Below are 72089 nucleotides of genomic sequence, written 5' to 3'. Positions count from 1 at the left end.
TTTTCATATTATTCAAAATGGTGGGAGATCTAAAGGTCAGAGGTCAAAAGTCAGAGGGTTAAAGTTGTTCATCATGAGTAGACGCATGTGTGTATTGAAGTTTTATGGCTGTAGGTCAAACAGGGCATGAGTTGTACCTGTTCAAAGTTGGCATTTTCAATTGAGTGCTATAGCGCCACCTTTTGACGAAAGATTGTGAGAATTATTTCTTGATAGTTTTTCATGACCATCTACCATATGGCCAGTTTCGTAAAAAGCGTATGCAAAAGTGGGAGAGAAAAAAGAGGGGAACATTAAAACAGGTCCAGAGCTGAGAGCTCTGCCCGTAATGACCCACCTACCAGAGCCAGATAGACAGAGTGAGAGAAACAGACAGCTCAACCTATTGCCATTGACAGGAATCAAACTCTCAACCTTCAGACTCACAGGCTGAGACACTACCTGTAGTGCTATAGCTTCATCCAGGCTGAAGTTGTCTGTTGAAGATCATACACTTTTGCCTTCTGTCATGAACCAAGCCCCTGTTTCACTAACACTAAGATCACTCGTTCACAAACCATTTACCAATAGAGAAATTGTATGTCTCCTCGAAACCGAAACCAGTGAAAGCAGCCGATCTACAAGCTCACAAAACGTTGCTATCTGAAAAGTTGTGAGATTGTAGATCGGCTATTTTCACAATGAAGTACGTCATACATTGAAAAAACATACTCTCAAATAAGCATTTCATGTTATCTTTACCGTTTGCACATGAGTATTCATTGATACAGTCATGTTTTTTGCAATTTAACTTAAATGAGTCTGCATCATGTGAGGCTTGAACTGGCAACCTTCAGGTTGTGAGGCACACGTTTAAGGGAGAAGCCATTGGACCAACAGACCTAATCCAGTGAAAACGGAGGTCAGACAGATGATACCATTTCACGCAAATAACAGAAAAATCCTGGGTTTAAGTGTTTTTCAAACTGCTCAAAATTGCGGACAATCTAAGGGCGGAGAGAGAGACATGGAAACGGGAATAGATTGAAGAGAGAGAGACATGGAAGCAGAATGGATTGACTTGGACGTGTCAACCTATTGCCATTAACAGGAATCGAACCCTCAATCTTTGGATTGACAGGCTGCAACACTACCTATAGTGCTATAGCTTTGACCAGGCTGAGGTTGTCTGTTGAAGATAAAACTGAACCAGTGAAAGCAGCCGATCTACAAGCTCAGAAACACATTGCTATCTGAAAAGTTTTGAGATTGTAGATCGGCTATTTTCAAAATGAAGTATGTCATACATTGCAAAAACAGACCTTCTCAGATAAGCATTTCATGTTATCTTTATCAATTGCATATGTATTCATTAATACAGTCTTGTAGTTTGCAATGCACTTTAAATGAAGTCTCCACCAAGTAAGGCTTGAACCGGCAACCTTGATGTTGTGAAACATTCACTTAAGCGGGAAGCCATTGGACCAACAGACCTGATACAGTGAAAACGGAGGTCAGACAGATGATACCATTTCACGCAAATAACTGAAAAATCCTGGGTTTAAGTGTTTTTCAAACTGCTCAAAATTGCGAACAATCTAAGGGCGGAGAGAGAGACATGGAAACGGAATAGATTGAAGAGAGAGAGACATGGAAACAATAGATTGAAGAGAGAGAAGGATGGAAGCAGAATGGATTGATTGGACGTGTCAACCTATTGCCATTAACAGGAATCTAACCCTCAACCTTCGGATTGACGGGCTGCAACATTACCTATAGTGCTATAGCTTTGTCCAGGCTGAGGTTGTCTGTTGAAGATAAAAGTGAACCAGTGAAAGCAGCCGATCTACAAACTCAGAAACACGTTGCTATCTGAAAAGTTTTGAGATTGTAGATCGGCTATTTTCAGAATGAAGTATGTCATACATTGCAAAAACATAGCCTCTCAAATAAGTATTTCAGGTTATGTTTAACAATTGCACATGTATTAATTGACACAATCATGTTGTGTGCAATGCAACTTTAATGAAGTCCGCATCAAGTGAGGCTTGAACTGGCAACCTTCAGGTTGTGAGGCATACGTTTAAGGGAGAAGCCATTGGACCAACAGACAAGAACTTGTGAAAAAGGAGATCACACAGATGATACAGTTTCACGCAAATAGCTGAAAAATCCTGGGTTTAAGTGTTTTTCAAACTGCTCAAAATTGCGGACAATCTAAGGGCGGAGCTTACTGGTCAACGTGATACATGTGTTCCTCATGAGTCAAGGCACATGTGTAAGCAGGTTTAATGGCTGTCGGCCAAACGAGGCATGACTTTTGCCTGTTTAAAGTTTGCACTTTCAAAAAATCGCTATAGCGCCCCCCTTTGACCAATTGGAGTAAGATTGGTTTCAGTGATATTTGGAATGACCCTCAACATTAACGCAAAGTTTCAAAGAAATGTGAGTCTGCATGTATGTGTTAGGGGCAGATGAATAATTGTCATAAAACTGCAATATTCATTGGCTCATTAAAGCTTCATTTTTTCACTTATGGAAAATCTTTTGCATCAGTTTGTCGGCATAGGTCCAAAGTTCATGTGTAAAACGTTTCGTGCAGATTACTCAAAAATCCCAGGAGGAGATAGGTTTTAACTGTTTTTCATATAATTCAAAATGGTGGGAGATCTAAAGGTCAGAGGTCAAAAGTCAGAGGGTTAAAGTTGTTCATCATGAGTAGACGCATGTGTGTATTGAAGTTTTATGGCTGTAGGTCAAACAGGGCATGAGTTGTACCTGTTCAAAGTTGGCATTTTCAATTGAGTGCTATAGCGCCACCTTTTGACGAAAGATTGTGAGAATTATTTCTTGATAGTTTTTCATGACCATCTACCATATGGCCGAGTTTCGTAAAAAGCGTATGAAGAAAGGGGGAGAAGAAAAAAGAGGGGAACATTAAAACAGGTCCAGAGCTGAGAGCTCTGGCCCCGTAAATATAGCTGCCAGCAGCGATAAGTGGGGCCAGGGAATGCAGAAAGAAAAAAGAAAGAAGCAATGATAAGTAATATGCACAATAAGCCATAGAAACATAGAAGACTAAACTTGAGAGAAAGAAAACCATGCAATTAACATGAGCATTTTAAACCCTCACTAACCCTAACCTCAGTGAAAATATGCCTACCCCTAACCTCAAGAAATGCCATGCGTAAGCCTAAGAATGCCAAATCATGATCACCTCAACACATCGTCGGGGACAAGGATCAAACCAGTGACCTCCGGACTCATAGGCTGCCTTTCTTCTCATTGAGCTAGAGATATGATAGCCCTGGTAGTGTCTGTTGATATATATAAGTCTTTCCGTCCCTGATGAACCAAGCCTCTGTTTTGCTAACTACTCTAGATCACTGGTTCCCTAACCATCTACCGATTGTAGAGAAATTGAACGTCTCCTCGGAACCGAAACTGGTGAAAGTAGCCGATCTACAAGCTCAGAAACACGTTGCTATCTGAAAAGTTGTGAGATTGTAGTTCGGCTATTTTCACAATTCACTAAAGTCAGAGTGTGAAAGTTGTTAGGCATGAGGAGACGCATGTGTGAATCGAAGTTTCATGGCTGTAGGTCAAACAGGGCATGAGTTGTACCTGTTCAAAGTTGGCATTTTCAATTGATTGCTATAGCGCCACCCTTTGGCCAATGGTTGTGAGTTTCGGGCCTTGGCCGTTTGGCATAGCCCTCTACCATATTGCCGAGTTTCGTAAAAAGTGAAAACGTTTTTTCTTAAAAAAATAAAAATAAAGCCAAGAGTTTCAAAGAGGTTTCGAGCCTATAGGCCTCGAACCCTCAATATTAAATTCAAAGTTAAAGTGCTCTCATCGAGAGCTCATGAGAACACTTATTTTCCAGTCCAATATTCTATACTGCAGAGGTGTTCAAACCTTTTGTGCCCAAGCCACACCAATGGGCAAGTCAAAATCTCAAGCCACACCTGTATTCATAGCAACAAATAGCAGATCTACAAGCTTTTACTGAGCTTGTAGATCATCTTTTTTTCTTTTATACCATTTATGACAATTTGTGAAAATAAATACATAAAAATAAAATCTTTGCCTATAATCACATGCCCAAAATAGAGATGCCAGGTTGGAAGTGGTAAATGCAGACTGTAGATGTGACCCCCCAAAATAATCATATTTGAACTGGGGAACCCATTTAGTTTGACTCAGTTCCACAGATAAATATTGTGCAAATAGTACAGTGATACTACAGTTTGCAGACTTACAGTCCTGTTTTTGCTCGGCTCGGATCAGCGGGCCGTTTATGAAGGGCTTTCGCACGCCAATATTATAGTCCTGGAGAAAATTCATCACCCACGCGCGTGTGCACGTATACGAGCACGAGCGCGAGAATGTCACGGGAACGCGCTTGCCTCCGGTTCTCACTTCTCACGGGCCATCCTCTCTCCCAGAGGGAATGTGTTAAAGGTAGAGTAAGTGATATTTTTGGGATTTTCTTTAGTTTTTTGTTAAAAAGGTTAAAGTACTATTCTGATAGTAATCATACAGAGCGTTTGTTCGGTCACAGGGGTTTCTCCAGCTCTTTAGTAAACAGAATATAGTACATTTTCAGGTAGGTGACAACATTTAAGCCAATCAGGAGATAGCACTGAAAATGTGTTTCTGTTTAATAAAGAGCTGGAGAGACATGGGAGACTCCTTTTACTAGTAGGGGGTACTAACCACCAAAAATGGCCAAATCGTTACGCGGCGGATAAAAGCATGAAATTTGATACAGATGTCCCTTGGGTCATCCTAAAACATCCTAGAAGGGGTGCCCAAAAAAATCTTAAACAAGAAGTGAGTTATGGACAAAATTCAAAATGGCCACCTAAACTGTTGACCGTTGACTCAAAAGACACCAAAAGAATCTCCAAAAAGCATACAATTTGGCACATATGTCCCTTGGGTCATCCTAAGACATCCTAGAAGGGGTGCCCAAAGGAATCTCAAACAGGAAGTGAGTTATTGACTAAATTGAAAATGGCCGCCTGTTGTCAATTGACTCAAAAGACAACTAAAGAATCTCATAAAAGCATACAATTTGGCACACATGTTCTTTTGGTCATCCTAAGACATCCTAGAAGGGGTGCCCAAAAAAATCTTAAGCAGGAACTGAGTTATTGACAAAATTGAAAACGGCCGCCTACAGTGTTATCTATTGACTCAAAAGACAACTAAAGAATCTCATAAAAGCATACAATTTGGCATACATGTCCCTTGGGTCATCCCAAGACATCCCAGAAGGGGTGCCCAAAAAAATCTTAAACAGGAAGTGAGTCATTGACAAAATTGAAAATGACCGCCTACAGTGTTGTCGATTGACTCAAAAGACAACTAAAGAATCTCATAAAAGCATATAATTTGGCATACATGTCCCTTGGGTCATCCTAAGACATCCTAGAAGGGGTGCCTGAAATGATCTGAAACAGGAAGTGAGTTATTGACTAAATTGAAAATGGCCGTGTACAGTGTTGACAGATGATGCAAAAGACACTCATAAAAAATAATCTCATAAAAGCATGACATTTGGTACAAATGTCCCTTGGGTGATCTGAATGCATCCTAAGGGGTGCCAAAAAAAAGTTTTAATAGTGGAAAACACTCCTCCCACACGGGCTGCACTGCTACAATATTCAAATCGAGCAGCCAATCTGGCATTTGGTCCAGAAGCCTGAAAGCTATGCAATCTCTACCATCTCCTGACAAATATGGATGGATTAAAGTCGCTGATTCGTGGACACCTTTATGGACACTCTTGCCAGAGGCTGCTTAAGTTTGTAGAGAACTCAAGTGTGGCTGCAAAGCTGAGCCCTTCTGTTCGAGAAAGTGTAGATGCCGGGATGCTGGGTTACCTTGCAGAGCATTATGCCAATGTGCTGGTAATTGCGAAATGGCACACATGAATGTAGTTACTAAACACTAATCACAAAAAAACAGTAATGATCAAGAAGAAAATACATGAGAAGATAGAGTGTAAAACAAGCAAGAAGATGTAGAGTGCAAAATAAATATGATGCAGAGAGTAAAATAAGAATATGCAGAGTAAGATAAGATGCAGAGTAAAATAAATAAGAACATGCAGAGAGTTAGATAAATAAAGAAGATTCATAGAGTACAATAAAAAAATTATGCAGAAAGTAAAATAAATAAGTGATGTAGAAATAAAAACAGAAGGTAGACTACAAAATACGGCAGGTTATGCACTGCATAACCTGTCGTATTGAGTCTACATAATATGCAGACTGCCATGGTCAACTCTTTAAACAGCCATTTAGAATTTCTTCAACATGGTCCCTTCCTAAAAAGTTTAATAAACAAGCAAACAAACAAATAAATCCCCTTCTAGGATATATTAAGAAGCACTCAATGTACGTACCAAATTATACACTTTTATGACGTCCCTTTATGTTGCTTTAGGCGGTCACTTGCTGTTTAAAACCTTTTTGGGCACCCCTTGTAGGATGCGTTCAGATCACCCAAGGGACATTTATACCACATTTCATGCTTTTATGAGATTCTTTAGGTATCTTGCATCATCTTTCAACACTGTAGGCGGCCATTTTCAATTTAGTCAATAACTCACTTCCTGTTTCAGATTATTTTGGGCACCCCTTCTAGGATGTGTTAGGATGACCCAAGGGACATATGTGCCAAATTGTATGCTTTTTGGAGATTCTATAGGCTTTTTGAGTCAATCGCCAACACTGTAGGCGGCCATTTTCAATTTAGTCAATAACTTACTTCCTGTTGAAGTCTTTTTTGGGCACCCCTTCTAGGATGTCTTAGGATGACCCAAGGGACATGTGTGACACATTTTATACTTTTTGGAGATTCTTTAGTTGTCTTTTGAGTCAATCGACAACACTAGGCGGCCATTTTCAATTTGGTCAATAACTCACTTCCTGTTTCAGATTTTTGTGGGCACCCCTTCTAGGATGTCTTAGGATGATCCAAGGGACATGTGTGCCACATTTTATGCTTTTTGGAGATTATTTTGGTGTCTTTTGAGTCAACGGTCAACAGTTTAGGTGGCCATTTTGGATTTTGTCCATAACTCACTTCCTGTTTAAGATTTTTTTGGGCATCCCTTCTAGGATGTTTTAGGATGACCCAAGGGACATCTGTATCAAATTTCATGCTTTTATCCGCCGCGTAACGATTTTTTTTTTAAGTGAGCTTCCATCACTGTGATGACCACTGTTGTTTTTGATCATGCGTCTGGCTAGCTTCTACTCAATACTAAGCAAAGGGTCTGAATACTTTTGAGCTAATGAATACTTGTATTAGCTCAAAAAGGTGCTTCTACTCAATACTGAGCAAAGGGTCTGAATACTTATGGCTTCGCAGGACGTGCTGTGATTGGCTAGCGAGACGCATGATGAAATTAATAACTCATAAATAGCACCGCTCACTTCACACTGGGTGTGATTTTTGGGCGGTGTAGCCGCCCCTATAAGTGGGGTTGGGACACCTCATTAGCTGTAAGTGATTGGCTCATTAGTACACCCCTAGCTGTACTGTGATTGGCTGACTCTATTGAGCACTGTGATTGGCTAGCGAGACACATGATGACATTAATAACCTATAAATAGCATTATGCACTTTTTTTAAGTGAGCTTCCATCACTATGATGGCCACTGTGATGACCACACCGCCCACTTCACACTGGGTGTGATTTTAAGTGGGGTTGGGACACCTCATTAGTATTAGTTTCCTGCACTGTGATTGGCCCACTTGGCCCACTTTCCTGTACTGTGATTGGCTGACTCTATTGGCTGACCAACTGTGATTGGCTAGCGAGACACATGATGACATTAATAACCTATAAATAGGATTATGCACTTCCAAAAATCCATTTTTTTTGGAAGTGAGCTTCCATCACTATGATGACCACTGTGATGACCACACCGCCCACTTCACACTGGGTGTGATTTTTGTCTCCGCCAGAGGTGGAGAGTATGTTTTCGTTCTTGTCCTTCCGTGTGTCCCCCCGTCTCAGCCAAGCTAACATTGGTCAAGCTTCACGTGACACGTGACAATATGTTGTCACCAATGCTTTTGATTGGCTAGCGAGACGCATGACGAAATAAAAACCTATAAATAGGTGTGTCACTTCAAAAAATCATTTATATTTTTTTAAGTGAGCTTCCATCAGCCAAGCTAACATTGGTCAAGTGACACGTGACAATATGTAATATAAATAGGTAAGACAGGATTAATCAGGAACAGTACTGGCGGAGACCTGTGCTCCGAAGAGCACATTTTCTAGTTTAAATATATATATAAATATATATTGTTACAGGGGAATTGGCATTCCAGGGAAATTGAAACAGGAGCGCTTGTTTTTACCACCCACCCAGGCAATTCTGTATAACCAACACTAGAGGGCAATGAATGCAAACCTCATGCATGCACATGTGTGCGCGCACGCGTGTGCACGCACACACACACACACACACACACACACACACACACACACACACACACACACACACACACACACACACACACACACACACACACACACACACACACACACACACACACACACACACACACACACACACACACACACACACATCCATGACCTTTCTAGTATATGGACTTCCTAAGTATATGGCATGGTTCATGTCAGATTTACACTACACTGTCTGTAACCAGCAGAACAGATGATCAAAATGAATGAATGAGGTCTGTCTTTAAAGGCCAGTCTAGGGATAAAAGCCCAGACCTGGACCAATGTCTGCATAGTGTTGCGCTGACCTGTGACCTGTTTTACATCTCATAAAGAGTAATGATAAGGTTGTAGATCAGCAGTCCTACTCTGACACTTGATAAATAAGCCCCCTGAATTTATTGTTTCAAAAGATCCTTATTTGTTTGTCGTATCTATACTAGACTGTGGGTTACCAGGCCAAGCTGCTTGGAATAAAGTGTAGAAGACGTCCGGACTCGTTTGGATCAGCATTAGGTTTATTCATCAACAAGTACAACAGCATGAGAACCACAGAGCCCTCTCCTCGCAGCCCTTCGGCTGGGGAGTGGGCACAGTACTGAGTTACATTTTCAGTCAGCCTATATACTGTAGGTAGCTCACTCATTCAAAACAGGCGGGTACATTTGTGTGTGTGGGGGTCACCTTAATATACAAGTAATAAGGTCCAATATACGACATGTTCATGTTCTGTTTGCATAAAGGAGTGGCAGGCAGGGTGTACAGGACGCTACTGTCACCTTGCGTGATATTTTATTCAAAATCATGCCAAGCTGTAGATTTCTCATCTTTCAACACCATTCAACCCCGCCTGTTTGTGGATGAACTCTGTAAACAACTTTGGTGTTGACTCTAGTTGTGTTGATTAGATCCTCTCCAATATAGGAGATGGTGAGGCTGAATGAGAGCATGTCAGGTGAGCTCTGTTCATCTACTGCTTCACCCCAATGCTGTGTTCTGACTTCTGTAATTACTAATTTATATTATATATTGTGACTGTCGGCCAGTTTGATAACCGATATATCCTGAAGATTGACAATTGACCATGACGATGAATCATTCATGGCCCATGACCCTGATGACTCTCTTTTACAAATCCTACACAGACTCAATTTGGTCAGTTTCCCTAAACTGTTGACTCTAGTCCATACCCGGTGAAGTGTGCAGTCAAAAGTATTTGCAAATGTGGGGTTATACACAGTAGGCTATATGCGCGTGCGTCCCGTGACCTCCGGACTCATAGGCTGCCTTTCTTCTCATTGAGCTAGAGATATGATAGCCCTGGTAGTGTCTGTTGATATATATATAAGTCTTTCCGTCCCTGATGGTTTTGCTAACTACTCTAGATCACTGGTTCCCTAACCATCTACCGATAGAGAAATTGCACGTCTCCTCGGAACCAAAACTAGTGAAAGTAGCCGATCTACAAGCTCAGAAACACGTTGCTATCTGAAAAGTTGTGAGATTGTAGATCGGCTATTTTCAGAATGAAGTATGTCATACATTGAAAAAACATACTCTCAAATAAGCATTTCAGGTTATCTTTAACAATTGTACATGCATTGATATTATCATGTTGTGTGCAATGCAACTTAAATGAAGTCTGCATCAAGCGAGGTTTGAACTGGCGACCTTGAGGTTTTAAGGACACGCTTAAGCGAGAAGCCATTGGACCAACAGACCTGATTTAGTGAAAAAGGAGTTCAAAATGTGATACCATTTCATGCAAATAGCTGAAAAATCCTGGGTTTAAGTGTTTTTCAAACTGCTCAAAATTGCGGACAATCTAAGGGCGAAGCTTACTGGTCAAAGTGATACATGTGTTCCTCATGAGTCAAGGCACAAGTGTAAGCAAGTTTCACGACTTTCGGCCAAACGAGGCATGACTTATGCCTATTTAAAGTTTGCATTTTCAAAAAATTGCTATAGCGCCCCCCTTTGGCCAATTGGAGTAAGATTGGTTTCAGTGATATTTGGAATGACCCTCAACCTTTCTGCAAAGTTTCAAAGAAATGTGAGTCTGCATGTGTGTGTTAGGGGCAGATGAATAATTTTCATAAAACTGCAATAGTTAAAATCTATCTCCTCCTGGGATTTTTGAGTAATCTGCACGAAACTCTTTACACATGAATTTTGGACCTCTGCCGACATAACGATGGGAGCAGATTTTTTCTAAGTGAAAAAATGCAGAAGTTAGGAGCCAATGACTGTTTTTCATATAATTCAAAATGGTGGGAGATCTAAAGGTCAGAGGTCAAAAGTCAGAGGGTGAAAGTTGTTCAGCATGAAGAGACGCATGTGTATCGAAGTATTCAAAGTTGGCATTTTCAATTGAGTGCTATAGCGCCACCTTTGGACGAAAGATTGTGAGAATTATTTCTTGATAGTTTTTCATGACCATCTACCATATGGCCGAGTTTCGTAAAAAGCGACAGCACGGTTCAGCCAGAACTGCGAAAAGTGGCAGAAACAGAATACTGCCAATCTTAAGACAGGTCCAGAGCTGAGCTCTGGCCCCGTAATGAAAGCTCATTTCTTAAGGTTTTAAAGAAAAAAATACAATATTTTATATATTCATATTCTATTTTAAATTTATATTATCAATAAAGTCTTAGTGTTTTGCCAATTATTTAATTGGGGGCCCACTACATGGCCCACCAGTGCCCTGGCCAACAGGTTGGGAGTCGCTGCTGTAGGCTACAGCTTCCATGAAGTGTTGCACAACAAGAATCGCAGGAACATTTTAATATTCAAAATTCAAACTTTTCCCAAAACGTTTTCTGTTGGTTTTCTCTTGGAAACACCATCTGACTTGAGTTCTGTTTAGCACAACTTATATTGTCCAGAAGAGGGCACCATTTAAGTCATGCAACATAGTTGCTTTCACCAAGGAAACAGCTGGTTAAAGCAGTGGTTCTCAACTTGTGCCACATGATTTTTTGGGGGGGGGGTCCCCAGATGACAGTGAAGTGACAATTTAAGGACTTTTAAGACCTTTTAAGACCTAAAAAAAAGACCTTTTAAGATCTTAAAAAAGAAAGCAAAGAAAAAGACCATTACGGCATCGAAATATCAACAAACTATACTATACTAAACCTACTAGAAAAACGGGTCAAACATTGGCCAAATTGTCAAATAATATAAGAAAGAGGCAAACATTTTGAATAGTAGATCTGTAGAACCGAGTCAAACAAAATGTAATGCCTCAACTCTTACATTCCAAGTGCTTATCAGGGTGGAGAGGTCCCAAGTTCAAATATGATTATTTTGGGGGGTCCGCAGTTCAAATATGATTATTTTGTGGGGTCCCCAGTTCAAATACGAATACGATTTGGGGGGTCACAGCGTGAAGAGGTTGAGAACCACAAGGACCACTTCTTCATGTAATTGGTCCTCATTGCTCATTATAAGATTTCTGTGAATAGGGCATAGTAGTAGTGGCCATTTTGTGGTGCCACAGATAAAAAAAACATTCATTTCCCCCATAGAGATTTTAAAAGCTGGAACCAAGCCAGCTGGAACCAAGCCATCCAGGCTCCTGGTGAATCATGACCATAAAACATTTGATTCTGTGTGGAATAAATATAGTATATAATACAAATATGGAAATGTTTTTTCATATTTCTTTATTTCTTTATTTAATCAATTTGAATGAATATTTATCTCAGATGCTATTTCTATTTTCCAGCAAGCCCATTCAGGGATGGATGGGATAGGGCAAACTTACTCTAAACACTTTTGAATTCTATTTTACAGTGGTTCTCAACCAGTGGTCCGGGGACCACCAGTGGTCCTTGAGGGGGTTCCAGGTGGTACCCAGCTAGATGATGGAGAGTTGGAAACCAAATGGACCCATAAAAGATATTTAACTCTTGAGAGTGTAAAATGAAACTGGTCCATTTGGTTTCATTTTACGCTTTCAGGAGTCAAATTATACATCTGCATTACTTAATTTACAAGAAGTCTACACAATTAGAGAATATAGATTTTTTTTATCAACGTTTCTAATCTCTCCTATGGTACCAACCAACATCAATACAGCATGGAATTGTGGACAAAATCTTATATCCTACGATAAATATTTTAATTTTTAAATCTTGTCTAAAGTCTAAATCTCATCAAAGGGTGGTCTGTGGCTCAAATGCCGAATAAATAATGGACCCTCCTTGATATGAAAAAGGTTGAAACCCACTGTTCTATTAAATATCCTTACAACGTGTTAATTTTACTGAAAAACATTTTACCCTAGGGTGGGAGTGAGTCAGTGAAGCATCTGTCACTCCCTGAGGTTACCTAGCCCTGCAGCCAGTGAATGACCCTCCTCACTTTCCTCCTACATCTAACTGTCTTCAACTAGTAGGTTATAAATGCACTGCCTCTCAAGTTCCTTCATACACGCGTGGATCCGGAGTGGAAGATATAACTACTACACCAACACATCCACATTGTGGCTTTCTCCAAGATTCGTTGAGTAAGTACTAAGTAGCCTAACTGACTGAAAGTGAAACGATCTCATTCACATTGTCATGATATTCCTTCATTTCGCATCGTATGTTTGTTGACTTGCAACAAGCCTAACGGCAGACTTCACATGCAGTGTTGCAACGTTTACATTGCGAATCTGCGAATTTGAATTCATTTGGATTGACCCATTGTTTTCTTCCGTGAATTATCATTTAAAAATGTAAAATCAAAACTTAATTTACGTTTGATATTATAATTCAATTAGATATCCTCAGGACTAGTGCGCATTGTTGGCTAATTGTTAGATTACTGTATTGACTAGAACGTAGCATGTGTGGGCTTGTTAGTGTTGTTTGTTTGATTGATTGATTGATTGATTGATTGATGGATTGATTGAATACTTTATTAGACAGAAATGTAAACGGCACAAGGTACAGTAAGACATTTGAGCTAAAAGGATAACACAAAAAAAGTCCTTTGGGACTTGTTTCCATTGTGGTCCTATGTATTCATCAACATAGCATTGTAGACTAGTTATTAATGATGTTGGGGTTGTTAGTCGCCTATTGGTAGTGTAAACAGTGTTGGTAGTTAGGCTACTATTGTTAAAGTAGCACTTCAAGTTCACAGTTGGAAGGTTTGGTTGGCACTATTTGACAAGAGTTAATTTTTTGTTAGTAGTGTAAGTGTTAAGTATTGATAGTGTTAGTTAGGTAGCCTATTGGTATTGTTAACACAAGTAGTTGCCTATAGTGTTAAATATAACATATCGTAGTGTTAACAGTGGTTAATGTTAAAGAATTGGTAGTGTTATGATGAGTGTTGGTAGTCACGTATTATTATGATTATTAGGACTGACATTTATCTGCTTGACCAGAAAAATACATTTGTTGATTCACTCTCATCTGCATAAGCACATGCTGATACACTTGACACACCATGGCCATCAACTGCTTCATCAGACTGACCTTGTGCACAATGATTTGAGAATGCATTTGTTGTTTTCCTACTCATTCTGTTCTTTTCCATGTGTCATATCTTCTGGTCATGTCATGTGTCCAGTACTGTGTGTGTGATAATCTTTAGAACTTGTTGTGTGATACTGCCTGGTGTCATCTTGTTCTCCAAGCTCGCCACTCAACTGAACCATCACGCACCACCATTAGTTAGAGGGAGACTCTTTGGACCACATGGAGGGGCGCTCGGATGGCGCAGTGGTAAAGTGCCTTCTCACCACCACAGAGGTTGTGGGTTTGAATCCACCGCGGTGCATCTGGCTTTGTCGAGCGTCTGCTCTATACGAACACAATTGGCCCGTGTTCGTTGGAGGGAAGTCGGGCAGGGAGGGTGATAATTGTCGCTGCACGTAATCCTATGGGCTGGGGGCGGCACCTGTCAGCAGGGAGTGTTGAGCGGGAGGAGTAGGACGAAGGCTCTACGTCCTCCCGGTGGGTGCTCCTCACTGGCAGATGAGTCAGTAGGACACAACAGCAGTTACAACAGCACACACACATGTGTGTGGGGAGGCATTAATTGACATAACGACTACATTTGGGAGAAAAAGGGGGCAAAAACAAACAAGTTGTGGTTGTGTTAAAGGAGAATTTTGGACTAAAGTTTTCTTACCTTTTCTATGACGTTATGATATCTTAGGATGAATGGTACAGTAGAAACATTTCTTAACTCCACCCCTGAGCAGCCACAGCTTAAAAGGTGCGCGGATAGGCCTTAGGTTAGATCACATATTTTAATAGCTTTTTTTTTTTTTTTTTTTTTTAGATCTGACGTTCATAGTGACAAAACACTGCCCCCCCCAAAAAAAAAAAAAAAAAAAAAAACAGAAGTCTCGCTAGACGAGATTGAAATCTCGAGATTTCAATCTTGTCTAGCGAGACTTGTTTTTTTTTTTTTTTTGCATAGTGTTCTGTCACTATGAACGTCAGATCTCACCAATTAAAAAAAAAAAAAGCTATTAAAATATGTGATCTAACCTAAGGCCTATCCGCGCACCTTTTAAGCTGTGGCGGCTCAGGGGTGGAGTTATGAAAATTTTCTACTGTACCATTCATCCTAAGATATCATAACGTCATAGAAAAGGTAAGAAAACTTTAGTCCAAAATTCTCCTTTAAGTAGGCTCTTAGAATGTGTTAAGTATTGTAAAGCTGCACATTAACCCCACACAAAACAGCAAAGCCTCTGACACTTAGATATATATATATTTAAAAAAAGAAAATTATTCATCGAAAAAGTACTCGATAGCCTAGAAAATAATCGATAGTTGTGGCCCTATCTGTATCCGGGTCCTTGCGTCTTTATTTCGTGTTATCTCGTTTCATTCTGTCAGTTCCTGATCAATGTTCCAACCTGACAGGGTGTTCTCTACAGAGGGTGATGGAGAGAGCCAATCACATACACATCGCCATGGTGGAAGATCTTGGCACCAATGGGACGGCCATGTCAAAGGTCCTGACGGCTGTTGAGCTGGCCAAGCAGCCGCCTGGCTCCACTGTGAGTTTTCACAACATCCAGTACAAAGTGAAGCTGAAGTCCGGCTTCCTCTGCAAAAAGAAGACCACACCCAGGCAAATACTGATGGACCTCAAGTTAGTGGTGAAACTATTATTGTATTTCGCTTTGTCCCTCTCCTCTCTCCATCTGTCTTGCTCTGTCTGTCTGTCTGTCTGTCTGTCTGTCTGTCTGTCTGTCTGTCTGTCTGTCTGTCTGTCTGTCTGTCTGTCTGTCTGTCTGTCTGTATTCAATCACATCACTATCTCCTGTAGTGCCATGTGCTATACCTTATACGTTGTAGAATAAAATGCAGGTGTAAACTCTGCATCAAGATCATCAGTATGAGAAACCACAGGATGAGACCAAAGACTTGAATCTTCCCAATGTTTTGTACAACCACGGACTGACTTTTAAATAACTTCTCTCTAACAGTATTACATTTACCTGACATTTCCCATGGAAAAATGCATAATTTCACACAGGTTTTCCTGCTCTAGTGTTAATTATATGATATTAAGCATGGTTTCTTGCATATAATCTCTCTGGTGCACTAAAGAGCAGTGTGCCAGGGAATCGAATTAACAATTTGTCACATGTGCCGCTATGGGGTTTTAATTCAGCCTGCTTTTTATTCTCTTTAAGTTTCATTTCACACAGTCTTTTTGATACTGTTGTGTAACTGTTCTGCTCTGTTGTGGAATCATAAGACGCACTTATTTCAATATTTCTCTCTGTGCTTTTTGTGCCACAACATTAAGTAACAGCTGAGAAGTTTGTTTAAAAAAAGCTACAGTACTGTATGAGGTCATTTTGACATAAAAGCATTTTTCATTGTAAGCAGTGTTCAGTGTCTCTAAAATGCAAATGGGTTGTAATCGGGCAGCACACGCTGAACAAAGATCAGCATGTTCAGGGTTTGGTACTCACAATTGGATGCTGTCAGTCAGCTATGATGTCAGTATGAGTATGATATTAGTGAACAGACATAGATACAGTCTAAAGTAATGCACGCACGTCCAAAAACTAAGACTGGTGCAGGATAAAAATTACTAAGTTAAAAAAATGTAATAAAGAATTATCCATGCACTGCTCTAGATGCTCCCACAGCACAACTCATTATGTACCTGACAAAGACTAAATGAAACGTAAGCTGCCTTCAATAAAGTTGCACTGTGGGGGCATCTAGAGTTGTGTTCGAATAATTTCTTATTTCTTTATTTTCAGATCATAAATATATCAGTCATGTCTACATTTGGGCATTATCCAGCTACTTAGTACTGCGACATAAATGTCCTAACAACATGCAGGTATCTCCATATATGGGCATGTGACGTGTCAATTTGCGCTGATGTAGGGCATGTCATGTTTGGGCTGATAAACAATTTGGGTGTTCATATTTAAAGCTACAATCCGTTTTATGTCCTACCACATGAGAGAACAAATGTACACTGCTCTGGCAATATGGAATCCCTGCTTGGTCAGGGAAGATATTGTGCTTATGAGCTTGAGGCAGTACTACAACGACTGTCCTACCCGACACCAGGGTCTAAATTTCTCAAATGGAATAGGGAGACCACCTCCAACCACTGCAGATGTGCTAGTTATATTACATATATCTACCATACAGATTGGTTAAAATAAAATGTTATTCATTAAAATGTGTTTCGGATAGCAGTTTAAGCAGGTACTGTTAGATAATAATTTACTCCTTTCTCTTATTATCTTTATTCTCCATACTTAGACACCTAACCTTTTAAGTATAGTGCGTGGGCTGGTGTGAAAAGCTAGATTATCACAGTTTTAAATCATCTGTAGTGAATGTGAACAGGTCAAACGTATTGTAATCTGATTGAACTTGCTTTGATGAATACATATAGACCAATTATTTGTTTACTAACATTGAGACTGGACGCACAGATGCTTGTTTCACGCAATCAATTCCCAACCTGTTGTTTCGGGGTGTGCTGCACCCCAACCCCCTCTTATGTGTTGGCTAGTGAGGCGCGTCCTAGCGAGACCTTATAGAATGGGTTTCATTGCGCGCATACTGGTTGCACGCATACTGGTTCTTATCAGTGTGACGTTGTCTGTTAAGGGTTCTATTGAAATATATCATGAATTTCCAAAGAGGCTTAGTGAGGCATGTAGACTGCCGCTTCTAGTGACTTTGTGTTTGTTTGTTTGTATGTGTGTGTGTGTGTGTGTGTGTGTGTGTGTCTAGTACGGAATTAACAGCTGCAGCTGATTGCAACACAAAGCTGCAACTAATTACACTAATTAAACACAAACAGGAGGCACAGTGCACAACCATCCAGCGAAAAACAGTCTGTCGGTCTAAGGTCGATGCCTTTCCCGTGCTTCCACATCCTGCTGCCCTGCAAGCAACTCATCTCTCTCTAAAAGAGCTTACACATGCGTCACTTAAAGACACGCACGCACACGCTTGCCGACACTGTGCACGCTTCACGCATACATGTGTACACACATACACACGCACGCACGCACACACACACACGCACGCACGCACGCACGCACGCGCGCACGCACGCGCGCACGCGCGCACGCGCGCGCACACACACACACACACCCCCACACACACACACACACACACACACACACACACACACACACACACACACACAAAGTCGTACCATCTGAATAACAGCACACACTCATCAAATTGAGTAGTACTGTCTGAATACCAGCACACACACATCAAATAGAGTAGCACCGTCTGAATACCAGCACACACACATCAAATAGAGTAGTTCCGTCTGAATACCAGCACATACAGATCAAATAGAGTAGTACAATCTGAATAGCAGCACACACAGCAAATAGAGAACTACAGTCTGAATTCCAGCACACACTCAAACAGAGTAGTACCGTCTGAATACCAGCACACACTCAAACAGAGTAGGCAGGCACAGCTTACTTCACACTTTTTTGATTAATAAAGCACAGGACAGCATTATCATTGTCATCTTAACTTTAACTTAACATGAACTTTTTGTTGATTTTCTTGGTCCTGCATAGGTTATATCAAGAACTACCGGGATGCGCACATCTTAAAGGGTCTACACCATGAAAATTTTTTCTTGTTTTTTTGTATTTTTTGGGGTCCCCAGTGTCTCTTGTACCCAAAAAAATGTTTTTTTTTTAAAATTCAGTCATTCCTTCTCATTTCATGGATTTCCAGAATGGGCGTGTCTGAACAGGCGATCTCAGAATGGAAATGTTGATGATGTCACAAACATTTTTGATGGCAAACCCAATGTTAAATGAAAAGTGCCCGAATCGCTCCGAAACTTTTTCTACCCCCCCTAAGTGGGGGTCTACGAACAAATACCTCGGGCTCGGATTTTGGCTCCGCCCCCCGGAAGTGGGTGAAACAGGCACCTCAAACACTTGGTGGAATTGTTCAAAAATGTTCAAAGTGTTTTTCTTTCGATTTTGTATTTTTCTTAGATGCTTCTTTTTATGCAGAATTTTTCCTTTTCTTTTTTTTTTAAATAATTTTTAAATAATTTTTAATAATAAAACAGACAGAATTGCTCAGTAGCCCCCCCCTGCCCAAGAGGACGTTTTGGTATTGCAGCTGAAAGTGCTGTATAAGCCAGAGACAATTGACTTGGGATGAGTATATCTGAGTGATGATTTAGGCTCAAACCTTTTGAAAAAGGTTTTCGGGACATACACCATATGATATTAAATATCAAATATTTTTTTTAAATTCATGGTGTAGATCCTTTAACTGTTCTCATCATTGACTACAGCGCATGAACTGTCTCTTGTCATTCTCTCTTTCCTGACTTTCTCCACTGGGCTAATTTTGCATAAATTCGCTTTAATTGCATTTGTATTTAAATATTATACTTGCATATAAGATGGCTGTCACCTCTGCTGGTTAAAATAAACTATCTATTTTCTTCTTGCAGTGGAATCATGAGACCTGGTCTGAACGCTATTCTTGGACCGACAGGAAGTGGAAAGTCCTCGTGAGTCATACACTCCTCTCCTCCTATCACTATACCGTTTGGAGAAAAAAAAGAAACAATCTGCATGCCCTGCAGTTGTTGTACACATGTAGATATTGATGCTGTTTTCCATTGTTTTGTAATTGAAAGTTTCCTGGATGTTCTGGCTGCGAGGAAGGACCCGGCAGGTCTCTCTGGGGAGGTTCTCATAGATGGAGCTCCACAGCCTCCCAACTTCAAGTGTCTCTCAGGCTATGTGGTTCAGGTGTCCATTTTATTACTGTCAACAAAAAGTTGACACTTTGTGTTGTTGCTGCATCTCCCATCCTGGTTTATATAAGTTTTCAACAAAGCCAATAATGTAATATTTGTGAAAAGCATGAAGAAAATCCCTAACGCCCTCTTTGTCACTTCTTTTCTCTGTTATATTAATATATTAACTCTATTTTCTTGTACAATTATTTGGGATCTACAGAAATATTGTCTACATAATAGTTCTAACCCTTATTTCCCACTATTAATAGCATGCAATGCAGGTGATCTTGGAACTGATGCTTATCTGAAGTGAATAACTATTTTTCTTTCTTTCAACAAAGCTGATTTATGTGTTTTTTTCTGTACAGACTGAGAAACACAGAAGCATTAAAATGTTTGTTCTCCCTAAGCTCAATTTATGCTCATCATCATATGATGGTGTCATTTGCCAAAAAGAACAGATCTTCAAGTGTTGTTAGAATGAAGAATCTGTTAATAGCTAGTTTAAGAATGTTATTGTCATTTATTGTCAGCACCATCATATGACAGACTATAAATTAGGCCTTAGTCATTGACTGCTGATGCTGAACCTCTGGTTACCCCACCCCTCCAGGATGATGTGGTGATGGGTACACTGACGGTGCGGGAGAACCTCCGTTTCTCCGCAGCGCTGCGCCTCCCAAGTTCATTGCCTCAGGAGGAGAAGGAGACTCGTGTGAATCACTTAATCAGAGAGCTGGGACTCACAAAAGTGGCAGACTCCAAGGTAAGCTTCACCAAGTCAAGTATTAGATAGATCTTTTTTTAATGGGTTGTGATTTTATTTTTTATTTTATTTTAAACATATTTTATACACCTAACCATTTGCTCCTACACATACATGGGAAAATACACATAACATTAGCATGACATTTAACAGCATTGATGAACAGAACATTAGTGAAAAAGGAAGTAAACTGAATAATAATAATACAAATACAAATAAATGTACTATGTAAGTATGGGTCATTTGTCACATCTACAGGCTATTAGGATATCCTATCCCTATCCTGACAGAGTGAATACTGAGAAATTGCTTGTCAGAGAACAGTTCCACACTAAAACTATAGGACACAGTCACTACATTATATTGATCCCAGATAATCATTCTGGAGAAAGGGAAGTCAACCTTCCAAAATAATTTATCAAGGGTTGCCCAATGACTACCAGTGGAGCCCCGTAATGAGAATTTGATCTTCTCCAACTCCAAAAAAGACATTGTCTGACGATGTCCAAAACTTAATCATGTTCCTTCAGCCGTTCTGGCCTGGTGGGGATAATGAATGTTACACAGTGTGACTTTAATTTAACTTGAAATGGAACTCTGCAGGTGGGCACACAGATGATCCGGGGGATCTCAGGTGGAGAGAGGAAGAGGACCAACATTGGCATGGAGCTCATCATTGACCCTTCTGTTCTCTTTCTGGATGAACCCACCACAGGCCTGGACGCCAGCACTGCTAACTCTGTCCTGCTGCTGCTGAAAAGGTAAGGAGGAATGATTGACACAATGCATGTCCTCTTGTCAGTTATTTGGTATAAGAACTTACTATGGACAAAGAAATGCTCCATAGTATTTCCTTTATTGTGACAGATAGATACCCTTAGAGACGCAAGGGGAAGACACAAACTGCATTCACCCAGCCTGATGGTCTCTCTATACTGGCTGCCTGCACGTTTTAGAATTTATTTAAAGATTTTACAGATAATATTCAAAGCCTTAATAGCCTGGCTCAAATGTACTTCTCTGGCATTTATGCTTCGTTATAGACTGGATGTGCTTTGTGATGAAGACACATTGCACGACACGTTGAACCATAAATTAGGCTTTAGTTTAGTTCCTTACTATATACTATAATAATAGGTCAGACAGAGTATATGAGGGTCCAGAGACAGAGGTGACTTCTGCCATAATTCAGTCCTCGGTTTAATGGATTCATTTTATTGTCTTCCTGTTTTCAGGATGGCCAGTCATGGACGTACCATCATCATGTCCATCCACCAACCACGGTATTCCATCTACAGACTTTTTGACACCCTGACCTTGCTGGTTAGTGGCAAAATGGTGTACCATGGGCCTGCACTAAATGCTCTGGACTACTTCAGCAACATTGGTGACTAGACTCCTCAAACTGAATAACACTACTACCTAACAGTCACAAAAGAAAATGTGTATACTGTATACTATCCAGGTCATTACTATTGAACATCTGTATAGTTTTAACTGTCCCAGATTATTACTATTGAATATCTGTATCATTGTAACTATGTTCCAGGTTATGCTTGTGAGCCTCACAACAACCCAGCAGACTTCTTTCTAGATATCATCAATGGAGATGCTACTGCCACCACTATCACCACGATGCATCATGGCTCTGAAGGTAAGGACATGTATTACACACACACACGCACGCACGCATGCACGCACGCACGCACACACACACACACACACACACACACACACACACACACACACACACACACACACACACACACACACACACACACACACACACACACACACACACACACACACACACACACACACACACAAACAGCTTTAACAAGGCAGAGGCAGAAATCCCATTTCAAGAAAAAACTATACTCTGATGAAGAGCCGGCAGGATCGAAAAGTTAATACTCAGAATGCCTGGTTTTATATAATACATAAAGATGAGGTATTGGGTCATTTTGATACAATTTTACAAAACATGATCTTAAATAAACTCCCAGGAGATCTCAGATGGAACTGATTATCCTAATAACATTAACGAAAACCTTTCCAACAACCCCAAAAGATCACGTATCAGAGGTGTTTTCTCATTGCTGTGTTTTCGCATGGCAAGCGCTGAGCATGTATGGATGTTAACTGACTGTCTTGCCAGTCGCTTCATGACTTTGACCTGAGCCACCCGCTCCCTAACACTCTCAAATCCTGTCTGGCACACACACAAACACACACACACACACACACACACACACACACACACACACACAGCTTTAACATGTTCACAGACAAGGCAAAAATCCCATTTCAAGAAAAAACAATACTCTGATGAAGAGCCGGCAGGATCGAAAAGTTTTATATAATACATAAAGATAAGGTATTGGGTCATTTTGATACAATTTTACAAAACATGATCTTAAATAAACTTCATTGCTGTGTTTTCGCATGGCAAGCGCTGAGCATGTATGGATGTTAACTGACAGTCTTGCCAGTCGCTTCATGACTTTGACCTAAGCCACCCGCTCCCTAACACTCTCAAATCCTGTCTGGCCAGTACCAAACAAAGACTGGACCTCTAATCTGGTTGACCCCAGGTCAGAAGTTGTTTGTATCAGTGTGAAGAAAAAAAAAACTCTAATCCTCTTTTATTGGTAGCTTTTCACCATTGCTATTGCAGGATGTAAAGAGGGTGCAGCTGATGTGGTTTTGGGTGCACTTAACTGAACTGTTATGTGAGGGGTGTTGGTTTTTGCAAGTAATGATTTAAGCCTGTACTTTGTTGTTTGTTTAAAGTTAAGGGTTGAGGTCACTAGCAGACAGTTCAAACCATTGTGAAAAGTACCTTGAAACTACTTCAAGTCACTGAGGACTTTCATTCTTACTGTAGTTTTATCCACTTCACTGAGCCGCAGAAGGCTTAAAGTACCAAATTGTTCCTTTTGTGATAATCAAAATACTCCTAATAGTCTCATACCCTGCTAAAACAAAAATCTATTAGTCCAGTTTTGAACATTGGTGTTGTTCAGCTGTATAATATCTCTTCCTTTTGTGTAACTCATGAGGGTACCATGCTATCTCTCCAAGTTTCCGACCTGTACAGGCTATCCGGCTGTACCTGCTATCCACCCATGAACACCGGCAATTGTGTTAGTTGGAGCGCCCGCAGAGGAATCAAACCCCAGATTTTTCCCACCGTAGAGGGCGTGTACTTTACCCCTGTGCCAACCGGACATCACATTTGAATTTAAATGATGATCCAGAGTGACTTAAAGTTCACTGTAGGATAAGTGTCGTTTTCTAGTCGGCACACATTAAAATTATTATTTATCTCTATGAAACCCTTCTATTTTTCCTGTCGCATGCATGGCAAGAACTGGACTTAGAGGAGTCGAGCAGCTCCAGACAGAGCATTGAAGAGCGCCTGGTGGAGGAGTACAGGAACAGCTGCAACTCTAGGGATACGCAGGCCGAGCTGGAGTGCATTGCCCAGGGTAAAGAGTGCATCACCCTGCCAAGGTCCCGCACGATCACCTATAACGCCTCCTTCTTCCACCAGCTCCACTGGGTGCTCAAGAGAACCTTCCAGAATCTCATGCTGAATCCACAGACCTCAGTGGCGCAGGTTTGAGAATGCATGCCCACTCATTTATTTAACTCACAATCTTATCCAGACTGCTTTGCTATGAGTGAGCAGGTAGGGGTTCGGTGCCTAAAAGCTTAAAATATATTGTACCAATATCACCTTAACTCCTTTCAAACGTTTAGGAACAAGGCAGAGAAACAGGAGTTGAGGTGAGGCAGGTTGGTTCAGTGGGGTCGGGTTGATGTGGGTGGAGCTGGAGATGAAGGACTTGGTGCTCTCATTAGCCACCTCATGGCGGCAAAATGCCGCCAGAAAAGTCATATCACTTTAAGAATTATTAACAGTTAATTGGCCCCAAATAAGTCACAATAATCCCCCCGCAAGAGGAGACTCTGGGTGGTGTGGGTGCCCTAATCGGCTTTGGTGACTGTTGTGACCCTACTCTTGCCTGTTTGGCCGGGGATCTAAACTGATATCATATCTGGCCCTTGGCCCTGGGCCGGGACCCCATCACATGATGGCGTCATGACCCGTCACTCCCACCGCCCAGCTTCCACATGAGGGGCCGGGGGGAATGAAGTGAAAGGGGGGCATCAACGCTATTAGCTTATCCCTTCACCCTGGGAACCACAGGGCCCTCTGAGCCGTGTCATAAGCATAAGCTGTAAACTGTCAGGATTAAACTGCAAGTCTCTTTCACTTGTTATAACAGTATTTGTTGCTGTCATCATCCACACCCCAGTGATCTCTATCTGTGGTGCTTCTCTGGTCTTGATTGTTTTCTATCTTTGGTGATTATCTGGTCTTGATAGTTCTCTGGTCTTGGTATTTCTCTGGCTCTGGTGGTTCTCTATCTTTGGTGTTTCTCTAGGGTTCTCCTGTTTGGCTCAGGTGGTTCTCTGGTCTTGACCAAGAGGGATGAATATGGGAGGGAAGACTGGGGCGCAAATAGTCTGCTTAATCCCCAGCAACACAAGTCACTGTACCTCATCAATTACAGCACTTTGCTTGATGTTTACTCCTCTGTGTCAAAAAGAACGAAGCACAGTATTTGACTAATTCCTCATCAGTTCATTCTTCCCTTGTCACCAGCCTCTGCCCCTTTTTTCCATCTCCCAAAAGAGCCACAGAGTTAAACCTTTCTCTGCCATGAAGACCAAAGAGATTAGTTTGTATTAAAGAGGTGGGGGGGGGGGGGGGGTTATGAAGGCTTTGATCAAACCAGGTCCTTCATGCAATTGAAGTCTCCAAGCAGCTGTACTACATATCATCAAGACACTTATGATTGTTTAGGCCCTGTTGTCTGCTAAATGACTGTAATGTCCCAAACGTGTTGCTGTTTAAATAGTTGGAAATATAACTTGTCGCTTAACCTTAGCTTTCTTGACCACATGAACCCTTGCATCTCTATTCTGGGCATGTCACAATAAGCGAACATTCAGTGAAAATAGCAGGTCTACAAGCTCACAACGCATCACATTTGTGATGCGTTGTGAGCTTGTAGGTCAGCTACTTGGTGAGGAGATTTGGTGTAGAGGGAAAAAAGGAGAGGGCCAAGCACAGACCCCTGGGGGAACTCGGTCCACAGAAGTATATAGAGTTTAAGCGGTTAAATCTCTTGTGTGTTACTATTTAGGCTGTTGACAGTGAAACACATTGGCAAGAGATGTACAGTATATTCATTCATTTATTCATTGTGCTTTGCATTTATCGATGTACTGTAAATATCTTAAAGTCTTATTTCAATGAATAAAACGATATTTTGACAAATCTGTACTGTAGAGGATGTTAAGACAATATAACTGTATTAACCTAACTGTATTAATCAGGGTTCCCTGATTGGCTGGGTTGGGTTGGCCAATCAGGAAGGCGGTGCTGACACAATACTGTAGATGTTTAGATAAAGATATATACAGGTAGATAATACATATACTGTATATATTATCTTTGCAGCTGGGAGTGAACATTTTCCTGGCTCTCATTGTGGGTGCTATTTTCTTTGGTGTCAAAGATGACCAGAGCGGGATCCAGAACAGGTGGGCATGACGCAACATGCAACATGAATGTGTGTGTGGGGGGGGTGCGCGCGTGTTTGTGTGTGCGCGCGTGTGTGTGCATGCATCCACACCATTGTTATTTTTCTGTATGACAGATTCACAGAAGGTACAGAAAATGTCGGGCCTTCTTATTTATTGCTTTGAAAACACATTGCTATAATATGATGCACATAAAATAAATATATATAAGACAAGTACATGGGTAGACTGGAAACTATAGATATTCTTAAAGCTGCAATTTTCCTCTTCTACCCCGGTTTGAACCCGCCAAGTTTTTACCATGGAGCTAATAGAGCCTAGGATAAATTGAATCTTGACCATCAGGTAATAATTTGTGTCAGATCCTGTGTCTAGGTGAGCCATGACCTTTGACACAATCTAAATGTCTCAATATAAGAGCGGGGAGACAAAATACAACCACCCCAATTGTAGAAGTTGTATCGTATTAACATACTCTACCATACAGATTGGGCAAAATTAAAATGTATTCATAAAAAAAGTTACATAGTGCTGCTTTAACAAAGATACTTTGGATGTTTTTTAGTTTCATTTGATAACAGCACCAAAATATATAGAAAAAACTATGTCCAACAAGCATCAATAAAATTAAATTGTAAGCACGACACCCATTAACTAATGACAGAAGTGTGATAGAGGGGCAAGTGGAATAATTCTAGCGTAATAAATCCTATTTCCTCTACTCACAACTTGGCCATTAGCTTATTGGTCACAACCTTGTACTCAGCAGCTCAATGGAGCATATTAGACCCTAGAATTACAAATCCATAAAAGTCTCTCTACATCCCTTTCATTTCATGCATGGTCGGTAGAATATAAGGACTTAGTGTCGTTAAATTCAACGTCAACATATAGACTATGGCTGACTGTATACGGTTGACTTAAATCCATGTACTGTAGCTTGATATTATGGGCTAACTTAGTCACACAGGGTCTGGGTGCACAATCAGATTCAGATCACAGGCGCCCGCTGGCCTAGCGTTCCAGGCGCATGCCACATATAGGCTTTAATGCCTGACAGCATGTCGCGGGTTCGACTCCCGTACCCGATGACCTTTGCTGTTTCCTGTCTATCTCCTGTACTATCAATAAAGTCAGTAAAAGCCCCAAAAAGATCTTAAAAAAAGATTAAGTTCACAGTCAGATTCTTTGTATGTTAGATATCATTCACAATAGAATGAAAGGTAAACTATGTTGTTTTATGTAGCCTGGCAGACTTTTTCCCAGCGCCTAGAGAGCAGAAAGCAGAATTCATTTAAAAGTTTTATGTGGCTCATTAAAATCTTTCTTCAAAAGCATTTTTAGATATATTGTGTATTCTTTAAGAAATGTTTATGATTAAATGAATACATATTGCCTGACTAAAGACTTGAGGTACTTGCATCATTACACCCTTCCTTGTACTGTAAGTATATTACATACTGTAATGGGTGATTTTTATCAAACGTGTACTTAACCACAAGAACCCTAGCGTCCCTATACTAGGGGCGAAGATTCTGCAAAAATAGCAAATCTACAAGCTCACAACATGTTGCATTGCGCTGCATTGGGAGCTTGTAGACTTGCTATTTTCAGTGAACATATTTGGTGCAGAGCGGAAAAAGGAGGGGTCCTAGTGTAGACCCCTGGGGAATCCAGATCTTCAATGAAGTACATGGGGTTTAAGTGGTTAATACACCTCTCCACAGGTTAACTTACTAAATTAAGCCAATGTAGCCATGCATTCTTTTTATAACAAGGTTCACATGCTTTCCTTCCTGTGACACCTTACAGTACCAGACATTCTCCTGTTATATCTTGTTGTAGGATGGGAGCCCTCTTCTTCATCACCACCAACCAGTGCTTTAGCACAGTATCCGCAGCTGAACTCTTCATCACCGAGAGGCAGCTCTTTGTGTATGTAATGTGCCAGATTCTGCTCTGCATGGCTATTATTGTACCTATCCTTAACATGTGACAACAACCCCTGTCCCCCCCCTGTTCTTATTTTGAAGTAAATTTGACTATTTTTGTTCTGGCCAGAATTATAAAAATAAAACTTCTTCTTTTGACCTTTGAACTTGACCCAGTTTCCCCAAAAACTTGAAGCAGGTTTCATTTCATGATTTCCCTGTAAAATTGCTTACAAACAAATGAACAGAATTAAAACAATACTCTTATAACTGTAATAATAATAATAATAATAATAATAATACAAATTATTATTATTATCAATTGCAAACACACATTTTTAATTTGTGTGTTTATGATGCAGCACTGAAATGTCTGTAGTCACAGTAAAGATTCTCTTTGAGGGTATTATGACTTTTATATAAAGGTTACTAATGCATACATGTTGACAGAAAGGTATTTTTAAAGGTATGTCTATAATAATGTAAAGATAAAATAGGAGAAATCAAGAAAGACTGCTTCTGTTTGCCACTGGTTACCACAGGAGCTGGTATAGCAACTAATAAAGCATGGTAAACCAAATCTTTCACATTTCTGAATTTCTCCCCTGATAGGCATGAATACATCAGTGGCTACTACAGAGTGTCTGTTTACTTCCTGTCTAAGATCCTGTCAGACATCATCACTTTGCGCACCATCCCCACCATCATCTTCAGCTGCATCGTCTATTTCATGATCGGTAAGATGGAAAGGTGGAGCAATTTACTTCTAAATCATTGTTATTGATTCAATACACTATTATAAAGTAGCCTTGGGTGGTTCTTATGTGGGGCAGGTGCACCAGCAAAGAAAAAGGAAACGGGTTCGTTCTTTTTGTTCGTGATCCCAGAGTTTAATTGATTTCCGAGACGTAAATCTAGCCAGGGTATTTGGCCTTACAACCCAGATACTCCTGTGTTTCTACGGAGCCCTTTCCACTTACTCTCTTTCAGCCTCTACTACGTGATCCTGTAACCACTCTTGTTAGACATCTCGGTTTAAGTTCTGCTTGGACACCACAGCAGCGGGTCTTGGCCTAGGTTTAGATAACCAGTCGAGCTGGTATTTTTCATTTCTGGTGGCAGGTTCTGTTTGGGTCATAGTGTTCATCCTTAATTTATGCATCTCATGTGCGTGCAATGCATGTGTGTGTGTGTGTGTGTGTGTGTGTGTGTGTGTGTGTGTGTGTGTGTGTGTGTGTGTGTGTGTGTGTGTGTGTGTGTGTGTGTGTGTGTGTGTGTGTGTGTGTGTGTGTGTGTGTGTGTGTGTGGGGTTTCAGGTTTGAAAGCCACAGCTTCCGCCTTTCTCACCTTCACACTGACAGTGACTCTGGTGGCGTATACCGCCACAGCCATGACCATGGCCATATCAGCAGACCAGAGCGTGGTCGCTCTAGCAAACATCTTGATGACCATCACCTTCGTCTTTATGATGGTTAGAGGAGTAAACCTTTGAGCTTTGTAAACCTTTGACGTCTTGATTTTTGTGGTCATTGTTGTTGCTCTTCTTTCTTAGTTTTGTTTGTGTTTTATTTATTTTCGTGAAACACACAGGATGCTTTCATTTATGCTTTTTATCTTACCTACCATATTTGAGTCTTCATCCTTTCATCATTGTGTTTTTATCAGTAGATTCTGTCCATCTGTGAGTACAGTAAAGATAGAGTAGATTAAGTTATTTTCTTTTCTTTGGGTGGGGGGGGGTGAACTGAACAGAAAAGGATATTGGGGATCAAGAGGAAGGAAGGGTGGGGGTCAAGTTAAGGTTTAATTAGTGTTGTGTGTGTTCAGATCTTCTCCGGTCTGCTGGTGAACCTCCCTAGCATCATGGGCTGGCTGGCCTGGCTCAAGTACTTCAGTATTCCTCGCTATGGTCTGGCTGTAAGTCACATTTGATTCTTTACCTCTCCTAATCATTCAAAAATAACACACATTTTACAATGTCTTCTAATACCTCAATGATGCATTTTGGAGCCTTGGTTTAAAAAAGGGATCCATGAATAAAGCTTACCCACTTACTCACAAAAGTGAGTCCTGTTTGTCCATGAGACTGCATCATGTGCAAACGCAGTTTGCCTGTTTGAGTTGCATACAAACAACTTGCTAAGTTGCTACAGTGTTTTGAAGACCTTGTTTGAATCATTATGTCATCAAATTTCTTCTGTATAAAATCTATGTGTAACTTTAATAGATAGAGCTAAGTTATCTACTGTATGTCCAGGCCCTCAACATCAACGAGTTTGTGGGTTTGAAGTTCTGTGGTGACCTAGTGATAAGCAATACCACCATGTCTCCTGCCTCGACCAACTGCAGTGTGAGCCTAGCTGGCCTAACGTAAGTTTATGTAATATGCACAGTGGGTATATATACAACATAATAAGATACGTATATACAACATAATCTACACTATATACATAAATAGTCTTTCAAAAGACAGGTACGATCCTATATTCTGTCTACAAAATAATGAATGTGGTAAACTTCCTGAATTGTCTTGTTCCAGATGCACAGGGGAACAGTACCTCGACTATCTAGGAATAGAATACACCACATGGGGTATGTGGGAGAATCATGTGGCTCTGACTGTCATGGCTGTCATCTTCCTCATCATCGCTTACCTGAAACTACGCTTCATCAAGAAATTCACTTAAGGGCATGTCTCTCTTGTGCAGTTTACTCTCCTTTTCAATGATAAAGAAAATGTGAGAAACAATACATACAAATATATATTCTGCCATAAAGGAATGTGTCTATGGTTTGCATCAAGGATGCACCGATATATCGGCCGTATATCGGTATCAGTCGTTATTCGCCTCGTTGACTGCCATCAGCATATCTGCAATGAAGTTGACATTCACCAATGGCAGTGGCTGATGTTTATCTGTTTTTGTGATGCATCAAATTTGCACTGGCTATGTTGGTGTGTTGTTTATCTTCAGCCTACCAAGCTGAAGGTTCAAATTAGATTCATTATTTTTTATCTTGAAGATTTATTTGTTATCTTGCCACAAAATAGGGAATGAATAACAACAAAAGCGAAGTAAACAAACATGGGTATCGGCTATTGGCCAAATTGTTATTTTTAACATCAGATATCGGCCCAGAATTTCCACACCCTAGTTTGGACTTATAATAGATTCATATTACTGTACGTATTGGCTAAAAGATGTTCTGTACCTGAATGTAAAATAGCATTGTGTGGATACATGTGAAGTCCTTTTCCTTTCAGTCGCTAATTGTTTACTGGAGGTTTACACTGGTTATTTATGAGTTTTGTAGCTTAACTCAATTACGACTATGCCAGAATATTTTTTCCATGTTATTTTAGTCGAGTGCTCCTTGATCTGTATGCATTCATTCTGAATCACACCAAATTTATTGATTCTTCACAATGATCACCTAAAGCAATGTTGATTGTTTTGTAAAGGATGCTGTATGACTGAATCAAAGTAGATGTTGAATATGTTTTACTTGCTCTACAGTAGATCTATAATTTTTTCAACAGTTTTAAGTGTTTGAGAACAAACATTTATAAACAGTGTTCCTATGCTAGTGTTTAAAAACGTTTATAAACATTGCAATGTAACCTATGTATTCTTTGGTTTTGTAATTTTTCCAGTGCTTCGTGATTGAAATTTGAATCCTTTCATAATCCATTTCATAATCCATTTCATGTTATAAGAGTCCATTTAAATCAACCAAAAATTACAGAGGAAATAACAATATACTTTATTGTGTACAATAACATAGATATACAAAATAGACTACAAAATATTATAAGGCACGGTGGGCCTAAGCAGAACAACAACATAAATGCATGGGTTTCCCATGAATACTAATTGCACTCCAAATTGAAGTTTGTTTCAAGTTACAATATGTATCATAAATCAATAAGGTATTCATTTTGTGTTGCAGAAGTGAACGTGTGTGTGTGTGTGCGTGTGTATACAATACAGTATATATATATATATATATATACTGCACACACACTATATGACAGAATGTGCCACACGTTTGTATTGTACCTATATTAAAAGGACCAAAAGTATCAAGCAGCAAAATGAACATTCAAAGAAATGCCTTGCATGGTGAAACGATCATTTCTGGTGTATAATCAAATAATAATCAAAAGGCACTAAGCTTCATTCTCAGGAAAAAGTGTTTTAAAATGATATGCTGTGTATTTTAATACAATTTAAGGAAATAAGCTTACTTACCAAGTGTATTACATCTAAATGCCGTGCTCTCCATGCACTTATATTTCAAAGTATACCCTTCATCAAATCCTTCATTGTACCTTTTATCTTCATATAGCTCTTTTTCAAACACTACAATCATTAATGCATGTGTACTTTGCATTGTTCTGTAAGCCTTATAACTGTGTCATATTCTGCTTGAGAAAGAATGCATGAGAAAGCAACACTTCACTATAGTTTTAAACAGCTCTGTCTTTTGGGTGTATACTGTGACGTACCTCACTCTCACACTTTCAGTGCATTTCAGTATTTGAGGTGCTTGTGCACTTTGACTTTGTCATTGTGGTATGTCGAGGCTTTCAGCACATGTAACTGTACCGAGGCCTGTGTTTTAGGATGAAAATATGCCCCTCCAACTCACAACAAACATAATATGCCAACAAAAACCTTAAATCATCCCTTCTTTTTTTTTTAAGTTTCCACAAGTTACTTAATTGAACTCAGGGGAAATGTTTAATAACCAGAATGGAATGGATGTTCGTCAGTGGAAAAGCTGGGGGTAGAGCGCCAAATCTTCACACGTGGCCACTCCCATTGGTGCCAGCGTCGGGGCCGTCCGTGGACAGTGAAGAAGACGGACGGGGGCGCGGGCCAATTGGAGTGGCTGGTGGGTGGTGGCTGACCTGTGACACGGTGTCATCTGACTCCCAGCGCTCTAGCTCTTCCCTCACCAGTCTCTCCATCTGCTCCCTGTGGCCGTCTGTGTCCCGGCCCAGCCGCTCATCCTAACACACAGATAAAGGCAGTGATATGCATTAGGTTTACAATATTTTGTCTCTGCGAGTGGGACCCCAATCTGTAAATTCCTCAGTGTTAATTCAACTTTGTGCAAATGGAACCAAATCCGTTTGGTCCATTTGGTTCCATTTGCACACTTTCAGAGTTACACACTGGTAAGACTCTCATAGCAAATCATCACTGACAGGCAGAAACCTTATATCTCCATACTTCATCTTTTTCATGGTTTCCTAAATGAATTCTTTGTAGTAGAATGTCCTGCTCTTTTTGCAGTTGTTAGTGGTTATTCTGTGGGTTTTGTAAATACTGAACCAATGAAAAGTATGAACTAGAGCTTGTGACTAAATAATAACTGCATTGGCCCCATTTGAATACGGGTTCTTTTGTCCATTTCCAAAAGCAGCAGTTTTTAAGGCTTACCCCTGACAGCGACAAAATGTATCATACTGTAGCAGTTGTACTGTGGCCACTCACCTCCACCACTCCGTCCAGCAGTCTGCCAAGAACGTCTCTCCTCTTGAGCTTAGCTCTCTCCATCCCCTCCAGTTTCACTATGACAGCGTCGATCTTGGACACTATGCTGCCAATGGAGTGCTCCATCCTATCCACTCGCCGGACCAGCCTAGACAAGACGAGACGCGTTCAATTTAATTGAGTTACTTTTGTTCAGCTTTTTTTCAGTTTAACCACTTGAACCCTAGTGCCCCCTATTCTGGAGGGAACAGTCAGAATAGGTGAGCTACAAGCTCACAACGACAACGCGTCTGTTATTTCAGGCAAAAAGATTTGGTGTAGAAGGAAAAAAGAGCTGACCAAATACAGAGCCAACTCGGGCACCTGATTCGAATGCTATCAACTCAGAGCAACTCAAGTATAGACAGCAACAGTGATAATACATAGGGTTAGGATTTTTTTAAGAATTGCAAAAAGATAATATACAGCTCCAACTTGTATGCTAGAGAAAAGGCTGTACATGAGAGAATGTATAATCATTGTGCTTTGGGGCCTAAGTTTATAACATTTAAAGATTGTTGCTTGGTACAGATATTCTTTACCTAATGGCCTGTCAGACGTCTGCCTAATTATAATTCATTATCTTCTGATAATCGAACGTGTGTTTCACTGACTGTCACTTTGAGTGTCAATTACGTTTGCGTTGAAGAAACAAAAATTTTCGTACACTTGAAACTCCTCGTAAGACACGCCCCCTGAGCTGCTACCACGGCGACGGGAGCTGTGTCCGCTGTCCTCGTCGTCATCCTCCTCCGAGTCGTCCTGGGTGCGGGGGAAGCTCCGCCCACTGGTGGGTCTGGTAAGTGAATTACGCTCCAGTTCCAAGTCCTCCTGGTTCATGGGCACAAACAAACTGAGCGTGTGCAGAAGTGTGAAACAACACGCACAGTTTAATGACAGCATGGCCTCCGTGTCCAACCTTCAGTTAGCCATACCATATGAGGTGACCATTTACGTATGCCTCACTTGGCCAAATGGAAAGAGCAATCTTTATAAATACTTACACAAATAACAATAAAAGTGCTTCACAAGAACAATGTATGTGCTAGAAAAAACGAAAACAAAAGTTTTACGGTATTTTTTACTTCCCCGGGCTCTTCAGGATCTCATGGCCAAAGGTGGTTCTGTTTAGTGATGTCATTCCCATAGTGGCATGTGCTGTGATTGATCTACTGTTGAGACACATATATACAGACAGCCAGACATATCTGGCTCTAGATGGCTTGCCCTACAGCCACGCTGTACAAAAGGGACATGACAACATGACTCACCCTCTCTTTCTCCAGGTCATCTCTCATCTGTTGATGCTCGTTCTCTGTCAGCTCCTGGTCTCCATCGTGGTCATACTTGGCAAAGATGGTCTCAATCTCTGCATCTGTGTGGCCTTTCCTGTGCACACATAAACATAACTGTGGTCAATGTATGTATCATCTTTACTGTACCGACCTGAGCCAAATAAATGTTCCTTGTGGACAATAAAGGACATTTAATCTAATCACTGTCACAGTCTCATGGGGCATCACAGTCCCACAATTAACAAAGGCAGCAAACATCACACCCTGTCCTTAGACCCTCAGTCAGACAAGCAATAAACCATGTTATTTTAGCATACATGTGCTGTACAAAGATCTGATATGAGCCTCTGGTCACCCTTTGAGATCCTGCCGGAGTTCATGCAAGTTGACTTTGCCGCCGGCCTGACGCAGGCTGTCTGAGATGTCGTCTACTGCAGTCTTTTTCAATCTCAGTTTCATCAAGGCCTTGTTACAACCCTGAAAGAAGACAGTGGAGGAAAAGCGGTTCTTAAAGGTGTTTCTAAGGCATTACAGCTTAGATGGATAGTTCAGCAGAGAAAGAGAGGAGAGGCATCTTAATCACTACATCATCACTAGTCATAAGGAGGGGAAATATTTTCACCCACAAGTTTAAGTTAATTATGTCTGGCTTTACTATGATTTTTTGCAATATCCTAGCCAGCCAGATGTTATATAACATATATACACATAAATAAACAGAAACATGCTGTACAGACATATACAGATAGACAGACAGATAGATGCATACACAGTTCATTATATTTGACACATTTAATCTTGATTAGGTTATTATAATCCATGTACAGTAGGTGCACTACCTTCTTAATTAGGTCGGTCATCTCCATCTCAGACCTCTGCTGAGACATGTCTGCTTTCACCTCTGAGTATGTGTCATTGATGATAGCCAGGAACATATTCTACACAAAAGTCAGTGAGAAAATAATTGTTTTCATTCATTTCAAAATGAGGCATCCACCATTTGAACACATAAGAGCCACAATTAAAAATGATGCCTGAAACTTATTTTCCATGGGAGAGTAGTAGTAGGCAGTCCCCACAACTACCACCACTACTGACCAACACCAGTCACGCACTTGACAAGACTGCCTTTTACAACTCACCATGAGGATGAAGAAGATGAAGAAGACAAAGGTAGTGAAGTAGATGGGTCCAAGGACTGGGTTGGCCTCTTCAATCTGAGAGAACTCAAAATCACCCAGAATAATCCGGAACTGGGTAAAACTACATGGGAGAAGGTAAATGGCAAGACAGTTTGTTAAAAACATCTCATATTAAATTTGGTTTACGGGAGGACTGGCCAGCCAGCCGGCCGGCGGGCAGACCACGTTGTCAAGCCATAACCATATAAGGAGTTCCCAATGCAGCTACGCCCAAACATGGAGTGTGTTGTCTAACCTCAATGTGTTATCATGGCATCAGGCGCAAACAAATCAGTCAGCTCCATATATGGGCACAAAAGGGGGCATGCTCATATATGGGCATATACTGAAGACATAAGCGATCACCATCTCCATATAATACAATAATCATCCTCATAATGAAAAGTCTAACCTATATCCTATATTAAAATTGGCTAATGGGAGGGCGGATCGGCGGACCTATGACTCAGACTAACCATGTCACATGCCCATATATGGGCATATACTGATGACATCAAGGATCTTCATATATGGGCATACAAGGGACAAGCAATGACAGATACAGAGCTCTCCATATATGGGCATAACACATGGTCCCTCCCCTACACTCTCTCTCCATGTTTTCCTGTCTATCTACACTGTAACTGTAAAATAAAGGCTAGAAAATATAACTTAACCCAAACATAACTTGTGGCATTCAGCATGTGCAACTTACATGCTAGCTTGGAAGGTGCTGAAATCATTGACCTGGGTTCCAAACACTAGGTAGGCCAGCTGAGCGTAGGCCAGGAAGATGATGAAGAACATGATAGCGAACCCCACCAGGTCCTTGGCACAACGAGACATGGTGCTGGACAGCTGGCTCATCGTCTGGTTGAAGTTGATGAACTTAAAAAGCTGACCAGATTAAAAAACAATCACAAAACATTAGCATTAATTTTTGTTACCTTTGTTTAGTCAGGAGAAACTGAATAAAGGCTCAATAAGTAATCTACAAATGAAAAAATGGTCTGTAATATGTTTGTTTACATAGGTCATGTTTGTAAACACTGGAGTAAAACAGACCTATATTTAACAAAACATTTAGAGCCATGTATTTTAATTATACTGGGACAGCCTACTGTGAGAGTGAGCATGGCCCACAACGAGAGTCTTACTGTACCTTGATCCAGGAGAAGAATACGATGACTGCAGCTATGTTGTTGAACTGGATCTGGATGTTTGCCAGAGGCTCAAAGCTAGGGTGAGTATTGTGGTTCTCCAACAGGCCTTTGAGAAGGTTGCCCACCATGGCAGTTCTGGTGATGTTCATGATAATGGCAACAACACTCAGCTAGAAAAATTAAGAATCATCAGATTGTTTACAACGGACTAGTTAAAAACAGACTATAGATAAATCTCACTTCATTCAATTACATTGAAGAAAATGCAGTTGAGATGCATTATGGGTGAAATAAGACTTGGAACCTTGACAGTTGAAAACTTGAAATCAGCTGTTGCAATGTTTGATTTTATATTGGAATTTAAATTAAATGTATAATAATCTTTAAAACGTCATGGAAGTGCCTGCACACACGCACCACTACAATGACAACGTCCAGGCAGTTCCACAGGCTCTTGAAGTAGCGCAGACGATGGATGTGGATCTCCAACACCTCCTCCACCACATAGTACAGGATGAAGAGGCAGAAGACAATCTCACACAGACCCACAAAGTAGTCCCATCCGCACATGTAGCGAATCAAACGCACCGTCTGGAACTGCCAGGAGGTCACCACGCCACCAGTGGCGGGAAACTCCACTAATAACCTGTAACACGAACATACAGTAAACACAAGTGTGCAGTAGTTATGATAAATACCATGGCAGTGAGATTAATTGCAACCAGCAAACGCGCTACTATGACCTGATTCCTACCTGGCGATACAGAAGAGGTTGATGTTGCCATTGTAGACAGAGAAGTCAAGGAACACAGCCCTGGTGCCTCTGTCCAACCAGAGGTTGTCTTTGAGGAAGCGCAGTTGAGCGGCCGACTCCTCTCTGGTCCGGGACAGGTCCTGGTAGTAGCCTCCACCCCCATATTTAGACACCTGACCCCAGTAACTGCTCTCATTCATTTTCCCTTCTGTTGTATACACCCACCTGACAAACACCAAGAAGAAAACCAAGAAAGACTGGTAAAGTAACCTCACATTACAATGCTCAATGGTCTAGTAGTCAAGTTAAATATATTATTATTTTATCTATCTGTCTTTGTACTTAAGTGTCTGGCTATCTGGCTGGCATTCTATCACTTCACAGTTATATGGCGTATCATTAAACCAACATATCACAATTATGATACTGAGGAAATGTTAATACATTAACATGCAAATATAAAATTGGGACATACGCAGTTCCATTTTTGGGCCCAAAGGGAGCGGTGTCCTCGTTACTGAAGGTGTACATGTTGTAGCAGCCGTGAACCTCATCTCTCAGGTCCTCGTGCACGGTGCAGGACTCATTGTGAACTTTGACCTGTCGCAGGCGTGGCACCCCCAGCAGCAGGTTCTCGTAGTAGATGAGGCTGTGGTTCTCTGGCAGGCTCTGGTTGTTATACCACACCTCCCAGTACATGCCGTTGAGAAAAGGCCCCTCTGTGAACTTTTGGATATTGAAGGGTTAGGACAGCGATTCTCAACATGTGGGCCGGGTCCACTGGTGGACCGTGAGGATATTACAAGTGGGCCCCCAACTAATTTAAGATTTTAGTGATAATATAACATTCATATAGAAAAATTATTTAAAAAAAGTCATGGTATTTTTTCTTTAAAAAAAAAAGAAAAATAATTATGATATGGATAAATAGGGATTTAAAGTATACTACGTTAGTTCCCTTGATCCATCCCCAACACAATCGATATATTGATCATTCAAATCAACATGGTCTGAAAATGCTCGTGGCCCACCCATCTTAACACAGCGACCATGTAAGGCTGCCATGTTGGTCAGATGGGTGGGCCGCAAACACTTTCAAGAGTTTCAATGGGCCCTGAACCAGAAAAGGTTGAGAACCACTGATTTAGGAAAAACACATGAGGTATTAAAAACGTTATTCATGAACAATATAAATCAGAGACATAAAAATCATATAATAACGTTGACGCTTTACAAATCTGTTTACACTCTCCGTGAATGAAACAAGTGTTATGATTGGTCGAAAAAGATCGTTTCCGGGGGAAATACGTACGACGGAAGTCCCGCCCCTATAGACACTCTCTGCATTAGGTCGTGACCAGGCTTTTCTCTTCGCAGATGAGTAAGGCTGGGAATGAGGCTAATAGTTTAGTGGCATTTTTACCTTCCAGAAGTCCTCCATGGTAGAGAAGCTTCTGAAGGTGGACTGGTCCCCAGCAGACAGTTGTGTGTCCAGAAAGAGCTGAGACATGACTTTTGTATAGTAGTACATATTGGAGCTCACCATCCCATAGGTCACTGTAAGGTATATTGCAAACACAATATTAGTAGGAACAAGGCAACCTAGAAGTGTGTCTAGTTGACCCGCAGCACCCTCTGGTGGACATTTGTGGATAGAGTAAAATGCACAGACTCACAGCCTCATTGTGGAGGGTCAGCTAATAATAGCAATATTCATTTATAACTAACACAAATACAACAACAACAACAACTATACAAATTAATACAATGTTACAGGGTGACAATGCAATTTTATAGTTTTGTAGATGTAGGCTACTAATAAAAACTGGATTTATGCCCTATATTATATTAGAACGGCCTTTTCTTTTTCGTATTTTTACAACCATGTGCCAATCACAGACTGATGTATTCAGCCAGAATGGCTCTTTTCTAACCTTTTTTTAATGTTTTTTTTTCTTTTTTTTTTACCTCAAACCCTTTCTGGGGAAAGAAAAAAACCTGACCCAGCTTGCCAGGAAATTATTTCTGATGCACCCAAAACCTCATTTTGGCACAAATTGCTGCAGCAAGGAGAGAGTGTAGAACATTCACCAATAGCATATCGTTATCGTGTATTTTGCGACTGCACATTCTGATGCTCGATTTTCAGCTACCAAAATCATTAAGCAGAAGAGACTTTTTTTCTGAGACAGAGAAGCTGGTCAGAGACACAATAGTGGTGTGGTGTTCATTTTGGTTTCTTAAAGTCCGAATAACTTCATCTGTCCACAACTGGCTTCCTTGGAACCATTACAAACAGATGAGTCACATGTTTTAGGAGATAATAACTGGGTTTCATTCCCCAGGCCAAGAAGGCATACATGAGGGTCCAAAGACAGCAGCCTCAATGACTGCACATTCTCTGAGAACACTTGGGGATGTTTATACTTACAGATGCAGAGGGTGATGAGGAATGTGATATAGGTGAGCATCTCTCGCAGTATATTCCAGAGGTACCTTTCTCGACTGCTGTCACTGTCCTCCATGAGCTCTGTTCCCCACAGAACTGCAAAGGAACCAATTGTTGTATGACACCATATCATACATTTCATTTACAGATGTGTTTGCTGCAGATTTTTTTGTTTTTGTCGCATTCCTGAGCCAATAATTAGATGACCGGGTCAATAGGAGACTCAGTCTCCTACCGGAGACATCAAATGATTGCCTCAGAAATGCGACAAAAACTAAAAAATCTCCATGAATTCAAGGCCTCATGTGTAATTGATAGAAAATACGTCATTTTTGGGTGAACTACTCCTTTAAACAAAAAAGTAGCCTATCACCTGCTAATTGGCCACACAATAGGTTAAGAAAAGATGAGATAAAGTGGAAATAAAAGGTATTCAGATTGCTACAGGTATTATTACTTTTTTTTGGGGTTGTATTTTTAGTTTTTTTTGGGTGTGTTTTAAAAAATAATTGTTTATGTGTTTGTAAAAAGAGTAACTCACTTCTGATCTTCTGCAGTATCTGTTTCATACAGCCGTGTCTGTCTTGTTTCTGGCCATCCGCCGTGGGAGTCGTGGGGTAAAGTCCTCCGCCTCCACGGTGGATGTGGGTGCTGCTGCCCCCGCCTGCACTGTAGCTCCCCAAGCCGCTACTGCAACTGCTGCTGGAGGCCGTGGACACTGACCTCCTCCCCGGACTCGCCGGAGGCCAGTCAGCCTGCATGATCTCGTCCTCGGGTTCGAACCCCGGATTATCCCGACTCCAGGCTTGTCTCGAAGGGGGAGACGGGGTGCCTGCTGCTGCTCCTCCAACTAGGGCTGTCGCGATTATGACATGATGACGATTAGGCTAATTATTACTCAAATAATTGCGATTAACGTTTGGCATTTCTGTTTGGCTTCTAGACTTTGAAGTTGCACTGGCAGATATGACAAATAAAATAAAAAATAAATAAAAATGTATGCAAATAAATGATTGACATATCTAATAACTTTATACTTTAAAAAAGAAGAATATTAAAGTAGAAATAGCAGATCTACAAGCTCACAACACGTCAACATGTTGTGAGCTTGTAGATCTGCTATGTCCACTATTTTAGAAAAAAGTTTTTCAACATGGAAACAATTATGACGATTATGCTAAAATAATTGCGATTATCTCAAATAATTGCGATTATCTCAAATAATTGCGATTATCTCAAATAATTGCGATTAGGCGATGGTGTAAATAATTGTGACAAACCTACCTCCAACAAGACCCGTCTCTTGATGCTGGATGTTCTCCATCTCGATCCCCTCGCTTGAGTCAAATCTGTGCGGCAAGGACGTCGCACCAGTCGCTGCCACCGCAGGGAACCTGGCAGCCTGGGTCTGCGGTTGTTGTGATCTGACTCGGGTCGAGCTCATGGTCCAATGAAGTAATAATAGCCTTAATGCCCTTTATAACGCATCTATACAACACTTCATGAAATAAAATAGGCTATACGCTCCGATCTCTGGTAATTAATGTAGTTTGTTAGGCTATAGTCTAAAATACATTGGACGTTAGGCTGAGGGAAAAATCACCTAAACTAAGTTTGATGAAGTTAAAAGTAGTTTTAACGTTATGCCATGAAAAAAAAGTTTGATAAAAACGGACAAGTTAATAAGTTGTTATGCTACATTGTTTCCACTTTAGATGTCAGTGAATATAGTGAAAAGTAACGTTACTCGTTGGAAAAGAAAGCCCCTCAAATCTAAATCTCCTACCTCAAAAACGATTTCGCGTTTGCGTTGTGTAAATCTGCCCAAAATATCATCAGAATTTACTCTAATACTTTTTAAATTACTCATATGCTATACACATCAAGTTGACGGTGTCGAAATGTATTGTTTATGCAAAATAAGTCAAACACTTTCCTTGTCCCGGGCCAGCCATCTTGTTCCGAGCTCCCTGTTCCCCAAAATCTCACATTCTCATTTGCTGAAGAATCGGATTACATTAGAAGTCATGGCGTCACAGCCACTGGCTGCACCTCTGGAAAATACATCTACAACCACAGCTTACATTTTTAACATGAACTTCTTAGGTATCATCAGATATGTACTGCAAATCACATTCGATGTGTGGAATACAAAAAAAATCAGAGATTAGTTTTGAGGACTACCCTGCTGAAAAAACCAGCTTAGACCAGCCTAAGCTGGACCAGCTGGTTTTAGCTGGTCTTGGTGGTTGACCACCTTAAGGTGTGTTTTGGACGTCCAAAACACACCTTAAGCTGGTCTTGGTGGTTGACCAGCTTAAGGTGGTAGGTTTTGCTGGTTTAAACTGGTAGCTGGTTTAAGCTGGTAGCTGGTATTTTTGATGGTTTAGCTGGTTTAAGCTGGTAGCTGGTATTTATGATGGTTTAGCTGGTTTAAGCTGGTAGCTGGTATTTTTGATGGTTTAGCTGGTTTAAGCTGGTAGCTGGTATTTTTGATGGTTTAGCTGGTTTAAGCTGGTAGCTGGTATTTATGATGGTTTAGCTGGTTTAAGCTGGTAGCTGGTATTTATGATGGTTTAGCTGGTAGCTGGTTTAAGCTGGTTTAAGCTGCTATCTGGTATTTATGTGTATTCAGGTGTATTCTGGATATGCAGTGACCAACTTTGCTGGAGAGGATGCATGATCATGGTGAATTTCAGCCAGGTGCCCACAGCACGTGGTATATTTAAAAAACAGTAGCCTACAGTAGCCTATATAAAAGTGAGCAAAATCCACAAAGTCATAAATAATCATGTATCAATTTCATACATAACAATAATTTATTAAACACTTATAAAAAACCCTCAAAAACAACATTTAAATAACAAATAAATGTATAAATAAACACATAAATACATGAACTTCAACCTGAGGAACACACTAACACACACACAGTGTTCAAATGACTGGAAAAGAGTGAGAGAATATGAAAAATCGGACAGATCCGTCTTGATTACATGACTATGGAGATACTGTATACCGATGTGTGTGATGTTTGGAAAACATCTGTAAAGTTGCAGCCAAAAATGTGTCTTGCAAAAATCGGCCTGCTGGTGGCGCTATAAAGCATTACCCCCATATCAACCCCCCCCTACACAGACACACAATTTCTTGTCCTTTCTATTGATGTCCTGGCCATGGTCCATGGCCTTCCTCTTTGTGAGAATGTTCTGCCCCTGCAGCCACCAATGGAAACAGTCTGAAAGAAAACAAACAAGAACCCCCAACAATAAAACAAATATAATTAGCAATATACTGCATGGGGTGAGTTAAATGAATTGTGATGTTTTGAGAAAAACTTAAAGTAACTTAAACTTCACCCATTTTCAACCTTATCTTCATATAACTAACTGATCCTCGCTAATGTTCATTATACAATGGCACCATTTCTGTCTACTCGTTCTGCCACTCATTGGTGGAATGTGGACAGTTCAGAAACCTGCCTACCAGTGACATCACCAATGGAGATTCCAAGCTAATAGAAACTACAGTGTGTCTCTACCTGGAAAGTTTGAATGCAGAAGTAGAAGCCATTGTTCTTGCATTAATAATGAACAAATAAAGTTGTTCTAAATGACCAAACCTGCCTACCGATGATGTCAAAGGTAGGCAGATTTCTAAACTGTCCACGACCTATCAACGAAACACAGAGTGAGTAGACATAAATGGTGCCATCTTAAAATGTGTATTAGTGAGGACCAATTATATGAAGATGAGTTGAAAATGGGGTGAAGTGTTTTTTTAACCCCGTGTTTCAGTTCAGTTAGAAAACATGCATTTGAATGAAAAAGGTGGGTGGACAGTGGGCAGGCAATAAGTCAGATGGCTACAATGGACAACAACAATTTGGGGGAAAAAGCTACCCCTGCCAAACATGCATGTAGGGCTGCCACTACCAATTATTCTACTTGCGATTATTCTATTGATTACTTTTTTGATCTACAAGCTCACAACACGTCCAACGAGTTGCAAGCTTGTAGATCGGCATTTCTTTCAGCCATAAAATCGATTTTATTACAATAGAGTATTTTCTTTTATGATTGATTAATAAGCTTAATATAATCTCTTTTCCAGAAGGTGACATTCCCGTTTCCCGATCAGTTTTTCATAGCTTCATTTGATTGGCTACAACCAACATCTCCATATGTGTTTCTGGTTGAAACAGTATGCTGCTGAGACAACCAAATGAAGGTATGAAAAACTGAACAGGTAACGCTAACGGGAATTCCACCTTCTGGAAAAGAGAACTACAGTCATGCACAGAGCAGATTGAATTATGAGATCAAGTCATAATGAACCCCCCCACCCCTCAGTAAACATACCTCTTCTGAGTCCTGCGGTCAGGGGGGTTTGGCCTCCCCCTTGCTAGTGGGGCATTCTTTGTAAGGCTCCTGCATGGTCTTCAGGGTTGTTGTCCCCCAAATGGCAACAGCAAGCTCCTTCATGAACAGGGAGTCCTTGGTGTTTGCTGCCACCATCTTCCAGATCTCCTTTTCGAGCCACACACCAGAGCCAATGTGGACCTGAAACAGAAGAAAACAACACATGTTTTAGAAATTAAAAAACATTTTACCATGACATTTCAGACTCATTTTTGACAAAAGCAGGCCCACTTCAAACAGAATTTACTGTAAAGAAATTACATTTTCAAGGACCCCCAAATGTGGACCCATTTAGAAAAGAGTTGGTGCCATGGACCTCCAATAGAGAAGATGTTAATTGTTGGATTACATTTAGTACAGAATTCTACAACTGTCTATACTGTAGGTGGGGAGAGTTGAAGTAATTCTTATACAGTACATTGTCATTGGATTACATTCTAGCTGGTAAAATAGTAGTGAAATTAACCTTTTCCACCCGGCATCCCTATTTTGTTCATGCCATAGGCAAAATTGGGGCCCTTCCTCCAGTTTCTGTTTTGCAATCTCTAATTTGTTGCATCTTAAAGCATGAACAGGGTACGGAAAAATAAAAAATAAAAACTGAATTGATGTATGCCTTAGTAGGATACCAGTTTAATAATGAGCCTAGCATCTGTCCACTCCATTTAACATGCTTTCTATATAATGTTTTTTAATATTTGTGGTCAAGATCTAAGTAAAAAAGAACATGAGAACAAATAACCAACATATCGATATATACAAAAAGAGAAGAGCAAACTCATGCAACTGTTTCGTTAACATTAGTCATTGCTTACTTAGTTTTAAGATGCTGTAGGTCCAGCTCCAACTCTTTGGCCTTCTTCTGGGTATGACTGTACTTGACATTTCGTCGTGGATAGCGTCTAAAGGTAGTGCAAGTAATATATTTTGGATAAAACAAGATGTTTTTTGTTAGAAAGTTAAAGTGGAATAAAATGTAATTTTATGCAACCTGTATCGTAGAGTATATTAATAGAATATAACTTATACAATCTGTATGTTAGAGTATGTTAATACAAATAATACAATATAACTTATATAATTGGGGTGGTTGTATTTAGTCTCCCTGCTCTTCTATTGAGACATTTAGATAGTGTCAAAGGTCATGTCTCACCTAGACACAGGATCTGACATGAATTTTGATCTGATGGTCAAGATTCAATGTATCACCTGAGCAAGCAGGCAGGCTCTATTATCCATCCATCCATCTTCAACCGCTTATCCGGAGTCGGGTCGCGGGGGCAACAGTTCCAGCAGAGAGCTCCAGACCTTCCTCTCCTGAGCAACATTAGCAACTTCCTCCTGGGGGATCCCGAGGCGTTCCCAGGCCAGTGTGGAGATGTAATCCGCCCATCTGGTCCTTGGTCTGCCCCGGGGTCTCCTCCCAGTGGGACGTGCAGCGAGGACCTCCCTAGGGAGACGCTCGGGAGGCATCCGTACTAGATGCCCGAACCACCTAAGCTGGCTCCTTTCCAAGCGAAGGAGCAGCGACTCTACTCCGAGTCTCTCCCGGGTGACCGAACTTCTCACCCTATCTCTAAGGGAGATGCCAGCCACCCGTCTGAGAAAACTCATTTCGGCCGCTTGTACCCGCGACCTTATTCTTTCGGTCATGACCCACACTTCATGACCATAGGTGAGAGTAGGAACGAAGATTGCTCGGAAGACCGAGAGCTTTGCCTTCTGGCTCAGCTCTCTTTTCGTCACCACAGTGCGGTACAGCGACTGCAATACCGCTCCTGCTGCTCCGATTCTCCGGCTGATCTCCTGCTCCGTCCTCCCCTCACTCGTGAACAAGACCCCGAGATACTTAAACTCCTTCACCTGGGGCAAAGCCTCATTCCCTACCCGGACTGCACAATCCACCGGTTTCCTGCTGAGAACCATGGCCTCAGATTTGGAGATGCTGATTTTCATCCCAGCCGACGCACACTCGACTGCGAACCGATCCAGTGAGAGCTGAAGGTCCCGGACCGATGGTGCCATCAGGACCACATCATCCGCAAAAAGCAGTGACGCAACCCTTAGCTCACCGAACCGTATACCCTCTCCGCCACGACTTCGCCTCGAGATCCTGTCCATGAAAATCACAAACAGGATAGGTGACAAGGCGCAGCCCTGTCTGAGACCAACCCCCACTGGAAAATAATCCGACTTACTGCCGAGCACACGGACACAGCTCTCGCTTTGGGCGTACAGAGATTGGATGGCCCTCAACAAGGTCCCCCTCACCCCATATTCCCGCAGCACCTCCCACAGAAACTCCCGGGGGACCCGGTCATATGCCTTCTCCAAATCCACAAAACACATGTAGACCGGATATGCATACTCCCAGGCCCTCTCCAGGATCCCTGCCAGAGTAAAGAGTTGGTCAGTTGTTCCACGACCAGGACGGAAACCACATTGCTCCTCTTGAATCTGAGGTTCGACTATCGGCCGGACCCTCCTTTCCAGTACCTTGGCATAAACTTTCCCAGGGAGGCTGAGTAATGTGATACCTCTGTAATTGGCACACAACCTCTGGTCCCCCTTTTTGAAAAGTGGGACCACCACCCCAGTCTGCCACTCCCTCGGTACTGTCCCAGACTTCCACGCGATGTTGCAAAGACGTATCAACCAAGACAGCCCCTCAACACCCAGAGCCTTCAGCATTTCTGGACGAATCTCATCAACCCCCGGAGCTTTGCCACTGTGGAGTTGTTTAACTACCTCAGTGACTTCCTTCCGGGAGATTGACGCCGATCCCCCATCATCCTCAGGCTCTGCTCCTGTCAGGGAGGGTGGGTCTGATGTCATTGGGTTTAGGAGTTCCTCAAAGTGTTCCTTCCACCTCCCTACGACTTCCTCACTTGAAGTCAGCAGAGCCCCATCCTTGCTGTATACAGCTTGGATGGTTCCCCGCTTTCCCCTCCTGAGGTGCCGTATGGTCGTCCAGAACAACTTTGGTGCCGCCCGAAAGTCCTTCTCCATGGATTCCCCGAACTCCTCCCACACCCGCTGCTTAGCCTCCGTCACAGCTGTGGCTGCCGCCCTTCGGGCCTGTCGGTACCTTGCAACTGCCTCTGGAGTCCCCTGGGATATCATACCCCGATAGGCCTCCTTCTTCAGTCGGACGGCTTCCCTGACCACCGCTGTCCACCAGGGTGTTCGAGGGTTACCGCCCCTTGAGGCACCTAAGACCTTCTGACCACAGCTCACAGCCGCAGCTTTAGCAATAGAGGCTTTGAACATTGCCCATTCCTGTTCAATGCCCCCAACCTCCACAGGGATGCCAGAGAAGTCCCGCCGGAGGTGGGAGTTAAATTCCTTCCGAACAGAGGTCTCCTCCAAACGTTCCCAGTTCACCCGCACTACACGCTTGGGTTTGCCAGGTCTGTCCAGAGGCTTCCCCCGCCATCTGAACCAACTCACCACCAGATGGTGATCAGTTGACAGTTCCGCCCCTCTCTTCACCCGAGTGTCCAGAACATCGTCCAGAAGGCTCTATTAGCTCAATGGTAAAAGGTTACAGCACTTGCTCAGGAAACCGGGTTCAAATCCGGGATAGAAGAGGAAAGTTACATAGTGCAGCTTTAACCCATTAAGACCTGGGGCCGATTCTAAAAATGCTCTCTAAATCCTAAAAGTTTTTTGAACATAAAAGGAAAAAGATTTGAGGTACAAATGTTCACTTTAAAACATATATATTCAAAGATTTTCAAAAATAGCAGATCTACATGCTCATAGCGCGCCACTCGGTGTCGCGCTATGAGCTTGTAGATCTGCTATTTTTGAAGCCAAAGGTCTAGCCAAAGAAATCAAAACAATTACACAGATGCGTTCCTGGTCTAAATGGGTTCAAATTTTGTATGCCCACTTCTTTGTGTCATCACTTCCAATTGTAACTTATTTATCCTGTATCCTGTATGAGTGCTGATTGGTTAAATTTGGTATTCCTGGAAATGCATTTTCGGCTTACTAAAGAGGTGGAGAGTCTGGGAGACCCCTGTTACTGAACAAGCAATGATTACTTTAACATTTAACAAAACAATATCACTTTACCTTCAAACTGTTTTCTTCTCTTTGTGGGAGGGGGGGGGGGAGGGGGGGGGGGCATAACACATAATGTTTCTCTCTGGGTTCCTTTTTCTCTTTTAGTAGGGCTGCAAACCATTCATTTTGGCCACTGCAGCCAAAGAAATGTGTAATAATAACAGACAGACAGACAGACAGACAGACAGACAGACAGACAGACAGACAGACAAGGGAATCATTAATGTTCAGAGTTCACGGGATATTAAAACACTCTGTAGCTTCATCACTGAAAGCGTGTGTCCACACACACACACACACACACACACACACACACACACACACACACACAGACGTCATATTCTGAATTTAGTTTTGAGCGGCACACAGGCAAGCAGTAGTGGCCTATAGTATAAATTATATTGTATATTCCCACTATAATTTATTGTAATTATTGTCATAATCCCTTTATCAAGACAAATTAAATAACTAAACAATGTGTAGAGTTGGGTCATGACATGAGTCACTTGTGATTGACTTCGAACACAGCAGCCTACGCACTTAATTATCAATACAGTAATAGTAGGCTAAAAAGCCTACATAAATAGTATTTCTGTGTGTGACTGTCAACACTCACCTAAAATGTCCGCCACTTCTTCTTCTTTCTTTTATCTTCTCTGAAGCCGGTTTATAATTATTTTTGATGAATCCAAAGCAACGCAATTTATCTAACTTTCTATTGAAGTGAGAGCTCCAGCCTGCAGGGAGCTCGAGTCAGACAGCATTCGTTCTCCCCGCGCATCTCGAGCGGTCGCGAGCATAGAGTTCAAGAGTCGCGAGCCTGCTGAGACAGTGTTGCCAGATTTTGTGAGAGAAATAAGCAGCCAGGTCTGTGAAAAAAATTAAGCCCAAAAGAAGCGACATTTGCACTTTAAACCTATTTGAAAATAGCCGATCTACAAGCTCACAGTGCGTCGCATTTGCAACACATTGTGAGCTTGTAGATCTGCTATTTTCAAAAATAATAAGTGAAATATTTCACTAATATTTACAAGCAACTTTACAGAAAAACAAGACCAAAGTCACTTATAATAAGCAGATATGGCAACACTGCTCAGGGCCCATAAAGGGCCCACTTCTCTGTAAAAACAGATGTACAAGCTCACAACACGTCAAATTGCGACAAGATGTAGATCTGTAGATCTGTTCATTTTGGTAACCATAGCAAAAAAAAGTGTTATTTAGAATCAAACTAGCATGTTATTTGCCAATTGCGAAATTAAGTAAATAAGTTTGGATGAATGTTGTCATGATAATAATAATACATTATTATTATTATTATTATTATTATTATTATTATTATTATTATTATTATTATTATTATTATTATTATTATTATTAAATATAATATTTATGTCACATCACAAGCAAAGGACAAGAAATGTAAAGTAAAATACAATGCAATACAATACAATACAATACAATACAATACAATACAATACAATACAATACAATACAATACAATACAATAAAATATACTGTATATACTGGGGGGGGGGCAATTGTAACAGAAGAAAATCTTCACAGTCTAATGGCAGGTATGATGTCTCCCCGGGATCCAAACTAGTTAAAATAGCAGATCTGCAAGCTCACAACGCTTGTAGATCTGCTATTTTCACTGCATGCTTTTTTTTATTAATTGATGGAATTTCTTAGATTTTGTATTTATTTGTTTTTTTATTGATGAAGATTTTAGATTTTTGGGTGGGAAATGTTTTGAAATAATATAGTAATATATTTTTGTAGGAAACAAAAAAAAGGATCTTTCCTCGTGATGTGTACATGACCCACAAATGGGCCCCGACCCACTGTTTTGGGAAACACACACGTGATCTAACCCAGTGGTCCTCAACCCTTTCAGGCCGCGACGTCCCAAAATAATCATATTTGAACTGGGGACCCCCCACCCTTAAAGCACTTGGAATGTAGGAGTTGATGCATTACGTTTAGTTTGACTCTATTGTGAAAATAGCAGATCTTCAAGCTCACAACGCCTCGCAAGGAAGGTGTTGTGAGCTTGTAGATCTGCTATTTTCAAAATGTTTTCTTATATTATTATTATTGTTAGACAATTTGGCCAATGTTTGACATTTTTTTATAGTATAGTTTGTTGATTACTTTTGATGCAGTAATGGTGGTTTTTTTAGGTACTAAAAAGGTCTTAAAGGTCCTTAAATTATCACTTCACTGTCATCTGGGGACCACCCCCAAATCACGTGGGGACCCCCCTGGGAGTCCCGATCCACATGTTGAGAACCACTGATCTAACCAAACTTGACCAGCTGCTAAGCTGGTCTTTGCTGGTCTGTCCAGTGTCCAGCCATCTGACCAGCTAAGTCTAGCTGGTAAGCTGGTCTTTGCTGGGCAGTCCACCCATTTGACCAGCAAAGACCAGCTACCAGCTTGGCTTTGCTGGTCAGTCCAGCCAGCCAGCTGGCTGACCAGCAAAGACCAGCAGAATCCAGCTTAGTGACCAGCTAACCAACTACACTGGCAAACCAGCCTGACCAGCCTGACCAGCTTGTCCAGCCTGGTATGCCATCTAAACCAGCTTAAGACCAGCTAAGACCAGCTAATACCAGCTAAAACCAGCTAAAACCAGCAACCACCATAAGCTGGTTTGTGCTGTTTTTTTCAGCAGGGTAATCAGCCCAAAATAGGCATTTTCTGTAAAACTTTTTTGCGGTTAATAGCCTACTAGCCTATTTATTGGCGTTTAGTTAATTTGCTAAAAGAAACGTAGGTTTAACCCTAACAAACAAAAAAAAACATAGTCCAAGATTTGAGTTGACAATTAAGACTAATAGACTATTACATAACCACTTTGTGTTTGGGTATTCGGATGCCATAGCAACAAGGCACTTTGCAAAGACATGAGTTTGGATTGGTTGAAGTGTGAAACCTTCAAAGAGGCATTTCCCCCACAAGCCCGTCCGTAGGCTACGTCCTGCAACTTTTAACTCTATAGGCTACTCTACTCTAACTTCAGAACAACACGTTTGAATAGGCGTTTCGTATTATCTTATGCCATTAGGATATCGCTTGGCTTGCTATGTTGTGTTTTATGCAATAGCCTATTTTTCTTTTGTTTCGGTTTTACTTTTGTCCACCACATGGCCTCTTGGTGGCGCTCTGTGTCCAGGTTTCACAATGCAAAAACAAAGAGGGTTGGCAGCCCTGCCCACAGTACAAAATACTACTGACAGACACATATGCACAAGATTAAAAAATAAACAAAACAGTAATAAAAAGGGGGGGAGTAAGAAATAATAATAACAGAGACAAACAAGCAGATAATAGGCCTACATACTAAGCAGCTGGTTTCTCACATCATTCATGAACATTTTAGACTATTATCGATGATTAAACCTACAGCTTTATCCACACATGCAGCAACAGAAATAAATTATCTTGAGGGGGAAAATTGATGAAGAGAAGCTGCTGTTCAACCCAAGGGCTGCATGCAAATCACTTCACTAAAATGACTTATTATTCAACAAGTTATACAGTACGACTCATACCTGCTGTTTTGTGGCCAGGGACAAGTTTGTGCAGCCAACCTGAAGAGAGTTGTGGTACAAATTAAGTATAAAGCACAAACTATGCAGTCACTAGTGATTGATGATTGATAAGATATGCTATGTTTGGTATATTTTTTATCTCTTTCAATAATTTTATGTAATACCTTTATGTAATTTTAGTTTTTTTAAGACATTCTTTGAAATATGTCTCTTAACTTGTAATGATTGCATTGATAGCCTACTAATTATAGTGTGTACATAATGATAGCTCAGACTACCATTATCTACTCACTACTCATCAAAAATATGGTTTTGTTGGTTTTATATTTTTCATTATCTCAAACCCACATCTTAGGTCTGCATTCCTATTTCAAAATAGGTAAACAAACCTGTGGCATCATGGTAGTTTGCATCAGACTTATATTGGTCTCACTTGGGGCTGAGATCTTTAGTTAATTTAGGTCGCCACCATGGATGTCAACGTCGCTTTTCGCCTTCTACTTACCTTGTTAATCCTATGTACATCAATGGACAGCGCAGAAGGTAGGCATATTGTTTTTAACAATATACAGTTATACTATCTGCCTGACAAATTTGACTCTATTCTAGCAATACACTGTCTCAAGTGTTGGTCCAAGGGTTTTGAGGTGGAATTGAAGGATGCTGTGTGGAATTGGCTATATTTCATCCAAATCATATTATTCGTTTGCATGTAATTATCTGCATCTTAGTGAAGAAAATTATTTATCCTTTCATTTTAATATTATGCTTCTAATTTGTTTGTTAACAGATAAAAGCATCAGAAATTGCCGCAAGTGCTTTCACAGTGAGTACCATCAAGACTATTAATGTCATCCAACTGATAACACAGGAGACAATCAACAGCTTATATTTATATTATTTTGAATTGAGTAAAGCAAACATGTTGAATTGTACTTTCATTCAGGAGTTCAGAAGAGATCTGAAGATGGCTACACTTTCCTGCAAGGCTATGAAATGTCTGGAGATGATGAGAGATTGGACCATAACTGTACAGTGTATTACCTTACACCTCCACCTTCTACCGCCCTTCCCAGAGCCTCTCTGACCCCCGCAACTCCTGTTGAAGAGCAGCCCCGACTTTGGCCTGCTGGTGCACAATACTTTGTTTTTCCTGTGTTGTATGACACAGCTGCGGGCATAATGTACTCTGCTGTCAAGTTTTCAGACATGAGAGTAAACACCCAGGGCTCAACTGGAGGTGGCACTCAGAATGGTCATGTGGCAGACTCCACTTCTCTCCAGTCTCTCTTGGCACAGGGAAAGCTACGCTATATTCCACCTAGGGTTGTTTCAGGGAAGGATGTGAATGTGAGTTTGCTAATTGCACACGGTGCAACTTTGAGACGAGGATTTTCCCAAAAAGTAATGTCGGCCAAATCAGCAAGGATCATTCAAGTTCCAAAGAGTGCCTGGCTTTCATCCTCTTCCCATGGTTTTGTTATGAAGTCTCCGGGAGGCCAGCATCGTAATCTATCTCAAACCACCACCGTTGGGCCAGCCACACACCAATATCAGCCTAGTCCTCAAACCTACAGGCCACAAACACCACCAAACTGAACTGTCTTTTTGGGACACATGTTTTTCTCAATATGTGTGTAACTCACTCATTGGTCTATAACTAGCCTATTAAACTAGCCTAACCTGTTGCCTTAAAGGACCACTTCACCCCTTTTCATCTTCATTGGTCCTCCTCCTCACTATACTCATTATAAGAAGATGGTACCATTTTGTCAACTCAGTCTGTGTCTGTGTCTCAGAGGATGGCTGTGGACAGTTCAGAAACCTGCCTACCAGTGACATCATCGGTAGGCAGGTTTGGAAATTTCAAACAAGATTTCAAACTTGTTGTTGTATTTTTTTTAAAACTATTAAATGCATTAACCATGGCTTCTATTCCAGAAGAATTGCTTCTGTTGCAGTGTTTGTGAATATCAGTAGCTGACAGGAAATAAAATTGGACCCAAGCTGTTCCTGTTCCCTAGCAACGCAATTCCACTGACATCATGGTCTACACAGAATTGTGAGATATTAAGATGTATCATGCATGCAAATGCATAGTGGTGTATAGTTGGTGATCAACTGTGTATTTGTAAGAACTTAACCACTTAAACCCCAGCATAGGTATTGTGGGGAAAGCTTTCGCTGAAAATAACAGATCAACAAGCTCACAACGGGACACTGTATTGTGAGCTTGTAGATTGGCTATTTTCAGCTATCCCCACAATAACAGAAAACAGAAAATATACTACTAATGAGCCCTGAGAGACTCCAGTTATCCATATGGGATTTAAGTGGTTAATAAATAAACAGGTGATGTATAATTAAAAAAAATCTAATTCTTCCTGCCGTGACGTCATAAAAATCAGTATTTTAGAAGGCTAGAGGCGGGCGGGAAATCAGACTTAATTCTACTACGTCATCGTGTATGTTGTCCAGTGTAAACATTCCATTGGCTGAGCCGCGGTGACGGGGGTTCCCTTCCCCAGACTGCAGGGGTAAAACAATAAATTGAAGCCATCACTTTAATTTCTGATACAGCCAGAGATCATAAAGTCTCAAGACAGTGGAGACCGGTGGGGAAAATATCATATTTCATAATCTGGAATACTTCGTATTTCAGAAACGACCTGTTCTATTCGTTCTTATTTATTTTCTAAAGCATTCTGTCTAATTAGATAGGCCTTTCAAAAGGTAAGTCGTGCTACCTTTCTTAGCTAGTTAGCTTAGGGACGTCAAGCTAATTGACGCTATGCTAGTTTTTTTCCCTTTAGCATGCTAGCCCAGTGCTTTGTCTGATCTGGACTGAGATTCGTGGTACAGACAGCCGCTGCTTTTATGCTTCTATATCTGTCATCGAGTCAGTCTGATTAATAAGCTTGATCAAGTAAACTGGCTGTTACACGGTTTAATGACGAGTGTCAAAGCAGATCGGCAACGTTTAATGGGTTCCTTTGTTTCACACATGCTAACGTTAGCCAGTTAGCCTCGGTGTGTGTGTTTCACTGATGATGTTTAACGTTAGGCTTTTTGGGTGTAATCTCACCGTGTCCTGTCTACGGGTCGATTGACCCCATAATCGGCCGTTCGTTCACACGTCGGATTATTGTAAAATGGTTGCTAGTTGTTAGTAAACACAGCGCCTGGGAGCGGGCCTCCCTCTCTGGTGCAGCATAACAGATGCACTGCATTGTTTAACCGGGGAGATCACATCATGATCAGAGTGAAAGCCAAGGATTTGTGCAAACAAAATACACTCTTAATGTGATATTCTTAGCTCTTGCAAAAAAAAAAAGACTGAGGCGACATTTCCCCCCACACATGCCCATAAATAAGTACCTGCGGTGTTTTGTCTATGATTTAACGTCAAATTGAGCTGAACGTGTGTGACCGAAAAACAACGACGCCACAAGTTAGCAACAGCTAGCCTAGTCTCAGCAGCGCTTCCTCCTCCTCCTCCTCCCCGGTGTTCTGTTCACTCACTGTCCGTCAGTGGTGGAAAAAACGACTCGCATTTTGTACTGTAGTAGAAGTATCAATGCTGCAATGTAGAAATACTCTTGTTACAAGTAAAATACCGGTAATCAACATTTACTCGAGTAAAGGTACAAAAGTATTGGCATCAAAATATACTAAAAGTGCCCATTATGCAGAATGTCCAATTTCCCAGGTTTCTAATGCATGAAACTCCTTTGCTACGCGTTGTGAGCTTGTAGATCTGCTATTTTCAAATTGCCAAAGTATATATGAGGTGGTTTTGTAATAATAATCACAATCTACAAAGTAACTAAAGTTTTCAAATAATTGTAAAAAACTAAAAAAGTACAATATTTGCCTTTTGATATGTACTGGGGTTTTGATTGATTGATGTACTTATTTAGTAATACATGAGAACAACAGTACATGGAAGTACAAATTCACAATACAAGGTCTACTAAACTGGAAGACTCATTAAGCACTGGGCTTGTTTAAGATGAGATCCCTATGCACACAAATCATGATGAAAGCCAGGGTAGAAGTAAAATTATTTAAAATTGGGCGTACTCCAGTAAAGTAAAAAAAACAACTCAATATTGTACTTAAGTACAGTACTTGAGTAAGTGCAGTTAGTTACTTTACACCCCTGCTAGCTAGGCTGTTAGCAGCCGGTTGGCTAACTCAGTTAGCCTGTTTTTAATCTAGCTGCTGGCAATAACAATGTGTGCTTCGTCGCGCGAGCAAAAACAATGACTCATTTTCAACTGAAAAGCGCGTTTTGTTTTTTCCAGTAGACAATAACGTTATTTGTTTGTCGAATTATCCAAGCTAATAACCCCTGGTTTTGTACTTGGTTGCGCGCGGGTGTCGCGCAGCAAAAATAGCCGATCTACAAGCTCATAACGCGTCGCGGCGCGACAGCTGCAACGCGTTGTGAGCTTGTAGGTCGTCTATATAGCTCACCGTTTAACGATCCTCCTAGCATCCCCCCCAACCGATCCGGTCAATTATGTGATCATATGGCGATAATGAATGTTGGAGGGTCAAGCCCGTTCCTGATCAAACATTTCATAACCCTGATTATAAGTATAACCTTGTCAAATGATGGGCAAACATCCTGTAACAATCAAAACATCAACGTAGTAGCTAAACCGTGGGAGGCCCAAAGTTATGTCCATCACGATGCTGTCCCCCTGAATATAAAGGGTCATCCAACTTTATTTAAAATGTAACGTTGGTGTGATTAAAAAATGCAGTTCATTTTGTTGCACTGCTTGACGCGATGCTTTGCTAAGTGGTAGATGATTGTCCTCCTTGTCACAATGGATATAAACACGATGGCGCAGTAGTGGGTGCTTTGCTAGCTAGCTAGAGGAAAATCACTTGCTGTGCTTTACACTGATTGATGGGGGCCAAATGGGGGCCAAAAGCAAGCGAATCCATTCCCTGATGTATGAAGAAGAAAGATTAGCCATCTGCCCAGTGCTTATAAAACCAACACTAGATGTACATTTAAAACGAAAAATGTGACGTGGATGAATTTACCTTATTTCTAATTAATTTGCACCCTACAATTACCTTGTAAGTAACCTTACATGGGATGTTTGGAGTGATTAATACTAATGCACACAAGAGATACGAAAATAATATAATAATAATAGGAGGATGAGCTGATAAGCTTTTCCCTCACCTCTGTGGCAGGTCCTGTATAACCACTCTATACGTTCCATACTAGCCTCTATTGGAAATGGTTAATGCAAATGGCCAGAACAAACACACTGCACTACACTATGGAGTTTATGCCACACTTGTTATCTTGTGATGAGTTGGCATGATGGTGTGTAAGCATTGCTGTATTTGTTTAGCTGGCATCATCGTTAATGAATCATTGCCATTGTTCCTTCTGTTTCAGCACTTAATATTGTTTACCAAAGAAATGGTGATGGAGAAGCCAAGTCCCCTGCTTGTAGGGCGGGAGTTTGTGAGGCAGTATTATACACTCTTAAACAAGGCACCAGACTTCCTGCACAGGTAAACACAGCACTCACTTGGAAGAGTCAAATGGAATGTCAGCTGGTTCTTGTTCATTCTAATTCTAAATTATCTTATTTGTGACAGAGACAATGTGCAATCTCTTGAATCTGAGCTATCTTATTAATAAGGGAAAATGACAAAAACACAGTTGTTTAATTTGGAACACAGTGACACATATCCCCAGTTGTCTTGCACTACTTGATTTACCTTGAGATATCATCAAGACATTTATCATTGGGTTAGATAACAGCTCATCAAAATTATGAAAATACAAAAATAGCATGACCTTAAGTCACACTGGGTGATACTGCTGAGAACATATAGGTTTCAAATGACAGAGTTTCTATGTTGGTACAATGACATGGGTTTATAGTGTAACTACCAAATCATTATCCAACTTGTGTTTTTCTACAGCAACAATTACAGTGAAAGTTGGTGCAAAATACAGTTAAGCTAAAGCTGTGGTATTGGCAATAATGTTGTGGTCTTGTTCTAGGTTCTATGGACGGAGCTCTTCCTATGTTCATGGGGGACTTGACCCTAATGGGAAGCTAGCAGAAGCAGTATATGGGCAAGCGGTAAGTGTGTGTGTGTGTGTATGTATGTATGTATGTATATGTGTGTGTGTGTGTGTGTGTGTGTGTGTGTGTGTGTGTGTGTGTGTGTGTGTGTGTGTATATAGGCTGTATTATTATGACCAGATCTCTTGTAAACTCCTGAAAAGGCTGGTCTCTGTATGTATGTGGCAAGCACAATTTTACAGATTTGTTGATTTAATCAACAAATCGATTTGTCAACAAATTCCTATGACTATTAGATTACTAAGAATTTCTTTAGTCTAGGATGGCCATACTACGCATGATGATGTCGCGAAACACAACACCTTGCCATAAATTAATGCTGTCTAATGCCTGGTGAAGTGAAAGTGAAACTCCTGTTGAGTGTGAAAGTTAGATCGTAGCTGATGTTGGTTACACACCGACATTATTCTTGTCAAACGTGTTTGTGAGGTATTAACCCAAATGAAGATTCAGAGATGTGAACCTTTTTTTGTGTAAGCGTATTGGGAATCATGATAATGAGATGAGAGTCGCACACAAAGCCTGAAATTTAAGGGACATGATTTATGTTGCCATTGAATTGGCCTGCCTGAACCTAGTGGGGACAGCAGCATACCAGAGTAATATCAGTGTACCGATGTGACCTCAAGTCCAGCCTACTAGCTTTACTCCCTGCCATAAATATTCCCTCACACAAGCCTTAAATATCACCTGTCTTCCATGTTGGCACCATGGACTTGGATACATTTTTTCTATTGACAAACACTTAGCTTTCTAAATGAAAAGATTGATTATTCGGATGTCTCTTGTGCACACACTCACACAATCTTCTGTCTCAACATATATCTCAGGAAATCCACAAGAAGGTCATGTCCCTGCAGTTCAGCGAATGCCATACTAAGATCCGGCATGTGGACGCCCACGCTACGCTGAGTGATGGAGTGGTGGTTCAAGTCCTCGGAGAGCTGTCCAACAACGGCCAGCCCATGAGGAAATTCATGCAGACCTTTGTCCTCGCTCCAGAGGTGAGGGCAGAGGTGAACATTTTAAATAAAGTAGAAATGCTTGAAGTCAAAATATGCATTGAAAGGATATGATGTTTTGTTTGTTCATATTACAGGAGGGGCTACACGCATTATGCCCAGTACATCTATTACCTTCTACTTTAGCCACTGAGCAGCAGCAGCAGCAGCAACAACTGGGTGTTGAGTGCCTTTCTAGGGCTGTTTTCTATGAATGGCCTCTATAGGGCTGTTTTCTGGTCATAAGCCTTCATGTTGCTGTCATAAAAAATAAAATAAAATAACCTGGGTACCTATGTGGAAAATGGGCAGGGGATTAATTTGTGAATATATCGCCTTAGTTTTACCAAAGGGGACAAGTTACAATGAATTTTTTAGCTTAATGCTATCCTATAAAACTTGAACATGCCAAAACTTGGATTAAGTATGGGGGAGGGGAAATTCTTCAGAAATCTTATGATAAAAAATTGTGTTCTTTCTAAGAATTGGGTTAAATTGATGTAGTGTACTCTGTCATGTTTGAGCTGCCAGGTAGACATTATGGCTTGCCCTGTGACAGCGCTATCAGCTTCTTGAAGAAATACGACTTATTCTGTTTTGTGTGATTTATGTCATGTTTCCATCAGGGTTCTGTGGCAAACAAGTTCTATGTCCACAATGATATCTTCCGCTACGAGGATGAGGTTTTTGGCGACTCTGAAGCTGAGCTTGATGAGGGTAAGGGAGCTCAACTTTTACGTCATTTTATGTTTACAGTGATAAATGTCAATGCAACGTGGTATAAACTGTGATAAATAAAGAGATGAAGAAGTGAAAGATAATACCAAAAATAAAAATTACAGGAGAAACAAACCGCAGAGCGCAAATCCCATTTTTTTCCGTTCCCTTCTTAGAATCTGAGGAGGAGGTTGAGGAGGAGCCAGAGGAGAGGCAGCCATCACCTGAGCTGACCCTTCAGGAAAGCCCCAACAGTACCACCTACTACGAACCACACCCTGTCACGTACGTTCACAGATAATCATCTATCATCCATGGATAGATAACTGTAATTTATCCTTTCACTGTATCTATACTTGGAAGCACTTCTAATCTAAGCACAGTATTCTGTAAATGACATGAAACAATGATTTCATATATCATACCTGAAAAGACGAGAGGTCACTCAGACACACACTGTAGACAGGCTATGGCTTGAGCATCTATTGATTGGTATCTTGATTGTTATCTTTGCAGCAATGGAGTTGAGGAGCCCATGGAAGAGCCGACTCCTGAACCCGAGCCAGAGCCTGAACCAGAACCCAAGGTAGAGGAAATAAAGTCGGAGGTAGATGACAAAGTTCTGGAGGAGATGGAAGAGAAAGCCCCATCCCCTGCTCCTGTTGAGTCTCCTCCCAACACCCAGGAGCCCCCCAAGGTGAGAACAATGTCTTTTTTTTTTATTGATTGAATACTTATTAATATTTGCAATTTGTACGGTTTACAATGGTTGTTAAAAGGATATACTCTAGTAATTGATTAGTATGGGAATACAGGGCGCTTGGGTGGCGCAGTGGTGAAGGAACTGCCACCACCACTGGTGGTTCAAATCCACCGTGGTGCATTGGGCTTTGTCCAGTGTCTATATACCAATTATTTGTTTACAAACATTGAGAGTGCACATGCAGGTGCCGGTTTCATCTAACGAATTTCCAACAGGTCCCCAAAACTGTTGTTTAGGGGAGCGCTGGTTTCGGTCCGACATATTTACTGCAATATGACTCTGGTCCTATTTTGGTTATTTTTGGCTGCGTCTGTCAGGTATGGGTGTGTTTGTGTGTGTGTGTGTGTGTGTGTGTGTGTGTGTGTGTGTGTGTGTGTGTGTGTGTGTGTGTGTGTGTGTGTGTGTGTGTGTGTGCGCGCTCAGGATTTAGAAGGTGTTTTTAGAATCGACCTCGGGTCTAAATGTTTTTGGGGGGGGGGGGGGGCAGAGAAAGGGATGGCAAGGAAACAAAATGGTTCAAACAAAAATTCTGACATTTATACACCACAAGTGTCCGGTATGTACTTGAGGTTAGACGTGAGGTGCAAAAAAAGTAGCAGGTATTTACATGAAGGTAGACTTAACCGGTCTGTGTGAGGACATGGAGATGATTGGTTTGTGTGCTCTGTATGCAAATAAGTCTATGTGAGGACACGGAAATGATTGACACAGAAATGATTGGTGGGGCAACGTCACACATCGGTGAAGTTGTTCTTTTTGGTCGTATGCTGCTTCTTTATCGTTTCAGAGGCCTCGGCCCTCTAGTTTATAACATAATTGTATTCAGCCACCACATTCAATGTCCAGCCATTCTTACGCTGTGATTGGCAGGATGCGACTGTTGTGTAAATCACACGTGAGACCTGTCGTAAGATGGTTCCTATAGTCGCACTGGTTTCCGCGTTGGTTATAGACACACAGTGGCCCTCATTTATCAATCCAAATGTTGGGAATCAATAAGAAATCCCATGTTCAAACAAGAAGTTTGAGTCCCTGACTGCCCAGCACTCATTCATGCTCTTGGAGGAAGCTGCAGAATGACTCTTCAAACTTGAGTCGCTGCTAAATTGTTCATTAGAGCCAATCCATACTTTTTATATAGCCACAAGCAAGATGCCATTTTCTGCATTATCTACTTCTCAAACATTTTCATGTCAAGGACCCCCAAATTGGGTCCCTGTACCCCACTTTGAGAACATCTGACATACTTCATACTTGACTGTTGATGTCACTTACATCTCTCCACTCTGTGTAGGATACTGCGTTCTCATTGTCCTCGTTATTGGAAAGTATGACGAGCAGGGAAAAGGAGTATGAGAGGTGGCAGCTAGGCATAGATTAATAATGTGATAACCACTGAAGTCCAGGAATCCTGTCCTGATCTAGAAGTCTGAAAACAAACTTAAGTTTGTTTGAATATAGGTTTCAGATAGCTAAGAACCATGTGAGGGTGAGGACGCTGGTGTCCCTGCAGTGTGAAGAGAATCAACAGTTAATGGTTTGACAGAAGGAACAGCCGCATAGTAAAGTCAGTCAGATATGAAAGAACTGAGACTCTGAAATGTACGGTAGTTCTAGACAAATCACACACAGACAGTCGGACTGGAATCACAAATGACTAATCTGACAGTTTAAACACTTGGCTGTATGTGTCTTTCTTGTCAGTGAGAAAGCGCTATACAATTAAAATAATGTAATCTGGCTTTAGTAAGTAGTTAAAACATTTGTAGTAGTTTACTTTCATTTGTGTGAGCTCCGCTCACATGGAGGCAGCCGCCATCACCACAGCCACAGTTTACTTTCCTGTGGGAAACATTGTACAGTACATGGACTTATCTCTGATATTGGTTAATGTCAAATCATTTAGAAGGCAAAGTACCATCTCGAATTAAAGCATTTTTCTCTGAATTCAGGTCCATAGTGAGTCTTGAAAGCTTAACGTGTGCACCATTTTTTTTACATTTCACTTTCTTTATCCATTATTTCCACACCATTGTTTCTTCTGATTTTTCTAATGATTTATTTTCTTCCTACCACCTGTCAGACCTTCTCCTGGGCATCGGTTACCAGTAAGAATCTGCCTCCCAGTGGATCAGTACCCTCCTCTGGAATCTCCCCCCATGTTGTCAAAGCTCCAAGCTCACAGGTAATTTGTGACGTGATCCTGGTCTTGTGGACACAAGGTATATCTTGTTGCCACTAGAACTGTAAGGTGTGCCCCCTAGATGAGGATCTTGTGCCCACAAGCTCAGGGTTTCATGAGCATGTCTTGCATATTAATGCCATAACTAATTGAACCGCACTATATAACCATCCCTCTTCATTTCTATCCTCTTATATCATGTTAGGAAGTCCTAAATGCAAGCCAACCTTGACCAAATTCGACTACAAAATGTTGTCACACACAGCTGTTAGTTCGTTAGCAAACTATAGAGCTAAAGACCACCTTAGTTATTTTAATGAAGAAAAGAACATGACAAAAACTACAAGCTTTCATCTTCTTGTTGGTGTGGTCAGCAAGAATTGTCAGATGTATCACAAACAGCGGTGTCGGCATGTCAACACCTACTATATAACATTGCAAGGTTGTGCAATCTTCCCTGTGTTCCTAATAAGTAAGAGTAAGAGCTTTGTAAACTGTGTGTGGACAACTAAGATTTGACTCTGTAATTAAAGGGGATCTAGCAACCCCTTTTTTAATGGAAGGAAACTGGAAACTACCATTCATAAAAGGTTCAGGTGGACACCATTTGTGTTCCAAAGTGAAAAGAAGAATTTGTGAAAATGTGATAGATCACTTGGACATGTAACTGAAAGTGACTAATTGGATACATTCAGTAACATGAACCATACTGAAGGGGTAAAACTACTGCCAGCTGATACTGCATTGACAGGACCAGGCAAAGGTTAATCAGGTAGTGTGTAGTGGGATGTAGTTAGATCTATTTTGGGGGAATTTTCAAGCCTTTATTTGATAATGATAGTAGAGGGAGATGGGAAATGGCAGGATAGAAAGATGTGGAAGGACATGATGCAACAAGGGCCTCGGGTCAGATTTGAAGTCTGGTTGGCTGTGCAAGGTCTTATCCTTAATGGTATATGCTCTACCAGGTGAGCCACTGGAGCCGAGCGCCCCAGGAATAACATTTATGCACCTCAGCTGGAGGTATAGCTGGCACATTAGACAGGCAGTGTCAGACTTTCAGCCAGGTGACTAATCTGAGTCATGTACACCCTGTATTGAGGAGAACACATTGTTCTGAATTATCTCTGGATAAAAACTATTATTTTGACTAAACAATTGGGTCGTTTTGACTAAACATTTTTGTTGCTTGTTGAAAAATAGAAAACTACTAAAGTACTAAAACTAAGCTTCTTGCAGTGTCTACTTCTGATAGTGATGGTACTGTCAGTAGGACAACACAAATGCTAATATAAAATTCTTGATGCACCAAAATGTATGAAGAGACCACAGGCAGCAGCAACCTCTCAATTCTGACCTCTTTGCTGGTCAATTTTCTGTTCAGCCAACCACATAAAAACATTGGGGCAACTCCCTGTCATTGCCCAAATTACTAATACCTTTCCTATCTTTTTCATTTGTCTTTTTTTATCACAGTGCTTCTTTGTTTTGCCTTGTGCAAATAAACAAATGTCTTCCTCCTTCACTGTGACCCCATAACAGCCCAGAGTGGAGGCTAAGCCTGAGGCCCAGACAGCACCTCTCCGACCACGGGACCAGCGCACACGTGACAGACCTGCCTTTGCACCACGGGGACCCAGGCCAGGTAGAAACTAATCCTCAGTTTGCTGTCCTATTCTGCGCCAATCTGATCTATATCCTATTCCATGAAATACTACACACTCAATTTAGATACACAGGGCCAGATTGACGAAAGGTGCAGGAAAAATTGCACCGTCCTTTGATGCATTGGTATGTCGTTTAATTGCCGGTGGCAGTTCATTACACAACCTTTGAAAGAAAACACAAAAAAAATGTTTTTGCATGCATAGTAAAAGGTGCAGTTGAATGGAATAATCTGAAACGTGGACACGTCAACCAGCTCAGTAATGATAATAAAAGCTCAATTCAGTGATGCAAATCCTGTTGATTTAAAGAAAATTTAAAAGATGACAGGATATAAAACGCATGCTTATAGTAAAAATTGTAATACAAGCTACCACAACAATGGTAGACCACTGCAGGTAGCTGACCATTTGTATCAGAGCTGTGAAGGATGGATGGGATTGATAAAGCTGTTTGCTTAATAATCCAGGATCTTTTGTTACGTGCAGTATGTGATTTTCCTTTAGACTTTGTTTACATTTTGTTAAAGTTATTTATATTAATATAAACGAATGAATCTTTTATTCTTTTTTGTCTGTGTTGAAACCTTCCAAGCTATTTCCTATTGACTCTGCTTGCTGACAACTTTTTTCTTGTCACTGTCAGATGGTGTTCCATCCTCAGAGTCACAAACGGGGAAACCCCACTTCAGCTTTGTCAACAAAGGTAATGTCATCCACTTAAATACCAGGAGCTAAGTTGTAGCAGGACAGTTGATTGTATACTGCAATTTTAGTTCACAATCAGTAATTGTATTGGTGCTAAGAAAATGGTATTAGAAGTAGTGGTTGTTGATGGGTGTGAAAAGTACAGTAACATTTTATACCCAATGGGCCACATTCGCGAAGGGGTGGTATGCACATATTAGCGCAAATACAAGTGCAGAGTCTGATTCATCATTTTAATCATCAGAGTCACTGATTCTCATGTCTGCTGTTGGGTACTTGCATGTGCCACAAATCATGCATAGCTGTTATTAGAATGCTTTATTCTTGATGCAAAATCAGCTACAACAGTGCCAAACCTCAAATAAAATGTTTATGTGCCCAACATTTGTCATAACATGTAAAAGAAAAGAAAAATGATGTCTGTCAAACGATGTATTGCTTGGCTGCATATGAGCTTATACTTATAGACATGATGCAAATTCAAACTCATTTAGAGCTGATGCATCCTACACGTATCCTACAAGTCTTGCCATCTGATGAAGATGCAGTCTGCATTAAATCTGTGTCCAATCCCAATGTAGGATATGCTTTCCCCTCAAGTGATCAATATAAAGTGATCCATAATCTGTTGGGTAGCACGATATAGTGGCATTCTAATATATCCTGGATTCTAGCATCATCTTTTTTTTCTTCTCCCCTACCTCAGCAAGGGTGAGCAGTTTTTCAGTAGAATAGGCTTATATAATTTCATTTACACATAAAGAGCAATATTTCATTCACGTTCAGCGAATCATCGTGGAAGGCTCTCGATATAACAAATGCACTGATCTAAAACTTGTCAAGGTGTTGCGACGCAAAGCGTTGTAAACTTGCAGATCAGTTAACTGACGAGTGATGCCGTTGAACTTACACTTATCACTTAACGTTGGATGTTCCGTTAGCCTTTTATGGTGTGAAATGGGGCGTGGAACAATGCTAATGATCTACACATGAAACATTTGGAATTCATTATCTGCTACACCTGTGTTCCGAACACAAATTAAGGCTTAGCACAGCCTTTCGTGAATCACACGTCAGTCTGTAAAAAACATAGACTAAAGCTTTGTGAATGAGGCCCATTGTCTTTAAAGATCATGCTTGTTTTTGATCGATTGAATACTTTATTATTCAGAAATGTAAACGGCACATGAAAGCGAAACATAAATAATTTATAATTTATTTTGGGGAGTCCACAGATGATTAGCTTAATGTGCAACATGGTTTTCTCACTCAACAGTTAACAAACCCAACATACAGTTTAAGTGTATACTATAAGTGTATACACGGTATCTGCACTACAGAGCTTGTAGTTAGGCTATTTTCACAATATTTATCTGTGGAACTGATTTAAATGCCTACAATTCCAAATGCTTGTCGGGGTGGGTGGTGCCAAGTTCAAATATGATTATTTTGGCCTTAAAGGTTTTGGAACCCTTGCAACAGTGCAAGCGACCCAATGCCCCTCTGTGATGAGTTGTTGTGGTTGTGTGTCCATGCAGGCAGAGGAGATGCAGAACCCAGTGAGATGGACAGCAGACGGATCATCCGGTACCCTGACAGCCACCAGCTTTTTGTTGGCAACCTCCCACACGACATAGACGAGAGCGAGCTTAAAGACTTTTTCATGAGTACGTCCACCTTCCTCAGGCCTTCCTCAGGCCTAAGGAAGAAATCAGTGGTTACCTCTGGCTTTTTCTGTCGGTTAAAACCACTATTCTTTCAAAATATTCCAAAAACATACATTTACGTTTGTACATTAGATAAAAAATGTTTTTCAAACAAGTGCCCCCTATTCCCCACACCACACTAGGGGTGCAACAGATTATGAAAATTAATCTTATTAATTAAAATAATTGAGAATCGAGTCCCCCATAGACCCATTACTTAATTAGATGGGTAGATGGGGTGAGTGTTTCCTCAGACAGCCATGTTTACATTACACACATTTGGCTGTAATTGGGAGGATGTTCATGTCTTAATTTGTCTTCCAGCGTATGGAAATGTTGTGGAGCTGAGGATCAACACCAAGGGTGTGGGAGGAAAGCTACCCAACTTTGGCTTTGTGGTCTTCGATGACTCTGACCCTGTGCAGAGAATCCTGGGGGCCAAGGTAGAGGGGGCAAGTACACTGACGTTTCATTATCCACTCAATATAATCACATAATTCACTTGGTGACGGTTTGGTGGCACACATTGCAAAAGATATTTTTCTCTTCTTGGCACCACTTTCCTTATTGAGATAAGCTGCTCTGAGACTGATATGTGTTAATCCAGCATCTCTAACCGTTTAAAATATAGACTGATCCCTTTTATATTTCTGTGGCGACATGATCATACAGACGCCATCTTCAGTAGGTTAATACGACAGGGTAATACCTATGTACCTCAAAAGATGTGTTGGGACATACGGCACAGTGAACTTCATTGTACTTGAATAGCATGAAAAAAAACCTTCAACCTTATTCAGACTAACATAATTTAAATCAATTGTAATCTGTTGTTTTTCCTTAACCCATTAAACCCATTTTGCGTTTCAAAAAATTCTATATGCTATGGACAATAACATTCCCCAAGAAACATCCAAATAAATAAAATCTTTTAATCTAAACCCCCCCCCCCCCCATTCCAGTCATGTCACTACTGTATTAAATAAATTCAGGAACTCGGTTACTCTCTTAGAATCGAGAAGTGCCTCTGACAACAAACAATACAAGAATAATCCTTAAAAAAAAAAAGGTGCAGATCAAACTCAAACAACAAAATATCCTGTGTGCAAACCGGTGATTGAGGTGGATGGTGAAACTGATTGGGTTTGTGGGTACTCTTAATGTATTTCTTACCTGCCCTTTTGCCCTGTTGGTAACCTTATCTCCTATATCCACTCCTCCTGCAGCCCATCATGTTCCGTGGCGAGGTGCGTCTAAATGTGGAAGAGAAGAAGACGAGGGCAGTGCGTGAGCGAGAGACTCGTGGAGGGGACGACCGTCGGGACATGAGGCGCAGCGACCGAGGTCCCGGTGGCCCGCGTGGCATTGTGGGAAGTGGGATGATGCGCGACCGTGACGGCAGGGGCCCGCCCATGGGCCGGGGAGGCATGGCCCCCAAGCCTTCCGGTATGGGCTCTGGGAGAGGGGCCGGTGGCCAGGGAGGAGAGGGCCGCTTTGCTACCCAGCGCCGCTGAGGAAGAGCGCCATCAGCATTTTTGGAAGACGTACCACCATGCTCTTCTCCATCATCTTCGACCGCTCTCGTTAACGAAACAAAATCTACATGTATAAACGTATATATTTGTTTTGTTTATTTGTTTGTTTTGTGGTTTTTATTTTTCTCTTTTGGCTTTGGAATGTGACACAGCCTGTCAACCATTTCTTTGATGTGAAACGGACAAAAAACAAAATAAGCAAACAACAAAAATTACATGTTTTGCTTACTAGCTGTGAGCTGAGCATCCTTTTTCCAGTATCTCAAGAAGTCACAAACATTTAATTTGTAAACTTGTGGAAAAGGAAGGAGAAAAAAAGGCAAACCAACCATGAGTATTCTGCCACATTAGGAGGGGACTGATAAGACTTGTACCTACAACAACACAGCCCAGCATTTGGAAGAGATTATATTGCCTTGACTTAACAGGGGTGCGCTACTTCACGAAGTCCCTCTATTGCACATTTTCTATGGTAGTTCTCTGCCCGTTACTGTTGGGGAAAAATGAGGTCGTGGTGCAACTTTCGTGCAGTTTTGAGACAGAGGGGAAAAGCTTGCCTTTTTTTATTTTATTTTTTGTGTTTCCTTTTTGAAAGAACACTGCTTCAAAGAAAATTGCATAATGCACTCATCAATATGCACTAATGGGTACTTTCTGTCGTATTACATTGACATCCTTGCTCGGAACGCAGCTGGAGAGACGACCCTTACTGTTTTGCTTTTTGTTTTGTTTTCTCAAAGCGATACGACGTAAAATGGGGCAGGCCTCCCATGCTGGCTCGCGCAGAGCCTGTCTGCTGTGACCAATGTACTGTTTCCACAACTTTTTTGACCCAAAACTATGCTTTCAATTATTGCTGGATAAACAACAAGACAAGCAAATCTCTACAGATTATATATATTTTTCTTTCCTCCTTTTATCAAATAAATAAAAAATCTCAGAATCCTGGACTCTTCACCAAACGAATTGTGGGGAAATAAAAAGGATCAACCAAGCTGACCAATAGGAGAGTGGTGGCAGTGACGGTGGCTCACTCCGTTTTTCTTCGTCGATTCAAAGTTGGTGTTTTTTTCTTCATGCTTTTCCTACCAGCTAGACCGTAAAACGGGGACCGGCAACATACCCCCCTCCCACCCCTCCCCTTCCCTGTCTTAAAAGCGAAGTAACATAATAAATGTACAGCAAAAATCATAGTTTACTGTATGTTCTGTTTTCTGTGTACAATATTTTTTTTCCGCCTTCAACTTGATTTAAAAAAAAGCATGATGGTGCCTTCTATTTCATCTTTCTCCAGTCTTAGCTGTAAAAGGTTGAGGTTTGGGGCTTTGCTTTTTGCCTCATAACAGGGGGCTGCTCATTTTGAACTATTTGTCTATACTAGGAGCAGAGAAACTTGCAGTATTCATAAGATTAAAGTGTTTTGCTTTTTGTTTGTTTCTGATGCACATTTCGTCCCTTTCGTTACTGTTCTACCTACTACCTAAGATAATCTGCTGTGAGTTTTGTACATTTGTTTATATTGTAGTGTCTGCTCTGTCTGGGTTTTTGTAGACAATGGGTGCCTCATAGTTCTTGGTGTGTTTTGAGGAACTACTCTGGGGGAGGGGTTCATTTAAAAACCATGACTGTCTGAAAATAAAGAAGTCTTTGGGGTTGTCAAAATAACGACTTCCCAGGCAAATGTGGGGTTCAGTTTAAGACTTGGTTCTTGATGAAAAGTAAATTTTGGACAATGTAACGGCACACACCTATCGCATTTTGTGATTCAGACATGGATCTAGACACCTGTATAAGCCATTACTTTCAGTCTTTAGTCAAGTTAGCACATGGGTTATCGCTGGACTCAAAAATCTCAGACTGTTCATGTTTTCTCTGCAGAAGTTTTGTATTGATGTCTGTGGGTTGGCTTTATCTTCAGCCTGACATGACTTAACTTTTCTATCCATTTGTATTTTCACATGCTGATTATTCATCGTCCTAAGATATCAATTTGCTTTTTCTCCTCAAGGCAAGTCTTATTATGAACGCTATTACTAGTTGGATAATCCTCTTCTAATAACCTAAAACTAGTTTTGTTTTTTCTTAACCACATTTTAGGGAGTGACGGTTGTTTTATTTGGTTGTCTTGCACTGAAAGAGGAAGGCATATCTAATGTAGCAGTGTATTGACAAATATACTAATTTGGTCTTCCTTGTCTGGGGGTATTAAACTATTTTCAACATTTCTGGGACAATCTGCAGTGGTTTCAGACACCCAACCTGTCCAAATATATCTTCAGACAAAAATTGATAAAGGTAGCTTTCATCTTGTCTGTTGCCCGATAATAAATACTGTATTGTAAATCAATTTACAAACATGGTGCAAATCAAGCAATTCACCTGAGGTAAAGATGTGTCTGCTCTCTGTCTTATTGCAGTTGAGCTAAAAGCAATGTTTCCATGTGTAAAATCCCAACAGAATGGAGAAGCTAGTGTTTGGTGCCCCCTGCCTTTGGTATAGTGTTATGACTGCAAAACCACTTTTTCCCCAAAACGATATGTCTCACCAGTGCCTAATGATATCCATCCCCCCTCCCGCAATAAAATCTAATAAAATGATAAAATTATTTGTCAGATGATAGCCTAATAGTGAGGGCACAATCACCTTTGCAACAATGGTCAGCTAAGGGGAATATAGTGAAGAAGTGCCATCATGCTTTCTGGCTAGTCATTGCTATAAATCTTAGTGGCATTAAAAACAAATGTGAGTATATAGATATTTAGTTTCTTTGTTTCTCCCTTTTTCACTGAGGTTTTACAGTGATCCACACCTAACCAAACTTGAAAAAGGGTCCCTTGAGGAAACGGCTGTAAACTTTTTTTTCCCGTGGTTGAATATGCAGTAGAGTGGATCCGCATTGTGTATCATTCCAGTCCCATATTATTTTTTCCCCGTAGTGGAAATAGAATGAACCATCTCGGCTTTACCGGGTGTTTGTAAACAGTTCGTTGCTATCTCCATTTACTGTGTTTACCTTCTACTTGTTTCTAGTTGGGGAAAAAAAACTGTTGCAGGTGGAGATTTTCTTCTTTTTTTTAAGTTTTCCATTTTGAATGTGTTGAACTTAACATACAATAAACTACTGATATCAGCACCACTCATAAACTTGTCATGTTTTCAGGCTGTACCATTAAAAAAATAGAGATTATGTCATTAATCTTGCATGAAGGCA

General features: G+C 40.9%; 3 protein-coding genes and 1 long non-coding RNA gene across 8 annotated transcripts; 2 read left to right on the top strand and 2 right to left on the bottom strand.

Moving 5' to 3' along the window:
* Positions 1-15347: 15347 nt before the first annotated feature.
* Positions 15348-30720, top strand: LOC308102304 (broad substrate specificity ATP-binding cassette transporter ABCG2-like; the record flags this gene model as incomplete). The annotated part of the gene is made up of 15 exons (XM_080451960.1): positions 15348-15580; positions 19424-19483; positions 19613-19727; positions 20331-20483; positions 21087-21244; positions 21719-21870; positions 22033-22137; positions 23855-24105; positions 26020-26102; positions 27948-28037; positions 28646-28770; positions 29350-29504; positions 29861-29950; positions 30291-30403; positions 30573-30720. Exons 1-15 carry the CDS (start codon positions 15369-15371, stop codon positions 30718-30720), a joined length of 2010 nt encoding a protein of 669 aa, XP_080308086.1. The 5' UTR covers positions 15348-15368.
* Positions 30721-31774: 1054 nt separating this feature from the next.
* pkd2 (polycystic kidney disease 2) lies at positions 31775-42425 on the bottom strand. 2 transcript variants are annotated; one of them, XM_080420131.1, is made up of 16 exons: positions 41703-42425; positions 40960-41274; positions 40401-40514; positions 39393-39526; positions 38445-38695; positions 37970-38194; positions 37633-37861; positions 37215-37385; positions 36768-36949; positions 36014-36134; positions 35711-35809; positions 35227-35348; positions 34848-34965; positions 34244-34407; positions 33538-33685; positions 31775-33050 (listed from the first exon to the last, which is right to left on the bottom strand). In XM_080420131.1, exons 1-16 carry the CDS (start codon positions 41860-41862, stop codon positions 32841-32843), a joined length of 2763 nt encoding a protein of 920 aa, XP_080276257.1. In that variant the 5' UTR covers positions 41863-42425; the 3' UTR covers positions 31775-32840. The 2 variants fall into 2 exon arrangements, with proteins under 2 accessions (XP_080276257.1, XP_080276258.1); XM_080420132.1 differs by having other exon boundaries at positions 34244-34404.
* Positions 42426-43214: 789 nt separating this feature from the next.
* LOC308101104 lies at positions 43215-46481 on the bottom strand. Its single transcript, XR_013934488.1, has 4 exons — positions 46049-46481; positions 45655-45741; positions 44780-44980; positions 43215-43656 (listed from the first exon to the last, which is right to left on the bottom strand). It is a non-coding gene; the product is annotated as an uncharacterized lncRNA (long non-coding RNA).
* Positions 46482-54988: 8507 nt separating this feature from the next.
* g3bp2a (G3BP stress granule assembly factor 2a) lies at positions 54989-70564 on the top strand. 4 transcript variants are annotated; one of them, XM_080445073.1, is made up of 13 exons: positions 54989-55203; positions 57899-58017; positions 58517-58598; positions 59432-59605; positions 60229-60319; positions 60496-60604; positions 60836-61016; positions 63166-63267; positions 64807-64909; positions 65575-65634; positions 67175-67303; positions 67667-67794; positions 68569-70564. In XM_080445073.1, the coding sequence occupies exons 2-13, from the start codon at positions 57923-57925 to the stop codon at positions 68854-68856; spliced, it is 1542 nt and encodes a 513-aa protein (XP_080301199.1). In that variant the 5' UTR covers positions 54989-55203; positions 57899-57922; the 3' UTR covers positions 68857-70564. The 4 variants fall into 4 exon arrangements, with proteins under 4 accessions (XP_080301199.1, XP_080301198.1, XP_080301197.1 ...); XM_080445072.1 differs by having other exon boundaries at positions 59432-59617; positions 67667-67785; XM_080445071.1 differs by having other exon boundaries at positions 59432-59617.
* The last annotated feature ends 1525 nt before the right edge of the window (positions 70565-72089 follow it).

This window comes from Gymnoscopelus braueri (genome assembly GCF_963280865.1).
Source record: "Gymnoscopelus braueri genome assembly, chromosome: 2".
NCBI lineage: Eukaryota > Metazoa > Chordata > Actinopteri > Myctophiformes > Myctophidae > Gymnoscopelus > Gymnoscopelus braueri.
This window is presented reverse-complemented; position numbering and strand designations above follow the sequence as displayed.

Excerpts from the sequence above, each read along its gene's own strand:
- pkd2 (XM_080420131.1), bottom strand. The coding sequence starts at position 41,862 with ATGAGCTCGACCCGAGTCAGATCACAACAACCGCAGACCCAGGCTGCC. Across the intron at positions 38,696-39,392 it reads CCATGGAGGACTTCTGGAAG|TTCACAGAGGGGCCTTTTCT; the intron begins GTAAAAATGCCA and ends AATATCCAAAAG. Across the intron at positions 35,349-35,710 it reads TGACCGACCTAATTAAGAAG|GGTTGTAACAAGGCCTTGAT; the intron begins GTAGTGCACCTA and ends GTCTTCTTTCAG.
- g3bp2a (XM_080445071.1), top strand. The coding sequence starts at position 57,923 with ATGGTGATGGAGAAGCCAAGTCCCCTGCTTGTAGGGCGGGAGTTTGTG. Across the intron at positions 65,635-67,174 it reads CTTCAGCTTTGTCAACAAAG|GCAGAGGAGATGCAGAACCC; the intron begins GTAATGTCATCC and ends GTGTCCATGCAG. Across the intron at positions 67,304-67,666 it reads GCTTAAAGACTTTTTCATGA|CGTATGGAAATGTTGTGGAG; the intron begins GTACGTCCACCT and ends TTTGTCTTCCAG.